The 71,669-nt window shown below is 43.0% G+C and overlaps 3 protein-coding genes and 2 long non-coding RNA genes across 5 annotated transcripts; 1 reads left to right on the forward strand and 4 right to left on the reverse strand.

The window, feature by feature from the left end:
* Positions 1-2,731: 2,731 nt before the first annotated feature.
* On the reverse strand, positions 2,732-5,824 carry LOC114910180 (zinc finger CCCH domain-containing protein 4-like; the record flags this gene model as incomplete). The annotated part of the gene is made up of 7 exons (XM_029250131.1): positions 2,732-3,327; positions 3,588-3,751; positions 3,867-3,976; positions 4,397-4,506; positions 4,848-4,962; positions 5,153-5,284; positions 5,771-5,824. Coding segments are annotated over 7 exons (1,281 nt in total), but the record flags the coding sequence as incomplete, so codon positions are not given.
* A 9-nt stretch (positions 5,825-5,833) lies between these two features.
* LOC114910271 (uncharacterized) lies at positions 5,834-7,516 on the reverse strand. Its single transcript, XR_003797577.1, has 3 exons — positions 7,387-7,516; positions 6,828-6,942; positions 5,834-5,868 (listed from the first exon to the last, which is right to left on the reverse strand). It is a non-coding gene; the product is annotated as an uncharacterized LOC114910271 (long non-coding RNA).
* A 7,459-nt stretch (positions 7,517-14,975) lies between these two features.
* On the forward strand, positions 14,976-24,078 carry LOC114910260 (group XIIB secretory phospholipase A2-like protein). The gene is made up of 4 exons (XM_029250648.1): positions 14,976-15,311; positions 17,717-17,805; positions 18,055-18,220; positions 23,960-24,078. The coding sequence occupies exons 1-4, from the start codon at positions 15,071-15,073 to the stop codon at positions 24,076-24,078; spliced, it is 615 nt and encodes a 204-aa protein (XP_029106481.1). The 5' UTR covers positions 14,976-15,070.
* An 8,146-nt stretch (positions 24,079-32,224) lies between these two features.
* LOC108940440 (uncharacterized) lies at positions 32,225-33,643 on the reverse strand. The gene is made up of 3 exons (XR_001966564.1): positions 33,568-33,643; positions 33,355-33,425; positions 32,225-32,465 (listed from the first exon to the last, which is right to left on the reverse strand). It is a non-coding gene; the product is annotated as an uncharacterized LOC108940440 (long non-coding RNA).
* A 262-nt stretch (positions 33,644-33,905) lies between these two features.
* On the reverse strand, positions 33,906-55,277 carry LOC108933266 (uncharacterized). The gene is made up of 27 exons (XM_029250132.1): positions 55,234-55,277; positions 55,043-55,099; positions 54,607-54,633; positions 52,707-52,846; positions 52,226-52,504; positions 50,999-51,091; positions 48,660-48,813; positions 48,055-48,182; positions 47,102-47,371; positions 46,403-46,498; positions 46,129-46,264; positions 45,627-45,787; positions 45,194-45,469; positions 44,712-44,807; positions 43,186-43,339; positions 42,478-42,605; positions 41,577-41,846; positions 41,293-41,388; positions 40,943-41,078; positions 40,094-40,251; positions 39,383-39,661; positions 36,972-37,067; positions 36,181-36,334; positions 35,869-35,996; positions 34,749-35,018; positions 34,190-34,285; positions 33,906-34,058 (listed from the first exon to the last, which is right to left on the reverse strand). Exons 2-27 carry the CDS (start codon positions 55,089-55,091, stop codon positions 33,906-33,908), a joined length of 4,023 nt encoding a protein of 1,340 aa, XP_029105965.1. The 5' UTR covers positions 55,092-55,099; positions 55,234-55,277.
* Positions 55,278-71,669: the final 16,392 nt, after the last annotated feature.

Below are 71,669 nucleotides of genomic sequence, written 5' to 3' on the forward strand. Positions count from 1 at the left end.
AAACTTTATTATAACGATTTTATAAGAAATTCACATTCAGAATAAATTGCACAACATGAAGGTGCCTTTGTGACCAATCAGAATACGTTTATCATGTGTTCTGAACTGTCAGCACTCACTGGTCTGATGATGATCATTGTTTTAGCAGCTTAACTCAATTTGGGACAAAAACAACAAGACAAAAGGGGGGAACGGGGGCAGCCCATGTGAATTTGGAGCCGAGATCAGACTGGGGTCTCGACCTACGCAGAAACAAAACTGGGGTCTCGCAGTGTGTTCAGTGAAGCCATCTAACGAAAAACAGATCATAACCTGAAGGATTAAGGATGTAGACCAAATGTGGTGGTCATGGGTTCAAAAGTGAGCTGGGCTCCTACTGCCTTCCTCACTTTTCAAGTGTCTTTAACGGTTTGTATGAAAAACCAGTTTCATTTTACTGAAGATTATGAAGACAGTTTGGTTTTAGGGCAAAACCCCCCACGTTAGTAGAAAAGCCGGTAGGCTGTCCCTTTCAATTTGGGCAGAAGCGCTGGTCTGCCTTGAAGCAGAGATGGTTGGGACCATCTGCATGTCTGCAGGGGCCTGGAAGGAAGAGGAGAAGGATAAGGAGGCAGAAAAAAGTAGAAGCAGGAAGAACAAGAAGGAAAGATAAGAAGAGGAAAGAAAATGAGAAAGATGGAGAAACAAGAAGAAGGAGAGAAGGATGAAGAGAAGGCAGAGAAGGAAGGAGGAGAAAGGAAGAAGAAGGAGTTGTTGGAGGAAGGAGAAAGAGGGAAGACGAAGGGTTAAGAACGGGACAGCGGAGGAGGAGGAACATAAACATGACGACGCCCTGAACTTCAGATCAGATGAGTCTCAGGATGGAAAGTGGACTGAAAGATGGAAACACCATCTCACTGGGGGCGTTTTACTGCAGGATTACTTTTTTGTTAATATATTACTTATTACTGTGTTTTTTTGTTTCATATCCATCTTACAGTTCACAGTTGATAGGTTTACTGCATGTTTTTGTGGGATTTTGTGCATTTTTTTATGCTTTTTAATGTTGATTTCACACCAGTTTCATTCACTAAAATAGGTGATGACAGTATTTTATAATCCAAAGCTGTTTATTCCTGTAAGGTTTTGAATCTTTGAGTCTTGCATCTGAAGGTCCCAAGTTTAAATCCCTCCTCCTGCTATAGTATCCTTGGTCAAGGTACTTAGGTAATCCATAACAGGTACTCTGTAAATGGGTAAATCAGTGCAAGTAGCTTTGTGTACAAAGCTAACACTGCTGGCTACTTTTAAAGTATGGAGTTCCACAAAAGGTAAGCGCATCACTCTTGCAATATGTGGCATAAAATTACGCCTTTATTACTTACTGACTTTTGCTTTATGTATATTTGCATAAATATAAATATAGTTCTCCTGAATGACAATCTTGGTACCCTTTTCAGATAATCACAGTTTATCACATACCAATATTACCTTGCTTCAATATTAAGGTCATGATCTCATACAGGTAGAAGACACAAAATCACAGGAGCTGTCACTCCTTATCACCCTTTGACTGTGTAGGTCAAAGAAACACATTAAATACCTGCAGTTGGAGCTCTGTGAAAACAGCGAAGGCTGCAGGGTAAAGTGTGTGAAAGATGCTTTATGGAGAGAAGGTGCTGTAACAAAAGTGCTGCACATGACTGAAGGATCCTGTGATGAATGAGGGAAAAGCCTCAAAACAGTGAGAGTCCATTTCTTCCTCTGATGTGGAGATGAAGCTCTGCAGAAAGAGTTCAGGTGTGTGAACACACACACACGTGTCCAACTATTGGGAGAACGCTGCGAAAGTTCAAGTTCATGCAGCGATGTGTTTCAGTACCATGGACAGTGACACACAACATGGTGGAAACCTGGACCACCTTACATGGGTGGATGATGGCAGAGTCACGTAAAACAAATATATGAACATTTAAAGGGGCAGAAGGTGGTGCAGTGGTTAAAGTGGCTGCCTCTGAAGAGGAGTCTACCTTACTGGATGGGTAAATCAAAGTAAGTCGCTTTGGAGAAAAGCACTAGCAAAATGAACACAGAAATTTCAAAATTATTTATGCTGAAATAGTTCAGTAAATGGCAATGTTTGTGTTTTCATCTGCTGTGTCAGTGCTGCCAAGACTGGAAAATTATGAACAAGTAGTTTTTTAACAAGTAGTTATTTTTATCTGCACTTTAAGTTCAGTATCAGTGAACACTAAGAAAAATTAATGCTAAGAATGCTTAAAATGTAATACTAACAAAAATACTAATACAAGCTTTAGTCTCACTGGCTTCTTTATTTTTCATTCAATATTAAGTCATGCTATTACTTTAAAGAAATAAAAAACCAAACCAAACCATCAAAGGTTTCCTTTTTAATCACTGCTTTTAAAATTAAATGAAAACATTCAAAGTGGCAAATTAGTTAAAAAACAGACCCAGTCTGTAACACAAAGCCACCAAAATTACATTTATAATTTATTTAAAAAAAAAAAAAAAAAAAAAAAAAAAATCATTGTCACTACACTAATATTTTATGTTGTGAGTCTATCTCAAAGTATGTGGGAGAAACCGAACTGCAAAGTGTTCTTTCTGTTCAAATCAAAAAATGGATTTTATAAAACATTTATTCCCATTTAAACAACTTCTCAATAAACACTGATAGAAAAAGTGCAACTTACAGTAACGAGGAGCGCAGATTCATCGTGTTTCTCACCTACACAGTGTTGTCACTTGAGGACAGCAAAGGCAGTGGGGTTTTAAACATGTCCTGAAACACAGAGGTGGTCTTCACTTGGGTTCCAACATGGGATGGTGCTGTGTGAGCCTGGCGCCCCCATGTGGCCAGAGGAAGGACTGGCAGGTTGTGCACTGCAGGAGCAGCAGTGTTCTCATATTGCACGTCGCCCTCCTGACCTGGGGGCACCCCTGGGGGGTCCACGGGACCCGTGGTCAAGGACCGAACTTCCATTGTGCCTGAAGTGTCTCCGGTTTGATTGTCAGAGCTTGCTGCGGGGGCTTCTTGGGTGCTGTTGTTGAGCAGAGGGGTGCAGGAGAGCGACTTGTACTTGTGCAGAGAGTCCACAGCGTGAGCGAAGGCGGGCCAGGACAAAGTGAGTTCACCGAGCATTTGGTATGGACGTCGGGGGTCCTTCAGCACCACCCCTGGTAACAGATCCAGAGGAATGACCACTGGAGTGTCCTTTAGCCTCGCCTCAGTGTCCTGCTCTTCATATGTGGAACCTCCACGTACAGCAATGGGCTGAAGATGGCCCACTTTAGCCTCGATCTTCTGGTCCTCAGCATCAGAATCTGAAAGCAAGTTACCAGCATGGTACAAACAGGAGTATACTTACTCATAATCATTCATTCATATGTCTACTTTACGATTCAAGATTAAAATTTTCTACATTTAACATTCTGTACAAGAGTTATGAACATTCCTATAGGGTTTGCATACTTTCAAACAGGACTGTATATTAATGTTCTTTTCTCAGACAAAACTCCTCCTCTCTGTGTGTTTAGCGAGTGACACTGGAGGAGTGTGTTCCACACAGCTGCTCAGCGCTCACCTCCAGGGGGCACAACAGGATGTGGGCTGGAACTGGGGCTGTTAAGTGGTTCCAGGGGAGGCAATGGAGGGAAGAGGCTTTCAGCTGGGTTGTCTGCAGTGACCAACGACACTGAAGGGAGTGGGGGCCCTGACAACAGACTGGAACTGTTGTAGAAGTTAGGCCTGAAAGACAAATACACATGGTAAACGTCTTCATAGACAGCAGCTACTGTTTGACTGACACCCCGTGACAAGTGTCAACAATGCCGTAGAAGTGAACCCAACCATGGGTACTGACCTGAGACCCAGCTGCAGTGGTTTACTGTCAGTAGACGGAGGTGGGGGCGCTGTGGCCGAGGGAACCGAATTCTCCTGTTTTCCCTCATCTTCCTCATTTTTGTTTAGAACCTGCACAGAACACACCCGTTACTTTTACTCATTTATCCACTTTTGTCCAAAGCGTTTTACAACGTTAAGCTGTTTACACTGATTTACTCACTGATTTGTACTGCAAAGTAATTTTACTGAATTTAATTTAAGGCAAGTAGGTTGATCAAAGGTATACAGCAGTAGGTGGAATTTTAACCTCTGTCCTTGGAATCTGAAAGCAGCAGATTTATCCACTATGCTTGAAGATGGTCTATTATATATGGAATAAACAGACACAATGATGTAAAAACTATCTGTTAGAAGAGTGTGTGTGAGGAAAAGAAATTCATCAGGTGACAACCAAACATGGCCAAATTACTTCTGCCCAAAACTTCCACACAACAGTCATTGGATTGAAGCTCACATCTCCCATCTGTACAGAGGTTCAGAAACACCGACCTTCTCCAACAGGGGTCTTGTCACCTCTGTCAGGGGATCATGGGAAAACTTGCAGTGGTCTCCTTGGTAACACTTTGTCCCTGTGTGGAAGAATTTGCACGGATAGTCATCTGAGGACGTGGTCAAGGACATAAACGGGGCACACAACGCTAGGAAACCCAGCACTGTTGAACGTGGTAATAGGAAGTCAGCGCTGTAACAAACATAAGCAATTATTAATTATGCACAGTCAAAACCACATAAACACAAAACTAAAACACACAGACTATAGAAACACTTGGCAGTTATACACTGAATCTAACACCCACGAGTCGTTCAGATTACCGTGACGTCCTTGCTGTCACTTTTTAAAAATCACCCGCTGAACCAACCACTGATGAGTTTATCCAACTGAAGGAAAGAACTCTTATAGTACAGTATGGTACAGTACAGTAGTAACTGTCAAGGATACTGTGCATGTAGATACAATCCGCTCCTTTGGTGCAGAAGCCCAGTACGTAGAATTTACAGAGTTCCTGCTTCTTGTCCGGAACCACAAACTCATGTTCAAACTTGCACGCTTCCTCCTGTCACAGAGGAGATAATATTAATATAACAACAACAATAATAATAGAAATGATGATCAACCGTAACTGTTCATCGTCTCCTGTTTGACAGACTGCGAACTGATCATTCGGCCTGATCTCGCCAACATTTCTGTTAAATGTGTTGCGTTACGGCTGTGGTTTCACAGCACTGTTGAGTCCAGGGTCGTACTTTGATGCACCTCCCGCTGAGAAAGAACTTGCAGAAGAGTCGTCCGTCACGCTGAATCGCGTGCTGGCTGATGAATTCCTGCGACAAATACGGCTGTTTCTTCACAAAGCTCGGGGGGCCGTTTACTCTGCCCTGAGGAAAAGACAGAGTGCTCGATAAACAATCCTGAAACTCAGTGCAACGTGACACATGTACATTACTGCAAGGTTTACCTTTCTTCATTTAGCAGATACTTTTCTCCAAAGCAACATCCAATGAACACTATGTAGTGTTATCAGCCCATGCACCTTATTCACCAAGGTGACTTACACTGCTAGATACACTACTTACAACAGGTCACTCATCCATACAACAGTGGAACACACTCTCTCTGTCGCTCACACACTAAGGATGAACCTGAACAGCATGCCTTTGGACTGTGGGAGGAAACCCACGCAGACACGAGGGAGAACATGCAAACTCCATATAGACTGAGAGGGGATCGAACCCACATCCTCTCAAAACACCCAGGTGCTGTGAGACATAAGCACTATTCGCTGTGCCACCGTGCCACCGCTGAAAGGTTCAAAAGGAAAACATGCCATCTCCAGAAAGAGGTTGGGCAGTGCCACAGCTCACCCTCCGGCACTGCTGTCGGTCTTCTACTCTGTTGTCCTGCTTTTTGCCCTTTTTTTTCTTGTTCTTCTTGGGAATCTTTTGCCCCCTTTCCTCCATGTCTAAAATGGGCACAGAAGATACACACAGATTACCTACCCTGCCAAAATGACACTTGTACTTTGCTTTTTTAAAAAAAGAAATATATATATTTAAAAAAATACTGTTACCACATTAACTCCCAGTATCCTACTTCCAGGAAATGATTTTAAACTGTGGTATATGACCTTGTGGGAAGAGATGATAAAAATATCCACTGAACATGAAGATGACTTGTTGGGCCATCCTGTGATTCAGTTCTTGTCTTTAGAATCAGTTTTGGCTTCCAATTCGTACAAGTTTTTTTTTTTTTTTTTTTTAAAAAAAAAAAAAAACCATTTCCTTCTGCAAATTTTCTTCCCCCTCAAAGTTAAAACTAAACTATAAAAGTTTAACTATTTTTCTTTACATTTATTTTGCTCAACTTTAATTACTGGAACAAACAGGTTTTTTATTACGGCAATTCTTTTATAAATACCGGTGTCCTATAATTTGGACACTGAAATGTGTCCCCCTCCCCCCACACTTTTCCATCTACTGTGTGGCTGATATTTTTTTTCCAGATGCAAGAAAATCTGAGTTGACAAATATTCAAAACTGTTGAGAGACAACTTTAGAGAATTTTAAACATGTACTGTATTTTTCGGTTCTTAATGAAGTAAAATAAAAGCACAATTACATTCATCCTGTTTTTGTAATTTTTATCATATCAGTAACCATCATTGCGTTCATCAAAAAATACATTTTGGACGCCAAGTAAACTATATATAGGACAATAATTTTTTTCTAAAAGTTTCGTTTTCATTTAAATTAACATTTTTGCTATACATTATAAAAACACATCACATATATGACCACAGTGAAAAAATGGGGGGGGGGGGGGGGGGGGGGGGGGCAATTTAGGCATTATTGTTGACAGCAACAGTTTTGTCCAACACACAGTTTGCATCACATTCTCAGTCTCACGCTTGTTTCTGCAGACCTTTCATTGCAGGCTCTTTACCGCGGTGTGGACCATGCCCTACTGGGGCAACAGCTCCGGGTCCCTGGTTCCGAACCCTCTGCACAGCGCAGCCACTGTGGTGTGCTATTTGCTGCTGGGGACCAGGATGCATGAAAGATTCAGTTTGAGGGCAGAGACAGGTGGTGGGTCATAATCATTTAATAAATAAATAAATAAATAAATAAATGGGGGGGAAAAAAAAATCTGTACACCGAAGCCCTGGTTTCGAACCCTGCACCTAGTAATGCATAAACTACATACTCATATGCATTAAAAAAGTAACAACACAATTTGCTCTTTTGCTGAAATGCACTTCTGAGCTGAAAAGGAGCAGTAAACCTCCAGAAAAGCAGACAGTAAATGACGAGTAAACAATACCAGGAAACACTCGAACTCTGAATGAAATATGACACAGTGAATCTGAGTGCAAAGAGATGCAGTCCAAGCAGAGTTTACTATTCTCAATGAGTACCTGAGTACTTTGAATGAGTGTTCAAGTACTGTGAATGGGTACCGAGCAGTACAGAGGACAACAGACCTGCGTGTGACCCCTCCTGGGTGTGCATCTGTCTCTCTGGTTCCCCTCAGAGTGCTGCTGCTTATCACTCCCGACACTCTTCCTGGACTTATTTCTCACCTCTTTCTCTTCAGATTCTCTCTTTCTTTTGACGCTGAAAGAAAAACAGATCACGTCACAAATAAGAGAAAACATGTACCAAACTCAGTTGAAATCCCCAGCCATGGAACTAATGGAAGAAACACTCTGAGATCATGTTACAGGAGCGGCATTTCAGGTATGAAAAAACAATTCAATCACTGCCATCATATCAATAATTCAATTTTTGTGACACATAGCGCTTTAACGCAGGCATAAGGCAAGAAAAACAGACACAAACAAAGACAGTCGACTAATGGCTACCATAATAAAGTACTTTTATAGAGCTACAAGTATGCCTACTGGCCACTGAAACAAGAAACAAAAACTCCCAACTGAAGGCTGAGGGAGAAAAAAAAACCTCTGGGGGTCCACAGGCCAGTGGTTGCCCACCCCTCCTGGGCATTCTAGAAAGTAACAATTGTAAGCCAGTGTAACAAGTAATAATGATTACGTTGCTAAATGGCATCTTGAATCCCCAGCTTAGCATAATCATTAATCATTATCAACAATTAAAACTTTGCTTTAACTGAAACAGGAAACTCACAAACATCTTTTTTTGGAACTGCTGCAATGACAGGAGACAAGTTGGACACCCAACATCAACCCCCAGCAACTTCAACAACCATCTTATTCAATATGAATTGTACAAGAACAGTACAAGAATAAGTTTTTCTTAGTGTAATAGTGTACACACACACACACACACACTTTCTGAACCGCTTGTCCCATACAGGGTCGCAGGGAATCGGAGCCTAACCGGTAACTCAGGGTGTAAGGCCGGAGGGGGAGGGGGACACACCCAGGACGGGACACCAGTCCATCACAAGGCACCCCAAGCAGGACTCAAACCCCAGACCCACCGGAGAGCAGGACCCGGTCCAACCCACTGTGCCACCGCACCCCCTCAGTGTAATAATAATGTTAGCAAAATATTAATTCTGGCTGAATATCACTGTTGTGCAGTAGTATATTAAATGTTAAGTATGTGAGTAAAATAAGCTAGCTGAGTAGTACAGCAGTAAAATATAAATATTAGCAAAACATGATTAATGTAAATATTTGAGAAATGAACACCGTGGAGTAAGAATGTTAGTGGAATATAAATGCTAATGAGAATATCACAGTATGTTAATGAAAATTCCACTATTATGATTAGCATATATAGAAACATAGAATTAATTATCATTATTTATAGAAGCATTTAAGGCTGTGAATGTACAAAATCATGTTAATGTTACATAAATATGAATGTTGTGTAATAATGTTAGCGCGAAACCAATAATGTGAATATTACAATATGAACCGTAGAATTGGTTGTGCAGTAAAGTAAGAATGTTAGTAGAAAATGAATATTAATTAGTATGCTAATCGATATGCTAATGAGAGCGCTGCTGTGCTGCGCACTGTCATGCCGAACCTGTGGCTGTCCGCGTTCCCGGTTCCTCCTCGATCCTCTTCTTGGTTCGGAGGCGAAGAGAAAAGTTGCGCGAAGTCCGAACTGAAAGTACACATGACAGCACAGCGACTAACGACCGCAAACGCGAAACTACAAAACCCTACGCGGTCAGGGCTGAGCTTCACGTGCTGTTTAATGTTTTTATTTCACGTCACGTGGTGTTGTTTGTCTCATGCGTCCCACTCGTCAGCCTCCTTCAGACACTTCCCTGCCTCCTTGCCTTCATCGAACCCGCCACGTGTCCGTAGACTCGCCAACGTCACTCAAGGGTTATGAAAAATCCGTAATTATAAGAAACACAGGAGGACCTCCTTATTGCACCGTTCGTACTGTTGAAAGCAGTGAGTCGCCAAATCACTTCCCGGACGCACGTGGACGCCCACGCACTCTGCGTGCATCCGCCTCTTTGGTCCGACCTGCAACCGTTCCTCAGAGTCCGCTGTAATTTGAACCGTTAAGTCAAGCGTCAATACTTTCCATACGTTAAGAAAAAAAAAATATTCTCATATAACGCGAATAGCTAAAACTGCATGTTTGGCAGTCTTAGTTTATTGTAGTTTTTACGTAGCCCTAGTACAGTGAGTTCGAACTTGTATCTCGGCTTCTTCAACACAGTGATGATGATGATAAATTTATCGTGTTGCTTACATTCTTCATCTACATCTTCGTGGAAAAGAAACAGATTAATAACTTTTGCAGACAGAATTTTTTTTTAACTTCATAGTAATACACGACTATAACCTTTTCTGTGTAACCACTAGCTTTTGCCACACGGTTGTGAAGTTGATCAATAATTTTAAGCGTTAGTGCTGCTCATCAAAAGCATCAACTCAAATCACCATCGCTGTATTTAATTATTAAATTATATTTCATAAAAGTTTGTGACAGTCAGTTATTTCCCTGCATACAGCTGTTGAAAAACCAAATATCCCCAATTTGCACATTTTACCACTGGTACAGAATGTGACACCGTAGGCCAAGAGCTCTGGGCTGTTTCCAATTCGCCCGCTAAATAACCCACTAATAACCATTAAGTAGCCAATCAATAAACAGTTTCTCCAAGTTATTCACCTATGTCTATGTCAGAGACTCACTCCCTCCTAATCCAGTTTACAGATAAGGATACACGTGCAGATACACGTGCAGGTCTGACCAGACAGGACATCCGTTAAGGTTTATTCACATGCCGCTCGAATACAGATCACCTAATGACCTCATAAGACCTTTAAAACACTGGAGAAAATGATCACGGCCACATTCCTGTTATAAAACAGTGAGCAGTGGTGTAATGATGTTAAATATACACTTATAGCACTACCTTACAGTGCTTGGGCTGGTTGGATGTAGGTTGAAATTGAGCTCAGTCTGTGTGGAGTTTCCATATTATCTCTGTGTCTGTGTGGGTTTCCTCCAGTGCTCTGGTTTCCTCCCACAATCCAAAGACATGCAGTTCACTTGACAGACAATTGGCTGCTGTAAATTTCCCTTAGTGTGTGTGTGTGTGTGTGTGTGTGTGTGTGTGTGTGAGGGGGTGCGGTGGCGCAGTGGGTTGGACCGCAGTCCTGCTCTCCGGTGGGTCTGGGGTTCGAGTCCCGCTTGGGGTGTCTTGCGACGGACTGGCGTCCCGTCCTGGGTGTGTCCCCTCCCCCTCCGGCCTTACGCCCTGTGTTACCGGGTAGGCTCCGGTTCCCCGTGACCCCGTATGGGACAAGCACTTCTGAAAGTGTGTGTGTGTGTGTGTGTGTGTGGCTGCAATGTGATGGACTAGTATCCTGTGTAGTGCGGCCCTCCCCCAGCTTTGTGTTCACTGATTCCAGGATAGGGTCTGCACTATTGCAACCCTGATCAGGACAAGTAGTTATGGAAACTGAATGAGTGATTTCATAATGTAAAATTTCTGTGATCATGTGTACATGGACTGGCTTGAGACTATATGTGAGATTCACATAAAAAAATAACCCAAACATTCCAGCCCAATAGTATACAACAGCAGATGCAAACAAACGCGGGAGTATGAAAGCGAGACTGTAAAGTGCCAGAACGTAACTGAGAGCATGGGCACATGGTTCCCACAATGCAATGCATCTCACAGCCATTTGGTGCAATTTTCAAACGCCACCTGATGTCACAGACCATGTAAATGACAATTTGGATCAATTACCAGTAAGTGCTATGATTTAGGCTGGATAAGTGTACAATAGAATACCGGGAGACTGAGAAATGGGCAATTAATGTCCTTTAATTTTAAAACCACCCCATTTTTGGTAGATTATGGTAGTCATACCCATATTAAGTTGCTTGACTCTTCCTGGAGTCTGAAGATTGCTGCACGTGAACCTACAGGTGAAGCTCATGAGACACGCTAATCTCATCTGCTAAGTACGGTGTGATTTCCTAGAGCTTAACAGTCACTTGGCAGCACAGGCTTTTCCTTACATAGGCAACGCATGAAAATCACATGTCAACCAGAGTATGTCAGTGCCTCTTTTATTAATGATAACGGATGCTACTTTTTATTGGATCTTTTAAGGCCTTTCTAAGAAATCCTAAGGAAATCCTAGGGAATGAATCAAGTCTTATGCACTGTGACTCCAGTAAGATGTCTAGGGGGTTAACAGCGTAATCTTAATCAGTCTTAATCTTCGCCAAGTTGCTTTGCTGCACGTTTGTTGGAGGCACTACACCTTCCTTTTAGCATTGAACCCACATGAAAGGGAGTAAACTAAGGAGATCTCCAAGCAGACTGGCTGGATGTGGAGAACTGAAAGAAGGGCTTCTCTAACCCAGGAGGGTAATGTTCCCTCAGCAGCATGCAGCAAGATTTCATCATATTTGGGCTTTTTTAGAAAATTCAAGTCAAACGCAGAGTTTATATCCTACTTAATTTTATGCTTTATTAAAATGCCTTTTCCTCCAGTTCGCCTGCATCAGAGAGTCTTCTCCCCAGGAAAAAACAAGACCACCAATGGACACCTGTCCTTACCCAGTAGTACAACAGGCGATGATCAAGAATTGAAGCTTGAGAGAAGCACTTCCTCTCGGAGATCTCCGGATAAGAAGCACATGTGTGGAAAGATTCAGCAGAAGAGCAAACTTCCCATTCATAGACCTGCTGCCAAGCTGCAGGTAGAAGGAAGGAGTGTCTGTTCGGCATCACCCAAAATCCTGACCAACTCCCAGGACAACAGGTCAGGTTTGACACGTAATGGTTGGTCAAGGAGCTGCTGGACAAGCAATGGGGATGAGGAGGGTGAACAGTTTTCACTCAACCTGTCCTCTGAGGCAACGGAGATCATTCAGAAGCGTATTTTGGAGAAGCAGATGGCATTAGACCGTGGATTTCGGCTGGATCACAGTTCCAAACGATCCCCGGAAAGCAGAAGTAAGGTGCGGTGTAACAGAACGGAGACTGTAAATGACATTAGAACTGCGGTTAAAATTTCCCTGTTGAATGATCGATACAAATACGACGATGAGGAGTACGAAGATGAGAGTGGTGGCATTGATGAGAGTGTCCTCATAAAGTGTCAGGAGTGGCTCAAAGGGGTGGAAAGATCTTGGCCTTTGGGAAAGTCAGCAAAATAGAGAAGCCTATATAGTAGAATGCCTGTGAAATGGGGAGGCAACAGGGGGCATAGTGGTTAGAGCTGCTGCCTTTAGGCATAGAGGTTGCAGATTTGAATATCACTGCCTGCTGTAGTACCATTGATCAAAATACTTACCCTGATTGCTCCAGTAAAAATGATCCAGCTGTGAAAATGGTTAGAATAACTGTGGGTAACAATGTTGTAAGTTGCTTTGGAGAAAATGATGACCTAAATGAATAAATTACTGTTCAAAGTAAATTATTTGTAAAAACAAGCAATATTCCACATACTGTATAGTTATATATGATTATTTACTCTGTGTAGACATTATTTGTATCATTTTTATTTTGTAATTTTCTTTCATTGTTTAAAATGGCAGCTCAGCTCCAAGGTGTCTGTATTTCATAAAGAAGATTAAAATAAAATACAGAAATTGTCATTATTATTGATTCATCTTTTTGTTACACTTTGTATCATTTACAGTGTCATGTATCCTGAATAGCACTCCCATTTTTTTCTGGAATAAGTAGGGATAAATGGTGAAATGTTATTGCAGATTCCCTGTACAAAGAAACTGGGGTAAATAGAGAAGTAATTCTCAGTAAAATCTTTATTTGTAAATCCTGGGAGTTTATAGGTTGTTGGCGTTTCCTCACAGTGTTTTTTGTACTGCAATAAGCTACATATAAATGTGTTGCTGGGCTGAAAATATCACTTTATCAAAATGAACTGGATTGAACTGAAGATGTAAATAATCCAGAGTTCACACTTGTATTCAGAATATTGTACATATGTAACTGCTGAATTTATGCTCTGTCTTTGTTACAGACTGAAAAAAAGGGTGAAATTTAAAAAATTCTAACATTTTAAAACAAGAAAGTTTTCATATATGCTTTTCAGAAATTTCACACGTGCGCATGCTGTCCAGGTTGTTTCTGTAACTTTCATAAATGTACATATTTGTATAACCAACTTTTCATGTTAAAAAAGATTCAGTTTTTTCAAAAACATGAAAATACGTGGGTGATTCCAAACCTTGGAGTTCAATTTCAAAGAACAGAATCTTTTTTAATCAAGGTAACATGGAATTGGTTTAAAAATACCACCAAGACATCATTACTAATACTGGAAATGGCTATTACTGCTTAATATGTTAGATTGCCAGGAAACTGGAGATTTCAAATAAAGGTGTACTCTTCTATGTACTACTACTCTTCTATTAGAGAAGAGGCTAAGCTGGATCAAACCAGGACAGAAAAAGGAACAGAAACCGCAGGGCAACGATCCAAGGCATGCTTCTAAGCTATGCAAAAATCAAAAAACGTCTAAGCTACGGAAAAAGAAGAAACAGGAAGTCAGAATACTGCCCTTGATAGACTGGCTGGAAGAATTCCCAGATCTCAATCCTACTGAGCTCTTGTGGGAAAAGCTTCACCCAAAGGTCATAGAAAAATAGCCCACAGGGCAGCCACACCTCTGGAAAGAGATGCAGAAGGCTTGAGATGAAATTTCCCTTGAATATCTTCAGAACCTTGCAGGTAGAATGCCAAAGGTCTGCAAAGTTGCAATTGTTGCATCAGGCGGATTCTTTGATGCATAGCACAGGTATAGACAATAAAATAATGTTATGACATTGTCAACATATTGCCTATCTTTTCTGATCAATTTAATGCCACCGTGGCGAATGAACGTGTCAGTTTATATTAAAGACATGAAACTTAATGGGTGATTCCAAACTTTTCTGTAGTAGGCTAGTGTATGTGTATGTATGCGTGTGTGTGTTCAGGAAAGTATATATTCAGAAAAGAATATATACATACACACACACACACACATTTTCTGAACCGCTTGTCCTATACAGGGTCACGGAGAACCGGCGCCTAACCCGGCAACACAGGGCATAAGGCTGGAGGGGGAGGGGACACACCCAGGACGGGACGCCAGTCCGTCGCAAGGCACCCCAAGCGGGACTCGAACCCCGGACCTACCGAAGAGCAGGACCTGGTCCAACCCACTGCGCCACTGCGCCACCACGCCCCCCTTTATATACATACACTATATCATAATATATGTATAATGTGGTCATATACAGTATAACTACATATATCAGTAATATATATATATATATAAATACATAAAACTGAACATAAATATTTATTCCAGAATATATTATTAATATAAATGCATACATACATATAGTTATACCTAAGTACACTTTTATATTATGACATATGTTATAACATAATTATTAGTTTTCAGCTGAAACAATGGATATGAAAAGAATGCAGTAGTATAGGTATGTGGCCTTTGCCCTTCCAGCACAGGCCTCTCCATTCTGGATGCTGTTGTCACCGGTCGAAGTCCAGGTTCAGGCACAGACACAGGGAGACCGTAAGCAGCGGTGCGAGACTGTAAGAGGTGGTGTTTTTGCCCTGCTGTCACTCTACGTAAGGACCATCCATTGCTGCAGTGTCCTGCACTGCTCCTCCCTCGCTCCCCAGGCCACCTTCAACACCTCATCATGCTGCCTTCAACCCTGCTGGTACTGTGCCTTATCCTGGTTTCAGCCCTTGCTCAGGACCCTGACCCTAAGGCAGTAGTGTCCAACAAAGGGGCCAACGACACACAAGGCACGGACGACGACTCGGACTGGGGTATCGGTTCCATCCGGGACAGCTTCGAGGCCGTCAACGGGTATTTTGACTCCTTCCTGGAGGTGCTGGGAGGTCGCAACGGCGTGTGCCAGTACCGCTGTCGTTATGGTGAGCATAACATGGTTGGAATTTTGATTGATCCCTGTACTGGAGCAGAGAGTTACAGCAAAGACACAACTGTGTATTATGGATATAATATATAATATAATACATGTAATTTTACATATAATATATAACATATAAAAATGCTGTGTGGAGAGGTGTTACTCTGGTTGCTGGTGTGTGGAGAGGCAAGATACCTGTCTAGGGTGTGTAGACAAACTGTGAATTAGGTACTGCTGTGAACATAAAGTGATTGTTATCTTTTGTTTTTTTTTAAAATACAGTTTTTTCCCCATCAGTTAATTAAAAAAAAAAATCAGATTTCCCCATCTTTATTAGCTGGGTGTACTATAACATTTCATTTACATACTGAAAGTGGTTTTCTTTTTTAACGTTACTTTTCAAATTTATCAGCCACACTGGGTCACGGCAACATAGTAATTCGCTACCACTCTACTTGGGACAAGCGGTTTCAGCCAGTGTGTGTTTATAAAACATAAAACAAGGGCAAACGATTACAATATTTCACACGTATGATCAGATTGCATGATCTAAAAAGATCCAGAAAGGTGTCCAGACATTCCTGGATTCCTTTGAATGATCATGTAGATTGAAAGTTAATTTTTCTAGCAAAAGAAAATAAAAAAATTTTGTTCACCCGTTTATTTACAGAGGGAACTTCAGGTGTAAACCATAGTATTAAGCACATTTCCTTGCCAACTGTATAAGAGTAATTGGCCTATTTTCCATGACTTTATTTAAAAATCAGTTTGGGTTGTGGTTTAACAAAAAAAATCAACTTTTTGTAAGATTTTTTTTGAATGCTTTAGTGATCCCCATTCCAGAAAGTTTGTATCCTATCACATTTCCATAGTAAATATATCCAAAGTGCCTCATATGAATTGGCATTTAAAGCACAGTTTAGAGTTAGGGTTAGGATGTTCCCAGGAATATCCTATAAAGACATACTGGACTAAGGTAGAGTCTGTGAATAGGCTTTGTTCACTGAGGACCATCAGTGGAATGTGTTGCATAGGAGCCTCAGAGAAAGAAATGCTCTCCTGCTCTTATTTTTATGACCATTAGTGATAATAACATTCACCGTGGTAGATAATGACTGTAATCTGACTGTTGGCCTATAAATGCAAACACTGATCCACAGTAAGGACTCTGGACAGTAGTTTAGGTGAGGAATTTTATATGGTCCTGGTGTCTTCTGACCTACCAAAGTCAAACTGAGCAGTTGTTCTCAGTCTCGGCTGTCACGCGGAACACGGGGGCCGGGACGGCTGAACCCAAGTGCAGCGTTGTTCGTCAGAAGTTGAGGGAAGAGGCAAGTTCTCAAAACCAGGGACGGGCGAAGGGTCGGTCGATCGGCGAACAGGACAGGAACGAGGATCCATGGACGTGGTCGGAGAACGAAGCAAGGAGTCAAAAAAACGGAGATTGTGAATAGACTAAGAGTGTGTGTAGTAACACGAGGAAGGGCGGTTGTCCCAAACAAGATTCCGCAATGGTACGGGAGCTGAAGAGAGTCTTTATAGGGTGAACAATTACTCAGGAGCTAGTGCAGAGTCAGGTGTTGTCGCTTGTGTTGTGGGCGTGGACGTGACATCGGTCATCAGGTACCTGCCAAGTGCAGTTCTTTGTTCTGATCTCCTACTTTCATTTGGGTTTAATAAGCTGTTAATTAGATGTGTTACACAATTAACATACTAAATTCAATGCGTTGTACAAGGACAGAAGCTGCTTTTTTCTACACATTTTTTTGTCACTTGAGCTTTAGTGAAAGACCAACAAGATATATAAACTTTTTCTTCCATCGTTCTTTCTCAGCTATTTAAAATTCTCCATCAACAGGATACTTTCTGATGTGCAGTGTAAATAAAATTGTTACATTTCTTGCACATCGTATTAGTATAAAATATTGTTTACTCTCTTAATGACTGTGCGGCCATGACCAAGTGCTGCAGTTGTGATTTGTAACTGATATTATAAAGCTACTTTCTAATTTAGTGTAAGTAGTAGTAATATTTTCTTCCCATGTCTGCATGAGTCTCTCCTAGGTGCTCTGGTTTCCTCTCACAGTCCAAAGATATACAGTTCAGATAAGCTGGTGATTCTAAATTGCCCATTGTGTGTGTGTGTATGTGTGTGTCTGTGATTGCACTGTAATGTGTCCTGCTTCACACCCTCTGGACTACCACAACCCTCCAGTGGACAAGTGATAATTGATAACGGTTACTGATTATTACTAACATTGCTATGCTGTGTGGATGGTTTGGTTATCATGTATGTTTGAAAACTCATCAATGTGTGATTATGGGAGTCTGGACAAATTTGTGTAGATCAGGATATGAATGCAATAGCAAAAGGTCAGCATAATAATAATAATAATAATCTTCACTCAGGCAAAGCCCCTCTTCCTCGGCCCGACTACCAGACTCCAGAACCTGATGGCTGCGGCTCCCATTTTCTGGGCCTTCCATTACCAGAAAGAGTGTGTATCCTCATACACATGCCTTCACACAGTTATATCCAATCACCTTCACACATACAAACTTGTCCAGACTAACATGTTCGGCAGTACTCCAACACAAACTCAGCCACAAAAACTGGAATACACAGGAAAACTCACACTCGCACTCTCACTCTCTCACACATGCATGCTCTCACACATGCATGCACACACACACACACACACACACACACACACACACAGCAGTAAGTGGTCTCCTTCTAACCACAGCTCGACTTTGGCATCCCAGCCATGACCAAGTGCTGCAACCAGCTTGACTTGTGCTACGACACCTGCGGCTCCAATAAGTATCGATGTGACTCCAAGTTCCGCTGGTGTTTGCACTCCATTTGCTCCGACCTCAAGAAGAGCCTGGGCTTCGTGTCAAAGGTTGAAAGTAAGCTGCTTTCTTAAACACGTTTCCCCAATTATCAGTCCTAATTAATGCCTGAAAATTGACCAAACATTGAAAAAACATGTCATGAGATTACTCCATTATCATTTACAATTTACCCCAAAATCAACCTAAATGATGCCCGATATAAGGATAAGTTGTATAACGAATTAAAAAAGAAATAACAATTAATAACAGGACTTTGTGTGAAATAAAAAAGGTGCATAATTTAAAGTTTTTGTGATAGTGTGCATGAACTGGCTTGTGGAAAAAGAAGGCAGCGGCATTAGGCAGATGAGTGAGAGGTGGCTGATGGAGAAGACTACGATAAAGAGGGCATCGCTTTTCAGCTTTCTTTTATTTGATCTCATAGAATACATTTTTTGCACTTGGGTTTTATAAACATGTAACACAAGAAAGATATCTATTTTTCACCACGTGCTATTTGCGTTTAAGACTAATTTATTTCACCAAACTGTTAGAAACTCAAGAACCCTTTGGATATTAGATATCAGGAGACCAGATATTGGGGGCTGAGTGTAAATCCAAGTATATTCAGTCATCCCTTAATTTGTGAACCCAAATTTTGGTATGGCTTTAACACTTAATTTTTGATTTAAGGCACAAAAATACACATATATACACACACACACACACACTTTCTGAACCGCTAGTCCCATATGGGGTTGCAGGGAGCCGGAGCCTAACCCAGCAACTCAGGGCATAAGGCCGGAGGGGGAGGGGACACACCCAGGACGGGACACCAGTCCATCGCAAGGCACCCCAAGCAGGACTTGAACCCCAGACCCACTGGAGAGCAGGACTGTGGTCCAACCCACTGCGCCACTGCGCCACCGCACCCCCCTATGGCACAAAAGTAATTGTAACAAAATTTATCTGAAGAGTGTCCATCCATCCATCCATCCATCTTCCTCCGCTTTTATCCGGGACCGGGTCGCGGGGGCAGCAGTCCGAGCAGAGTACTCCAGACCTCCCTCTCCCCGCACACCTCCTCCAGTTCCTCTGGGGGAACCCCAAGGCGTTCCCAGGCCAGCCGGGAGACATAGTCTCTCCAACGTGTCCTGGGTCTGCCCCGAGGCCTCCTCCCAGTGGGACAAGCCCAGAGCACCTCCCCAGGGAGGCGTCCAGGAGGCATCCGGAACAGATGCCCGAGCCACCTCAACTGGCTCCTCTCGATGCGGAGGAGCAGCGGCTCTACTCCGAGCTCCTCCCGGGTGACTGAGCTCCTCACCCTATCCCTAAGGGTGCGCCCAGCCACTCTGCGGAGGAAACTCATTTCTGCCGCTTGTATCCGCGATCTCATTCTTTCGGTCATGATCCAGAGTTCATGACCATAGGTGAGGGTAGGAACGTAGATCGACCGGTAAATTGAGAGCTTCGCCTTACGACTCAGCTCCCTCTTCACCACAACAGACCGGTACAATGACCGCATTACTGCAGACGCCGCACCGATCCGTCTGTCGACCTGCCGCTCCATTTTTCCCTCACTCGTGAACAAGACCCCAAGATACTTAAACTCCTCCACTTGAGGGAGCAACTCCCCCCTAACCCGGAGGGAGCAATCCACCTTTTTCCGACTGAGAACCATGGCCTCGGATTTGGAGGTGCTGATTCTCATCCCCGCCGCTTCGCACTCGGCTGCAAACCTCCCCAGTGCACGCTGCAAGTCTTGACTTGATGAAGCCAACAGGACCACATCGTCCGCAAAAAGCAGAGACGAGATCTCGCGGCCACCAAAACAGACACCCTCCGTTCCCTGACTGCGCCTAGAAATTCTGTCCATAAAAATAATGAACAGAATCGGTGACAAAGGGCAGCCCTGGCGGAGTCCAACATGCACCGGGAACAGGTCTGACTTACTGCCGGCAATGCGAACCAAGCTCCTGCTCCGGTCATACAGGGAACGAACAGCCCGTAGCAACGAGCCCCGAACCCCATAATCCCGAAGCACCCCCCACAGGATGCCACGAGGGACACGGTCGAATGCCTTCTCCAGGTCCACAAAACACATATGGACTGGTTGGGCAAACTCCCACGAACCCTCCAACACCCTAGTGAGGGTATAGAGCTGGTCCAGTGTTCCACGGCCAGGGCGAAAACCGCATTGCTCCTCCTGAATCCGAGGTTCGACTATCGGTCGGATTCTCCTTTCCAGTACCCTGGCATAGACTTTCCCAGGGAGGCTAAGGAGTGTGATCCCCCTGTAGTTGGAACACAATCTCCGGTCCCCCTTCTTAAAAAGAGGGACCACCACCCCGGTCTGCCAGTCCAGAGGCACCGTTCCCGAACTCCACGCGATGCTGCAGAGGCGTGTCAGCCAAGACAGCCCCACAACATCCAGAGACTTGAGAAACTCGGGGCGGATCTCATCCACCCCCGGAGCCTTGCCACCGAGGAGTTTTTGACTACCTCAGCAACTTCAGCCAGGGTAATGGACGAGTCCCCCTCCGAGTCCCCAGCCTCAGCTTCCTCTACGGAAGGCGTGTCGGAGGGATTGAGGAGATCCTCAAAGTACTCCTTCCACCCGCCCGAGAACATCCTCAGCTGAGGTCAGCAGCGCACCACTTCCACTGTAAACAGTGTTCGTGGAACACCGCTTCCCCCCTCTGAGTCGCCGGACGGTTTGCCAGAATCTCTTTGAGGCCGACCGAAAGTCTTCCTCCAGGGCCTCACCGAACTCCTCCCAAGCCCGAGTTTTTGCCGCGGCGACTGCCAGAGCCGCGCTCCGTTTGGCCCGTCGGTACCCGTCAGCTGCTTCAGGAGTCCCATGAGCCAGCCAGGCCCGATAGAACTCCTTCTTCAGCTTGACGGCATCCCTTACTTCCGGTGTCCACCACCGTGTTCGGGGATTGCCGCCGCGACAGGCACCGGAGACCTTATGGCCGCAGCTCCGAACAGCCGCACCGACAATGGAGGAGCGGAACATAGTCCATTCAGACTCAATGTCCCCCACCTCCCTCGGGACCTGGTTGAAGCTCTGTCGGAGGTGGGAGTTGAAGACCTCTCTGACAGGGGCCTCCGCCAAACGTTCCCAACAGACCCTCACTATGCGTTTGGGCCTGCCAGGTCTGTCCAGCTTTTTCCCCCGCCATCGAATCCAACTCACCACCAGGTGGTGATCAGTTGACAGCTCAGCCCCTCTCTTCACCCGAGTGTCCAAGACATATGGCCGAAGGTCAGAAGAAACGACTACAAAGTCGATCATCGACCTCCGACCTAGGGTGTCCTGGTGCCAAGTGCACTGGTGGACACCCTTATGCATGAACATGGTGTTCGTTATGGATAAACCGCGACTAGCACAGAAATCCAATAACAACTCACCGCTCGGGTTCAGATCAGGGAGGCCGTTCCTCCCAATCACGCCCCTCCAGGTATCACTGTCGCTGCCCACGTGGGCGTTAAAGTCCCCCAGTAGAACGACAGAGTCCCCAGTGGGAGCGCTTTCCAGCACGCCCCCCAGGGACTCTAAAAAGGCCGGGTACTCTACACTGCCGCTAGGCGCATAAGCACAAACGACAGTGAGAGACCGTTCCCTGACCCGAAGGCGTAGGGAGATGACCCTCTCATTCACCGGGGTAGACTCCAACACATGGCGGCTGAACTGGGGGGCTATTAATAAGCCCACACCAGCCCGCCGCCTCCCACCTTGGGCAACGCCAGAATAGTGGAGAGTCCACCCTCGGTCGAGTAGAGTGGTTCCAGAACCCAAGCTGTGAGTGGAAGTGAGCCCGACTATATCTAGACGGTATCTCTCAACTTCCCGCACCAGCTCAGGCTCCTTCCCCGCCAGTGAGGTGACATTCCAAGTCCCAAAAACCAGAGTTGGCGCCCGAGGTTTGGGTCGGCCGGGCACTCGGCCCCGACCACCGCCCAAATCACAACGCACCGGCCCCCTATGGTTTCTCCGGCAGGTGGTGAGCCCACCGAAGAGCGGCTCCACGTTGTGGCTTCGGGCTGAGCCCGGCCAGGCCCCGTGGGCATAGACCTGGCCACCAGGCGCTCGCATGCGAGCCCCCCCCCCAGGCCTGGCTCCAGGGTGGGGCCCCGGTGACCCCATACCGGGCGGGGTAAACGGACGCCTTGATTTTTTTGTCATAAGGGGTTTTTGAACCGCGCTTTGTCTCGTCTGTCATCCAGGACCTGTCTGCCATGGGAGACCCTACCAGGGGCATGTAGCCCCAGACAACATAGCTCCTGGACTCATTCAGGCACTCAAACCCCTCCACCACGATAAGGTGGCGGTTCACGGAGGAGCTGAAGAGTGTCAAAAAAAAAAAAAAAAAAAAAAAAAAAAATTAATTCACACATTGAGTAAAGCCAATATTCAGTAACATATTGTAATGAGTGTGCCTGCCTCCAGATCTTTCTCTCTACTGGTATGTTAGAAATGTGAGAGTGTAGCTTTAAGAGAGTTTATGGTAACTATGAAAATTCCCCAGGAATGTCTGTTAGTCATATTGGGTGTGTTATTTAATTGAGTGATTTCAGAGATAGCAGAGCAAATAACAGGAAAATTTTAGCTGGTTGTTTTTTGGACAGGTATAGGCACTTTTGGAGCAGTGTGCAGTTTTAAAAAGTTGTTCACCATAAAATTGACATGCTCAGTGGAGCCCTCAGTTAGGAGAGAGCTGGTGGCATAGTTCTTAGAGCTGCTGTCTTTGGACCCAAGGTTTGCAGGTTTAAGTCTTATTTCCAGCTATAATACATTTGTGAAAGGTACTTTGTGTTAGAGGAAGCAGGAAAGGTGAAATACTCGCCTCTCGGGGTCGTGCAGGGGAAGGTAATAGCAGGGGAAAGGGGGGAACCAGGAATTGGTAGAGCGGGGCGGTGCTTCGGGGTTGTGGTCGGGATCGGGGTCGTGGCTGTCTCGGGTTGTTCTCTCTCTCTCTCTCTCTCTCTCTCTCTCTTTCTTTCTCTTCCGTCTCTCTCATCTCCTCACTGGCGGGTTCGGGGTGGTAGAAGGAGGTTGCAATTAGCCCCAGCTGCGGCTGGCTTACCCTGCCTGCCTCGGCATGTTACATACTTACTTGCTCTATTACAAATTACCCTGCTCAATAAACGGTTAAGTAATTGTAAGTTGCTTTGGAGAAAAGTGTTACCTAACTGAAGTAACAAAGTTCTCACCCTCCAATTTTCCTTTTAAAAAGAACAGTGGGAACTATCCCAGAGCAGTAAGTGTGTAAATGTAAGTGATATCTAAGAGCAGCATGGCGGCACCTCACAGAGCCTGGATGGTGTCAGAGAATGTTGGTTCAATTCCCTGCTGAGTCCCTGTAGAGTTTGCATGTTCTTCTCATGTCTGTGTGGGTTTCCTCTGGGTGCTTTGCTTTCCTCCAAAAATCCAAAGACATGCAGTTCAGGTAAATTGATCTCTCTTAATTGGGTGTAGTATGTGACTGGGTGAGTGACTTGTGTGTGCCTACCCTAAGATGGACTGGTGTATGCCCAAGGTGTACCCCCCTCAGCCTTGTATGTAATGGTTCCAGGATGGACTCCAGTTCACTGCAACTCTGCTCAAGACAAGCAGTTATTGGATGTATTGATAGTGATCTATGGGAAAATTTATTTTGAGGGTTTTTGGATAGGCTGTAAATACATTCTTTTTTCTTACTTTTAATGTATCGAGTTATTAAATACAGCATTTCTGCACTGTAAGAACAGATTAAAATTTCATAATTATTGGTTTTTGATGTGTTTTTCTATATTCCTCCTCTTTCTCAGCGTGTGAGGCAATGGCCGATACCCTGTTTAACACAGTGTGGACCTTGGGCTGCAAGTCCTTCATGAACAGCCAGAGAGCTGCGTGTCTTTGTGAGGGAGAGGAAAAAGATGAGCTGTAGAGGGTGCCATTGTGAAACACACCACTCCAAGCATGATTTGGAGCACTGCTTCTCAGTCCTGGTCCTCAGGACCCACCTCAAGGGCTGCTTTTTGTTCCATTCAGTCTTAGTAAATTAAATATCTGAAAAAGTATGTGATTTTGTGAAGTCTGAATTTCTTAACTGTTATAAATTATGAAAAACGTATGTCTGTGTCCAAATGCTTCTTATTTATTAATTGATTTATGATGTTCATTATTAATTACTTAGCTTAGTTGCTGTTTCTGAAAATATAATGATTCAGTAAACACCTTTGATGCGAAACATGACTGTTTCTTTTGTGGTTCATAAATAAACCAAAGGAAGCTGATACCATTTTACCACAGCAAACAACTTTGAGCATTTGCTAAAGACCTGTTGTTTGCTGTATTTAGCTCACCATTTGTCCCAAAGTGATTTATTTCCCCATTTAAACTGATAGCTGATATTTTTAGCAGAATGATTTTTTTGACCCTTCTTGGATGGGGGCCTTGGCGTGGCAGAAGGGCCTGCGTGATCTAGGGATCTCCAGAGCTATGTTGTTGGGAGCAGTATGTGTCATGTCCCCCGCTCCCATGCAACCAGAGACACCTGCGACTGATCGAGGAACGGGAGTATAAAGGGCTGATCCGGAAGCAGCGGATCGTGGAACCTTCGTTCAGCCTACAACGACCGCTGCGTTAAAACCTGTTTTCCTCAACTCCCTCTATGTTCCCTGTTCCCTTGTTTGTCTTGCAAGAGAAACTGGCTCTTAGCACATGGAATATAACCTCACTTGGGGGATGAGTCAGAACTGATGCGGGAGGTTGAGAGATACCAACTAGATATAGCTGGGCTCACCTCCACTCACAGCTCTGGAATCAAGCTCCTCGATATGGGGTGGTCTCTCTCCTACTTAGGAGTTGCACAAGGTGAGAGGCCCTAGGAGGATCTGGAGATACTCACAAGCCCCCGTCTGGCTGCCATACAGTTGGAGTTTATCCCGAAGGACAAGAGGGTCGCCTCAATGTGACTTAAGGTCGCAGAGAGGAAAACTTTGACTGTTGTGTATGCTTATGCACCAAACAGCAGTTCAGAGTATTCAGCCTTCTTGGAGAAGGTGGGTAGGGTTCTGGACAGGGCCTTACCTACAGACTCCATAGGCCTGCAGGGGGACTTCAACGCTCACGTTGGCAAAGACTGGGAAATCTAGAGGGGGGTGATTGGGAAGAATGGCTTGCCTGATCTAAACCTGAATGGTGAAATGTTATTGGACTTCTGTGCTAGTCATGGTTTGTCCATAACAAACACCATGTTCGAACACAAGGATGCTCATAAGTGTACTTGGTACCAGAGCTCCTTGGGCCAAAGGTCAATGACCGACTTTGTAGTCATTTTGTCTGACTTGAGGCCACATATTCTGGACACTTGGGTGAGGAGAGGTGCTGAACTGTTAGCTGATCACCATCTGGTGGTGGGTTGGATCAGATGGCTGGGAAAACTGATGGGCAGACATGGTAGACCCAAGCGTTTAGTGAGGGTGTTCTGGGAATGACTGTTGGAGGACCCTGTCCGGAGTGATTTTAACTCGCACCTCTGGGAGAGCTTCTCCCATGTCCTGGAGGAGGTAGGGGACATGAAGTCTGAATGGACCCTGTTCAAAACCTCCCTTGTGGAAGCAGCCAGGCATGGCTGTGGCCAAAAGCTTGTTGGTGTCAGTCACGGCGGCAACCCAAGAACACGCTGGTGGACACCTCTAGTGAGGGAAGCCGTCGAGCTGAAGAAAGAGGCCTTGAGGGCCTGGTTGGCTCTGGGGACTCCTGACTCAGCAGGCAGGTACTGGCAAGCAAAAAAGGCAGCAGTGGGTATGGTTGCAGAAGCAAAATCCCCCTCCAAGGAGAGAATTTGCCTCAGGTGGAGGAGTTTAAGCATCTTGGGGTCTTGTTCACGAGTGAGGGGAGAAGGGAGCATGAGATCGGCCACAGACTGGGAGCAGCGGCAGCAGTAATGCAGTAGCTGTACCGGGCTGTAGTAGTGAAGGGGGAGTGGAGCCATAAGGCAAAGCTCTCTATTTACCGGGCGATCTACGTCCCTACCCTCACCTATGGTAATGAACTCTGGGTAATGACCGAAAGAATAAGATTGCGGATACAAGCGGCTGAAATGAGTTTTCTCTGCAGGATGTTGGGACTCTCCGTGACAGGGTAAGGAGTTTGTAAATCTCAAGTCAAAGTACCTTGATCAGGGCACTAGAGCAGGAGGTGGGATTTGAACCTGGGGCCTTCTGAGGCTAAAAGTGGTGGCACTAACCACTATGGCACCTGCTGGGCTAACTAGATGCAACATGTAGGTGATCATTTTTAACTGTCCAGTGACACTTGAATTCATGAGTAAGGGAAGGGAAAAAGCAGAGACGAGATCCTGTGGCCACCAAAACAGACACCCTCCATTCCCTGGCTGCGCCTAGAAATTCTATCCATGAAGATAATGAACAGAATCAGTGACAAAGGGCAGCCCTGGCGGAGTCCAACATGCACCGGGAACAGGTCTGACTTACTGCCGGCAATGCGAACCAAGCTCCTGCTCTGGTCATACAGGGAATGAACAGCCTGTAGCAGCGAGCCCTGAACCCCATAATCCCGAAGTACCTCCCACAGGATACCACGAGGGACACGGTCGAATGCCTTCTCCAGGTCCACAAAACACATATGGACTGGTTGGGCAAACTCCCATGAACTCTCCAACACCCTAGTGAGGGTATAGAGCTGGTCCAGTGTTCCACGGCCAGGGCAAAAAGCGCATTGCTCCTCCTGAATCCGAGGTTCGACTATCGGTCGGATTCTCCTTTCCAGTACCCTGGCATAGACTTTCCCAGGGAGTCTAAGGAGTGTGATCCCCCTATAATTGGAACACAATCTCCAGTCCCCCTTCTTAAAAAGAGGGACCATCACCCCGGTCTGCCAGTCCAGAGGCACCGTTCCCGAGCTCCACGCAATGCTGCAGAGGCGTGTCAGCCAAGACAGCCCCACAACATCCAGAGACTTGAGAAACTCGGGGCGGATCTCATCCACCCCTGGAGCCTTGCCACTGAGGAGTTTTTTGACTACCTCAGCAACTTCAGCCAGGGTAATGGACGAGTCCCCCTCCGAGTTCCCGGCCTCAGCTTCCTCTACGGAAGGCGTGTCAGAGGGATTGAGGAGATCTTCAAAGTACTCCTTCCACCGCCCGAGGACATCCTCAGTTGAGGTCAGCAGTGCACCACTTCCATTGTAAACAGTGTTGGCGGAACACTGCTTCTCCCTTCTGAGTCGCCGGACGGTTTGCCAGAATCTCTTTGAGGCCGACCGAAAGTCTTCCTCCATGGACTCACCGAACTCCTCCCAGGCCCGAGTTTTTGCCGCGGCGATTGCCAGAGCTGCGTTCCGTCTGGCCCGCCGGTACCCATCAGCTGCCTCAGGAGTCCCATGAGCCAGCCAGGCCCGATAGAACTCCTTCTTCAGCTTGACGGCATCCCTTACCTCCGGTGTCTACCACCGTGTTCGGGGATTGCCGCCGCGACAGGCGCCGGAGACTTTACGGCCGCAGCTCCGAACCGCCGCCCCGACAATGGAGGTGTGGAACATAGTCCATTCGGACTCAATGTCCCCAGTCTCCCTCGGGACCTGGTTGAAGCTCTGTCGGAGGTGGGAGTTGAAGACCTCTCTGACAGGGGCCTCCGCCAAACGTTCCCAACAGACCCTCACTATGCGTTTGGGCCTGCCAGGTCTGTCCAGCTTTTTCCCCCGCCATCGAATCCAACTCACCACCAGGTGGTGATCAGTTGACAGCTCAGCCCCTCTCTTCATCTGAGTGTCCAAGATATATGGCCGAAAATCAGAAGAAACGACTACAAAGTCGATCATCGACCTCCAACCTAGGGTGTCCTGGTGCCAAGTGCACTGATTGACAGCCTTATGCATGAACATGGTGTTCGTTATGGGCAAACCGTGACTAGCACAGAAATCCAATAACAACCCACCGCTCGGGTTCAGATCAGGGAGGCCGTTCCTCCCAATCACGCCCCTCCAGGTATCACTGTCGCTGCCCACGTGGGCGTTAAAGTCCCCCAGCAGAACGACAGAGTCCCCAGTGGGAGCGCTTTCCAGCACGCCCCCCAGGGACTCTAAAAAGGCCGGGTACTCTGCACTGCCACTAGGCGCATAAGCACAAACGACAGTGAGAGACTGTTCCCTGACCTGAAGGCGCAGGGAGACGACCCTCTCGTTCACCGGGGTAGACTCCAACACATGGCGGCTGAACTGGGGGGCTATTAATAAGCCCACACCCGCCCGCCGCCTCTCACCCTGGGCAATGCCAGAATAGTGGAGAGTACACCCTTGCTCGAGAAGAGTGGTTCCAGAACCCAAGCTGTGAGTGGAAGTGAGCCCGACTATATCTAGACAGTATCTCTGAACCTCCTGCACTAGCTCAGGCTCCTTCCCCACCAGTGAGGTGACATTCCAAGTCCCAAAAGCTAGAGTTGGCGCCCGAGGTTTGGGTCGGCCGGGCACTCGGCCCCGACCACCATCCAAATCACAACGCACTGGCCCCTTACGGTCTCTCCGGCAGGTGGTGAGCCCACCGAAGAGCGGCTCCACATCATGGCTTTGAGCTGAGCCCGGCCAGGCCCCGTGGGCATAGACCTGGCCACCAGGCGCTCGCATGCGAGCCCCCCCCCCCCCAGGCCTGGCTCCAGGGTGGGGCCCTGGTGACCTCATAACGGGCAGGGTACACGAGAACCTTGATTTTACAGTCATAAGGGGGTTTTGAACAATAAATAGAAATAAATTGGGCCATTCCCTGAAGTCAAAATATAAATGGAAGATGTCTTTTGTTGAGGAGGATCCAGCAAGTTCATTCCAAAAGAGTAAAGGAGTACAAAGTTTATAAGAAATAACTCTGAAAATGACACAGATTTTAGCAGAATGCTGTGTTTGATTTGTGACAACACCTGTTAAGTGCGCAACCAAATCGCAGAATATAGCAGTTTTGTCATGGACACTGATGTGTAAATCTCACTGTTTTATACATTTTATTTAGCATTTTCTCACGTGCACGCCCACACCTGTACCGCAATCAGGCACCTGATTTAAAAGATCCTACTCAGCTGAGTCCTTGCACTCGGGGAATCTCACTGAAACAACCAGCCCCCTTTGTGTTCTTGTCCCAATCTCCTTCATTCCTCACCCCAGTTCTTCATTCCCTGGCTTCAGACAATTCGCCTCATCTCCTGACTACGTCCACGGATCCTTGCTCCCACTCTGACCGTCAATCGACCGACTCTTCGCCAGTCCCTGACAACGAGGACTCGCCTGACCCCTCGGTTCTTGCCAAACAATCCTTCACTTGGGTTTAGCTGTTCCCATGTCCTCTGTTCCGCTTGACACTGTCACGCCTTTCACCTCAGCAGCGAGGAACACCTGCGGCTGATCAGGGTCCAGACGCATAGAAGGACAGCCTGGAGCGCAGAACGCTGCGAAACCACATTCAGCCTTACTGTTCACTAGTGCTTCACACACCGCCCTGTTTACCTTTCCTGACTTCCCTGTCCTAACTCCTGTTCCTCGACCCTCTTCCTCCTCACTCTCCTCGTCTTCTTCGTTTCCTTCGACCCATCGCCTGATCTTCAACTCACGGTTTTCAGAATCTCCTCGTAACGACGTCTGCTCCTTGGTGACCCTTGCTAGTTTCCTGACCACGACCTTCGGATCCTCCCATTACCTTGTGCGCCCCTGCGCTGCACTTAGGTCTGATGACCCACTTTCTGGACAGAAACATGACAGACACATTTTTATCAGAAGTCAGAAATATTCAATAAAAATCAACAATGTAATATTTGGATCATAATCAAATTTGGATCGAACAGTAAGAAAACAGCTGTTTATTGCCAAAATATTCCTAATGGTTTAATTTTGTGACACTGGTCCTAGGAACAGTGTGAAGTTCTCATCTGGTGTTATCCGAAGTACAGCACAGTATTGCACTGAAGATAGGAGGTAAAGAAATAGTCTCAGAAATTCAAATTCAGTTAATTAATTAAAGGCACAAATGCCCAAAACAACAATAACACACAACACAATACCAAAAAGAGTGCATATAGCATTGCACAGCCATATAAAAAAAGAAAAGAGCAACATCAGGGGTATAGATTACAGCACAAATATGTTCTGTGAGAAAAGATTACACTTCATTTTTTTATTTTTACATTTTGAAACTACTTGTGAAAAAGCCTTTACATTTAACTTAAAGTGTTGAAAGGCAGGACTCTTCCCTGACCATTTTGTTCTGTGTATGTAGTAAACGTACTAATATGACAAGTCAATTACTGTAGTAATTACAGTAAATTACTGTAATTGTATAATAATTTTACAATAATTGCATCTATACTTTTTTTAATGTAATTAAAGTTTGTCATCACACCTATTTCTTTAAAATAAAATATTTCCCTTTTGAGGGGGTGCGGTGGCGCAGTGGGTTAGACCGCAGTCCTACTCTTCGGTGGGTCTGGGGTTCGAGTCCCACTTGGGGTGCCTTGCGGCGGACTGGCGTCCCGTCCTGGGTGCGTCCCCTTCCCCCTCTGGCCTTACGCCCTGTGTTGCCGGGTAGGCTCCGGTTCCCCGTGACCCCGTAAGGGACAAGCGGTTCTGAAAATGTGTGTGTGTGTGTATTTCCCTTTTTTAAAATATTACATCCGAAGTGTTTTTACCAGGGGGCATAACCAAAATAAACGTTGAATTATTTCAGGGGTACTTTCACAAGAAGCGAATTGATCATTTATATTCATCTTAATTCTTTGGACAACAAACATTTTTACTGGGTCATTTACATTCATCTTGATTCTTTGGACAACAAAGGTTTTTACTGGGTAAATTTAATGGAGTAATTTATATTAAACCTCCCTAACTTTAGTAGTTATACAGTATTTATTGGGGATCATCCAGATTTTTTCCAATCAATCTGCCTCCCAAGTGAGGACTTCCAGTATCTTGTAACCCAAGGATATTGTCAACATACAGTATAAATCTTAGAAATGTGTTATTATATCCACGACTCAGATATCCTTTCCTTGCAATCTGATATGTGATTTAAATTCTACTAATGTTTCAAAAAGATGATTACTGTAATTTTGGAACAACATCAATATTTCTTTAGGAATGACATTAATTACAATAAAATATTGATCAGAATTAAAAGACGGTTTGTATCAACAAAGTCAAGGTAATTAGATGTTTCACTATCAGGATTTATTAGTTTAACCAAAATTATGCCAGTTTAAACCCAGTTTTCAAAAAATAAAGTTTTATTTCTAACTTTTATATACCTATTGTGGGGAAAACTTAAGCTTATACCTAAGAGTCCATGTAAGAAGTACATGCTTATGAAATCTAGCAAGTTTCAAAGGGTTTTTTCCAATATCAAAATTACATTTAAGTAAAAATTCTATATACCAACTTTTTATAAAAATTTTAATTGTTATATTTTAGATATGTAGACTATATACAATACACACACACACACACTGTCTAAAACCACTTGTCCCAAGTGGGGTTGCGGCGAACCGAAGCCTAACCCCGGCAACACAGGGCACAAGGCCGGAGGGGGAGGGATACACCTGGAAGGGGATGCTAGTCCATTGCAAGGCACCCTAAGCAGGAGTCAAACCCCAGACCCACCAGAGAGCAGGCCCCAGCCAAACACGCTGTGCTGCCACGCCCCCTCCTGTATACAATATACTTTGGTTCTTTTTAAAACTTTTTTTTATCCTTTTTATTTTAAAAATGGCATTAGATCTCCAAAAGAGTATATATACTTCCTATGATAATAAAGTTTTTTCCACCCAAAAATTTTAAAAGTTTAGAATTGATTGTCATAATACATGAATACCAGTGAGGTATATACTACTCTAGATTCGCTTTCTGACATCCCAGGGTACTTCTGGAAGAGTGGAACCTAACCCAACCCTGATGAATGTGCTATCCCCAGTCCTAAACAAAATATTCTCATTTAGACACCAGAATAATGTTAATAATGCTTTTTACAGAAGAGTTTCTGGTTACAGTCAGCTATTATAACTATATGTAAATGTAATATGTAAATATTCATCCCCTATATTATACAGTTTGTCCTGGTACTGTGATTTGCACTATTTTATTGTATCGTCTTTGCACTGTTGCATTTATTTTGCACTCCTGTATTGCTTTTCCCTCTGTTATCTTTTCCTACACTATTGTTTTGTATTGCTTCTTGTTTGGTTATATCAAAAGGACTCTGATCCTGCTGTAATGACTGCAGTCTCCATAGCTGTTGATCTGTTGCAGTTTCCACTGTCAGATTTGTGAATCCACAATGATCTGAGGATAAAATGTGAAAAGGATATGTTAGTGTCTTTTGGTGCAATATTACAATACCAGTGATAAGTTTGAGGAAACTTACCTGAAACCAGGATTATTGGCATTTTAAACTGTGTAAACTTGTCTATAAAAACCAGGCAATGCTGCTTGGAAGTATGTGAACCCTATAGGAATGGTCATTATTCTTGTATATAATATTAAAATTAACCCATAATATCAAAATATTAAATCTTAAAATAAACTTATAACATGAAAAATGATTATGATTTACACACCTGATTCTACTTAGCTACTTGTTTAACCAATACAACTTGGGGTTCACCTGCACTACTTCTGTATTTCTATTATACACATGATTTTCTCTGAACCAACAAATGGAATTAGTAATTACACACCTATTATGCCAGATGAGAAAGAGTGGTTTTGATTACATTATGGTTTTGTAGTAAAACGAAGGGGCACAAGATTTTCACATACTTTCAAACAGCACTATATATTTCAATGTATGATCTTCATACTTATAGCAAGCAGACAAAATGAAAATTGTAAATGTCTGCAATGAGCTGGTATCTCGTTAGAGGTCTACAGTCCAGTATGCTTCCAGAATAGACTCCAATCTGCTGCCACCCTGCCTTAGGATAAGTGGTTCTGATAGTGAGTGAGAAAAGTCCAAAGTAAACTTGAAAATTTTGTATGTTTAAAAAGTATTATTACCCAGGACAGGAGGATTTCAGTTTGATTTAAGTCTGAAATGTTTTGGCATTATGATACCCTGCTGTCCTAAATAGTGTGGAAGTGAAACTCCACCGGTAATCTGGTCTTCCTTTGTTGTCTGGTGTGATGTGTTAATTAGAGGTTAACAGGGGTATGTGACTCATAAAAGCATCACCTGTGTATGTTGGGTTGTTATGAAGAACAAGTGTCTCCCAGTGAAACACCGCTCAGCAGATTCTCAATCATCTGAAATAAAATCAGAAAGAGGCTGGATAACAGTATTATTTTCATTACATAAGAAATTGTCAGGAATAATAAGTTCACCTGCATTGAAAGCATGGTACAGAGGTTTCATAGTAGTTAGGTAAGAAGACAGAAAATAGATTACCGTCTGTATCAGCTGAGGATCTTTGGGATTCAGCTGTAGACCTTTGCTAGTCACATGAACCCTCAAGAACACCTTATATGCTGCAGTAAACATATTGAAAAAGAATTCACATGTGTGGTCTGAATCTTGATTCAAACATTATTTGCACATGATAATATATGATTGTTCCCTTGAACATCAAGCTCATCTGCTAAATTGTGCACTGATTTAATGGAAAACTACTTATAACCCTCCTTTTGGTTTAAGTCAACATTTCCTTCATCTTCATGACACTGGAGGAAATTCTTAATTTCATAAAAGCCTATGAAGTGTAAAAAGAAATTTAATTATTGTGTCTTTTAGGTAAAAATGTTACCTTTGACACAGCTGCCATCTGTCTGAAACACCCAGCGACCATTGACATTGACATTTTTGCTGAAAGTCAACCCTGCGATTGAAGTAGAGCTCAATATATTGTAGTGGTGTGCTGAATCTGCTGTGTTATAGCCAGCCTGAACATAAGACAGACAGAAAGACAAACCGTTTAGATATTTTATGGACTAAAATCATTAAGACTGATCAAAAATGTGGCATAAATTTGCTAATAATGTTACAAAAATTTAAGTGTAAATATCATGCTTACCTCTGCATATGAAATTACATCTGAGATCCGACCATAGTTGAACAGTACAAAGGACAGATCCCCATTTGAGACCAGAACCACCTGGAAGGAGGTTTCCTAAAAGAGATGTATATGTTTGGGTACTGGAATTTGTTCTGGAATTCCTCATTAACAAAATCATTGTAAAGAATAATGCTTGAACATCGCTGAGGGTAGCTGGTCCATTTCTGGGACTGGAATTAAGAACCTTATGAACAGAATTTCAAATTCATCAAAAATTTTTGTTTTCCTCTATGTTTATATCCATTAATGTGCACATTTATCGATATAAAGCACACCAAAAAGATTACAGAACAGGTCATATTTTTCTGTTGAAGAGTATAGAATATAACCAGCTCATTTCTGGGACTGAAATAGTAACCAGAAGCTGAGAAGTCTTAAGACTTTGTTTGAATATAAATATCATAAAAAGATTTCTTTCTTGATTCTTTACTCAGGACTCTCAATCTTCTTTTAATCTGAAGCAACGACAGATTTCTTTGCTATTTCAAGGTGCAGTGCCAAGGAGTAGCGTTTTTACCGTGTCCATGTTGTAGAAGGCCACACTGTCCCATGTGGCAATGAAGACCCAGGTAGCAGTGAAGTTCAGCTGAGGAAAGTACTGGTTTATGTCACTTGTGGCCCGTTGGAGATCACTGCCACTGGTCACTTGACGGTAAGAGATGATGCCACTTTTTGTGGTGTTCCAGTTACTCCATAAAGGAGCAATGACATCATAGCCAGACTGAAACATTGAAGAGTATGGACTGCTCACTGGTTGATCAAAGGTCAGGAAACCATTGTTGTTCACCTGAAATAAAAGAACAAATAAACGGGTGATGCTCTTAAATGTGCGGTAATATATATCTGTGCACCGTGTGAAGTAAGAAAAGAAGTACAAATGTACTTGAAAGTCTCAAGTACAATTGCTTGAGACTTTCATGTCTGCAGTTATGTCTCCATCTCTTCATGTAATGCATAAATTGTTGTACTTTTGCTGAGATGTATGTCGCTTTGGACAAAAGCGTCTGCTAAATGAATACATGTAAATGTAAATGTAATACAAAGAACATGGAGCGAAGAGACACGCTGAGTGTGTTCTCGTAAGGAAAACTGAATTAGTGCAGAACTCAGAACCCTTTAATACCAGTATTCAGCATATTGGAATGGGTTGTGGTTTGGTGCTGAACATGAAACAACAGCACGACGCAATAACAATATACTGGACAATTACCATGTCAAGTAATAGATAAGACAACAACACGATGGCAAACTGAAGTACTACATTACCTGTTAAAGCTATTAAAAAAAAATCGGAAGAAAGCGAGAATGCGGAGAAAAAAATTTTTTAAGGAAAGTTTGAAATAAGTTCTAATGTAGTGTTCTTGTGGGGGTGCGGTGGCGCAGTGGGTTGGACCGCGGTCCTGCTCTCCGGTGGGTCTGGGGTTCGAGTCCCGCTTGGGGTGCCTTGTGACGGACTGGCGTCCCGTGCTGGGTGTGTCCCCTTCCCCCTCCGGCCTTACGCCCTGTGTTACCGGGTTGGCTCCGGTTCCCCGTAACCCCGTAAGGGACAAGCGGTTCTGAAAATGTGTGTGTGTGTGTGTGTGTGTGTGTGTGTGTGTGTGTAGTGTTCTTGTTATGAAACGTGTTATGCCACTTACATAAAGTTGGTTGTATGGTTTTCCAAAGTATGGAAACATATTAATTAAGGGGATAGCAGAGGAACTTCCGTCATCCACACTTGGGTTCACTGTGTCTCCATTACTGGGCCCATATGGGTAGAAATTTTCTAAGACAAATGAGAGAAAAGTAAAAATCTCAGACTGCAATGGACTTGTGTCCCATCCATTTACTCAAAGTTCCAACTCAGGTTAGTTTTTAGGACACAACGCTAACTTATCCAATAAAATAAACTGCATAATTAATATTGAAAACTTGCTTCTTAAACCCATCATATCAGTAAAAATATTTACCTTGGAAGAGACAATCATTCAGACAGTAATCGGTGCGAAACACCCAGCGACCCGATGTGTTGACATTACTCGTGAAAGACAAGTCGGTGATGTTGCCTTGGAATGATTCGGCCATACTGAAGTAATTTGATGAATTTAATGAGTCATATCCAACCTAAAAAAAAGAACATTAATAAAATCAAAACCAGGATGTTTTGTTTACTTCACTGCCAGAAACGGTCAACAGTTCGATCAACCAATGGGAACAGTAACGAATTAGTACTTCTATGGACTGTAGTATAATCTTGACAGTTATACCTTGTCAGGTCCGCACACGTCCTGCGTCACCACAGTACAATGGTCAGGAGGGGTGGGGGGAGCCATTGATACTTGGAACCCCAGAGGATTAATTGTCTCCCTTCTTCTTTCAAGTTGGGATGGGGAATTTTTTGAATTTCTCTCCAATGTTGTCAGCTGACTTAATGTATTGTTAATTATGTATGTTATATGTGTTATTTTTCAGTAACATTATTTAGCATTCTAACTTTGTTCAGTGCTCAGTGTCACTGGTGAGCAGTGTTCTGTAAAAACTAATTGAATTTACTTGAATTGTGTCTTCATCCGAATTTCTGAATCTTGTGCAGCACACAAATATATGATACTACCATGTTCACATTTTTCGTGTTTTAATGCAGTAACTAAGTTATAACTGTAGCAACAGGCATATCATTATGTTTCTTTCCCCAGACATGTACTTCAATCAAAGAGATGATACTCACACATTATAATTTAATAAATCACAGACTCCTTACCTGGACATTTTCACTAATTGGGGCAAGGTTTCCATAGTTCATCATGACAAATGACATATTCCCATCTGAGACCAGAACAACCTGGAACATGATGTCCTGAGAGGGACAGGAAGGTTGCATAGGTAGATTTTTTTAAAACAAACAAAATTATTATTGCCATCTTCATTGCTGGTCTTACAATTTATATAGCTGATTTAAGGTATGAAGTAATTTTTAAAAAATATTCAGATTCACAAATATAGTAATGATTTTCTCTGTGAATGAACTAGCCATGCTCCATCACAACAAATAAAATATTGCTTATACAGTCATGTGCCTCTTAATGACATTTCACTTATGACTGACCAAATATATGGCGGTGGTCCCATAAGATTATAATAGAGCTGAAAAATTCTTGTCAACTAGTGACATCATAGCTGTCATAACGTCGTAGCGCAATATGCTTTGTGTTTGTGGTGGTGCTGGTGTAAACAAACATCCTGTGCTGCCAGTCGTATAAAAGTAGAGCACATTCAGTTGTGTACAGTACATAATACTTGATAATGATAAATACCTATGTTACTGGTTTATGTATTTACTATACTGTACTTTTTATCATTAGAGTGTACTCTTTCTACTTATCAAAACGTTTCCTGTAAAACAGTGTGCTGTATTATGCCAGCAGCAGCGTCATAAATCTTGTGTTTACCTCATCTCTTGAGTGTATTGAGGCTATACCATCTAAGCGTGTATAAGTACACTCTGTGATCGAGGCTATACCATCTAGGTGTGTATAAGTACACTCTATGATGTTTGCACAATGACAAAATCGCCTAACAACGCATTCCTCAGAACGTACCCCTGTCATTAAGCGATGCATGTTTGTATACACACGCTACATAGCCAAAGGTATGTGGACACACAAACATCACACCCATGTATGCTTGTTGAATGTTTAATTTCAAAACCATGGGGATTAGTGTCGCTGGTCACCTTTTGCTGCTATTGCAATCCCTTCTCTTCTAGGTAGACTATCCACTGGATTTTGGAACATGGGTGAGAAAATTTGCTTTCATTCAGACACAAGAGTATTAATGAAATCAGGCACTGATATTGAGCGATGGGACTTGACTTGCAGTCGGCTTTCCAATTCATCCCAAAGGAGTTCAATGGGGTTCAGGTCTGGGCTCTAAACAGGCAAGTCTTGTTCTTCTACACAAGACTCAATAAACCATTTCTTTATACAGCGTGCTTTGTGCACAGGGGCATTGTCATGCTGAAACAGAAATCCCCAAGCTGTTGCCTCAAAGTTGGAAGCACACTAATGTCCGGACGTGAAACAAACACAGATGTGTTTTGCTGTTACAACTGGACACAGGTGTAAAGTGCAATGCTTTCAACAGCAGAGTGTTGATACAAGTGTGCAGTGCAGTGCAGTGCATGGGTGACAAGGAGTCAGAGAGACACACAAAGTGTTCTTACATGACTGTATGCTTGATTTTTTGCATCTATTAGTAATGGGTATGGCTGAAACAGCCAAACCTGTTAAGCAGAAAGGGTGCCCACATACTTTTGGCTGTCTAGTGTGTGTGTGTGTGTGTATATATACCTATATATAGCTTTAGCTCTTTCAGAAATAATTCAGTTTCAGCAGATCACCTGACATTTCTTCACCCCAAAAGTGCCCAATATCTCTGAGAAATGCTCCAGAAGATCTGAGAGGACATGTCTTGATAACACAATATATCACACGGTTCTATAGGAAAACTGCTTGTGGAAAATTTTGCTATAGTCTTGGTCCAAAAGCCTGTAGTATTTTGTGTGTGTGTGTGTGAGGTGCTACTGTCCAGCAGAAATGGAAGAAGGCTGATAAGCTACATGGCCACCTGAGCAAGACAGACTGACTCCACCAGAAGGATTTGTGGGGTTCTTACTGGTGTCATCAGTGTGCAGTGTTGTGAACTGTATATTTTGTTTGAGACCTTGTTCTCATTCATATGCACTAAAAGTTGTATGAAGGCTTTGTAAATAGCCTGTAAAAACCCCAGCTGTGTATTATGTGTAAATCATTTTTTTTTTTTTTTTGTAAATAAGTGTAAATAGGCAACTGCCTGTTTTTTTTCAGTTACAAGACAGGCTAGATTGGTTTTTTTGGTTTGTTTGATTTGATAGGGTAAGTAGGCATCACTAAGGGCAGGCTTCATTTCTGTTTGTTGTGTTGGTGTGGCACACCCCTGGAGAGACGGCTTATGGGTTGCTTGTGTTCAGTAAAACAGACCACCTTCTTGCAGTGTGAAAGAATTGGTGACCTTCTTTCTGGTGGTAGCTGATCTCAACAACCTTGTGTCACTGCCCAACCCTAGACTGGGCTGTAACAGTTTGCAGACATCAGCAGTGTATACTTTTACATTAAACTAATATCTGACACTTACATTGTCCATTGCTGGTTGATATTCCGGCCAGTTCCATGTGGCAATGAAGACCCAGGTAGCATTGAAGTTCAGTTCAGGAAAGTAATGGTTTATGTCACTAGTGGCCTGTTGGAGGATGCTGCCACTGGTCACTTCACGGAAGCTGCTCACACCTCTTTGGAGACTGTTAATGTCCATCCAGAAAGGAGCAATGATATTATTTATTGAATAGGTTGGGATGGTGGCAGGGTAAGAGGTGGCTAATACTGATCCTAAGCTCAAGAGCCCATTACCATAAACCTACAAGTGGAGAAAAAGAACAATACGAAAATTCTTTTATTAATAAAAATCACACGTTCTAAGTTCCATGAAGCTGGCTACCCTAGAAAAAGCACAGAAAATCCCCTATAACTTGTTACTACTGTGTTTGTGCTGTTTTGTGCCAAGACAATTGAAGCTTGTGCCATTTTTGTTTTTAAGATAATAGAAATTATTAATTGCAGGCTGAGACATCACCCAGCACCCCTATAACAGCCAAATAGATCCGAAACCCGGCTCATTCATTAGTGGTGCTTTTGTGCTTTTTGCGCTGTTGAAAGCATCATTCCATTTCTTTTACTTTTTGAGATATTAATAACTATTAATGAGAAATTATATAGCATTATCATATTTAAACAGGTGTTTAGAAACTGTAAAAGAACAAATTAAAACATTTGCAATGTTTCCACTTACAATTGTTTGATAATATTTGCCACCAAAGAAGGGAAAATTGTTTGTCTGACTCTGACTTGAATAATAATAGTGATAATAATAATAATAATAAAAGTAATAATAATAATTCCAGAATTGCTGTGTATCTCCATTATTTGTGCCAAATGGGTAGAAAGGTCCTGAAAAAGCAGAGTAAAACACAGACTGGGTATTCATTCACAAAATTATATACAATGCAATAGAACAAGGAAAGATTAAAAAAATCACCCAAAGAGATGATGCTACTACTGCTTTAGTGTATAACGCTCTACATCGCACTCAGTTCTCCACCTCTCTGATGTCTCCACTGGCTTCCCTTTCTCCGAATTCTGATACTGTCTTGATCATAACCCCTGCTTTGTTTGCCTTTTCTCAGTGGGTCTTTCCTAATGCACAGTGAACAATCGCTCATTATCTTATTTCAAATTTCACTCTCAAACTGTGGCATGAGCTGCCATTTGACATCAGCTGTGCTAAAAGTCCTGTCCTTCTGGCACCTTTGGAAAATTTCTCTTTTCTTGTAACCTTGGACCATCTTAAACACCTTCAGCCACTGCTGCCATCTCACTCTTCTGTTTCCTAGGCTAAAAGCATCTTCTTCCACAGCAAACTACAGTCTGGAATCAACAATCCACACAAACTCTTCTCCACTTTCTCAGTCTACTCTGCTCTTCTCCCCCTCTTTGCTCCTCTCTCGCTGCTGATGATTTTGCGTTGTTCTTCAACAAAACAAAGTTAACTCTATCACAGACAAGTTCTTAGCACTTTCCTAAAGCACAAAGAATTAATATTTTCACTAAGAAATAACTATTTTTTGCAGATTTATTATACCTTTGGTATAATTCATGTTTAACTGAAAGACCCAGCGACCTCCGTCATTGATGTTGCTGCTGAAAGTTAGGTCTGTGTATGAAATTTGATCCAGGATACTGAAGTAAATCATTGAATCAGCAGTGACAAATCCAGCCTGAAAGCAAAAATTAAACAGAATTAAGATTTTTTAAATGCACCACAGTTTGCTCTATAGCAGTGACTGTATTTTAAACATTTTTAAACAGTGAATAGAATTTCTTTAATTATAATTTCCAGATTTTTTAAATATTATGATAAAAAGTGGCCTAAAATACCAGGCAAATATCACAAATGTTTTACAGGTTAACACAAAAAAATTTTCTGCCTACCTGCATATTTGAGATCACAGAAGAGATTCGCCCATAGTTCAACAGTACAAAAGAGAGATTTCCATTTGAAATCAGAACTACCTGGAAAGAGGTTTCCTAGATAAAAAGAAAGATCTGTAAGTCTGGCACTGTGGCTTTCTTTCGGAGGGAAAAATCCCTGCTCATGTTCTTTAAAATTCTAAAATTCTTTCACAGTGACTTTATCTTTTAGTCTTAATAAATCTTTGATTTCTTCAATATGTAAAACCCAACAAACAAGAACAAATCATTTCAGAAGCATTTACTGTGTCCATGTTGCCATAGGCCACGCTGTCCCATGTGGCAATGAAGACCCAGGTAGCAGTGAAGTTCAGCTGAGGAAAGTACTGGTTTATGTCACTGGTGGCCTGTTGGAGATCACTGCCACTGGTCACTTGACGGTAAGAGATGACGCCACTTTTTGTGGTGTTCCAGTAACTCCATAAAGGAGCAATGGTATCATAGCCAGACCCAAACATCGAAGAGTAAGAGCTGCTCACTGGTTGGTCAAAGGTCAGGAAACCATAGTTGTTCACCTAAAGGAAATGGTAAGAACATGCAAATATATTGTGAATTGCATATTTGTTAAAAAGTTCTATCAATGTGAGAGGGTGGTGTAGTGGGTTGGACTGGGTCCTGCTCTCTGGTGGGTCTGGGGTTCGTGTCCCACTTGGGGTGCCTTGCGACGGACTGGCGTCCCGTCCTGGGTGTGTCCCCTCCCCCTCCGGCCTTACGCCCTGTGTTGCCGGGTTAGGCTCTGGCTCCCCGCGACCCCGTATGAGACAAGCGGTTCAGACAGTGTGTGTGTGTGTGTGTATATCAATGTGAAATCATTTTTTAATAGCAGGCAATATTTTGACAGTGGAATTTTACATTGTCACCATACCATATTTACACAAAAAATGCATGTGCACACATACAGTCTGAAACCACTCCTCCTGAATGGGGTCACGGTGAACTGGAGCCTAACCCAGCAACACCCAGGATGAGACAACAGTCCATCGCAAGGTAACCCAAGCAAGACTTGAACCTCAGACCTACCAGAGAGCAGGACCCAGCCAAACCCACCGCACCATCACACTTCCCTGTTGTATTTTTTAATACTTTAAATAAAGATGTATAAACTCAAAAATGTTATTGTGTTTAGCAACTAATAGAACCACTTACATAAAGTTGATTATGGACTGATCCAAAGAACTGAAAAGTCTCATTTAAGAGAATAACAGAAGAACTTTCATCATCCGCAGCTGGGTTCACTGTGTCTCCATTGTTTGGACCAAATGGGTAAAAGTTTTCTGAGACACATGAAGAATAGAGAAGAAGCTCAGTAATTCAGTTCAGAGATTGTATGTTGCAACAGTTGGAGCAAAGTAATCCCACAGCATGCTATATATGATGTATGGTAGAATACATTTCAAATAATACTATTCAGTGACTGACAATGAAAAACGTAACTAACTAATTAAGATTTTCTGAATTAAGGTCATTCTTAAAAGGCCTTTGGCAAAAAAAAAAAAAAAAAAAATCAAACTATCACATAAGAATATTTATATGTGATAATGATATGAAATATTTAATTTTTTAACAAATATATGACACTATGAATGTGATTCTAATTTGAAATGTGTCTAACACTTCTGCAGTTATAAGTATCCAGGGAAACAAAAACTGCCAGATTTCCTAATTAATGTTCAGTCATTTTTGGTTCACTCTACCACATTACAAGTCTGAATTTAGAGTGGTAAAATTAAACACGTATTTATGTATGACCCACCACCACAATTAACCTTTTGGGCCACAAATATTAACTTGTTGACATACAAGTGGTATTCCACTTTAACCAATCCAGTACTGCAAACTAAAAAAAATTTTTACCTTGGAGCAGACAATTATTAGGACAGGAATCAGTGCGAAACACCCAACGACCTGTTACATTCACATTACTGGTGAAAGACAAGCTGGTGATGTTGCTTTCAAAAGACTCGGGCATGCTGAAATAATTAGTTGAATTAATGGTGTCATATCCAACCTTAAACAGAGAAACACATAAATAAATAAATGAGAATTAATTTCGTTGCAAACCAAACTGATTAATGACATGACATTTTTAAGCTTGATAGCCCATCACATTTTGTTTCAAGCAGGCTGGACTTTTGTAATTTTTTTACTGTCGGGTTGTTCCTACCAAACTGTATCCAGGCTACAGTTGGTGCAAAATCCTGCTGCGAGAATTGTCGCTAGAACTAGGAAGTACGGCCACATAACACCGGTATTGAAATCGTTCCATTAGCTCCTGGTTACATTTAGAGTTGAAGGTGCTGAGCAAGCTGGGAAGGCTGGTTTGAAGCGCAGGTCCTTGAGGAAACAGGGTGCTCGGACCAAGAGCATTATTTTCCCGTGTGCCGGTCTTCAAATAAACGTTTGAGATGAACGCTGCCTGTGCGTCCTTTTTCACCCCATCCAAACCTACGGTGCCGCGTGCCGCAGTATTAAACTTATTTCTTCAAGATATGTTACTAACAATTTCTTGTTGAGCATTGTCTCCCTAGAATAAGAAATGAAGAGGCTGGCCGGCCATTACAGAAGCACTCCATGCTGACTGAAGATGATGACTGACCACCATGATGGATGAGGCGTACCTTGCTGAACTGGGAAAACAAGTTACCATGCAGCACCGATGCCTTTGTTACCTGTAATATGATTTAGTAGTTTTATTTAATATAGAATGCCCAGGAGGGGTGGGCAGCCACTGGAAGTTGGACCCCCAGGGGTTCTTTCTCCCTTTCAGTCGGGAGTATTTGTTCTTTTCCTCCGTGGAGACTAGGCTTACTTATAGCTTTATAAAAGCATTAATAATGTATTACGCTAGTCTGTAGTTTCTTTGTTTCCTTATCTGATGTATTTGTTTCTTTGCTCTGTGCTCATGTTCAAGCGCTGTGTCACAGCGTGAGAAGAGCTTTCTATAAAAAATAAATTGAACTGAATTGAATGACAAATATTTGTTGTTTACATGTGATGAAAATTTTGCATGCTAATTATTTTTTGCTAAAATAATTGGTTGAATTAGTTGTATTGAATCCAACCTACAAGAAGTATTTATCATTTATATACAAGAAATTTTACACATATAGGCATGACTGATGTTATTTGATAAGCCCACCCTACTGACAACTTGACATAATTTTCCAACAAAATAGGCATTTATTGAATGATATTACTAGTAATGATCAAGTTGTATTCAATCAGCCACCAAACACACAATGTTTTGCATGAAAAATACTGTAGTATTTTATATTAATTCAAACCATAGTAACAAAGTGCCTTTTTACACCAGAAATGCACCTCAATAAGAGACTTCACACTTATTTAATATATTAACCAAAATAAGGCAGTCTTTGTACCTGGACACTCTGAGTTTTCGGTGCAAGGTTTCCATAATTCATCATGATGAAAGATAAATGTCCATCAGAGACCAAAACCACCTGAAAGATTGTGTTCTAAAAGAGGAAAAAGGATTGTCTTTTGAGAAAAAAAACTTTAAAAACTCATACACAGAAAAATACTGATGAAATTCTTTTGTTTTATTTTAAAGAATTACTGCAAACTTTGGCAATACTGATCTCGAAAAAAAAATTCAAAATCATAATATATTTCAGTAGAAACACAACAAAATAAATCTTGTAGCATATGCTAAAACTAAATTGTGGGATTTTATCCAGTTTGTTCCTTGTGCAGGTGACAGAGTTTTGGAGGAATAATGCAAGATGAGTATTGGTTATATAATCATTCAGCAGTGTGCACTTATTACAATAACATTCATTATGAAATTGTATTATGTACATACCAGAGTAAATATTTTAAACCATTTATATATGACACTTACGTTGCCCATTGTTGGGTAATATTCCATCACGTTCCATGTGACAATGAAGACCCAGGTAGCGGTGAAGTTCAGCTCAGGAAAGTACTGGTGTAAATCACTAGTGGCCTGTTCAAGGACACTGCCACTGGTCACTTGGCGGTAGGAGACCACGGCGCTTTGTGTGTAATCAGTGAGCAACCAAAAAGGAGCTATGTAATTATTTCTAGAATAGGTTGGGAACTGGACAGGTGTTGTGTAAACATTCTGAGGAAAGGTCAAGTAGCCATAGGGGTAAATCTATAAATAGAGAAAAGGTACAATAAGAAAATGTTTTTCCTAAACAACTTTCTTTCTGATTTCAGTCATTAATTTCAATGTGAGATAATTATTTAGTTCCATTTCCAACCCAGAAAATCAGATGTACACTTAAAAAATAATTTTTGAAAACACTTACATATAGCTGATAGTATTTGCCACCAAAGAAGGGAAAATTAATGGGTGTTCCAGTCTGAGAATAATAACTATAATAATAATACGAATAATAATAGCCGTAGTAATAACTTGGAATGTATTGCTGTGTATCTCCATTGTTGGTGCCAAATGGAAGAAATGGTCCTAAGATAAATAGAATAAAACAGTGTATTGCAGTGTAAATGACAAACAACATCTTATGTGGTGCAATTCACAAAATACTTCACAAAGTGCCAGAGAAAAAAAAAGAAATTCTTGATGGTTCGATTAACTGTTGGGGTTATCTGAGGTTAACTAGTAGCACAGGGTGTTCCTGTGGGAAGACTGGAACTGCCTACTGCGTATATAGTAGATTATTAAGGTGAAGAGAGATTTACATGAAGGAGTGAATTGTAGTAAAGTATGCAAATATAAAGAGAAATAGAACATTGTTAATCATCATGCAGTAACTGTGGAGGAGAAATAAATAATTCATACAGCTATACCTTTTTCATAATTGATGTTGGTTTGAAAGACCCAGCGCCCTTTAACATTGACATTGCTGCTGAAAGTTAGATCTGTGTATGAGCTATATTCCATCATATTGAAGTAAATCATTGAGTCTGCAGTGACAAAGCCAGCCTGAAAACAACAATAAAGCAATGACACTTAGAACGTAACAGAAAAATTTTTTAAATAAGGTCAGAACAGGATTACAACTCAAATATCAATGTAAGTTAAAATTTGCTGATACCAGACAGAAATTTTCTCAGAAATTACCTGCATACTTGAAATCACAGAAGAGATTCTCCCGTAGTTCATTAGTACAAAAGATTGATCTCCATCTGAAATCAGAACCACCTGGAAAGAGGTTTCCTACAAAAAAGACAAAGATCTACAGGAGGAGTTCCGCTTTTATCTTAATGTTGCTAAGTACAGTTAATATCATGGTCCTAAGGGTTACGATCTCAACAAAAATACAAAAACAATCAGAGTCTCTTATTTTAAATTGGTTATTTAGTACTACATTTTTGCATATATTATGGGAGAAAATGTACACAATGTTGCTTGCTGAACTGCATAAAATAAGTATAAACCCATTTCTAGAATTTCTATTGAATCATCAACTTATTAATGTAACGAATAATTAATATAATGTATTAATGTAAAATTCTTTTGAAGATTGTAAAGGAAAGTTGTATATTGTCACACCCACACCATCAAGTCAAGCAACCGCACCTGCCACCAATCAGAGCGACTGGGGATAAAAAAGCCGTGATAAGGTCCTCACCCTCCCCTCAGTCCCCTGTCCTCGTTAATGATATATACGTATTTATATTAACATTGCTCATTGAAATAAGTCAAGCTCCTTAGCCAATAATTCGTGGTAAGAAATTTTCCTTGTATTCTAAATAAATATTTGATTTCATCAATATAAAAAAGCCAATAAACACAATAAAGTATCTGAAGTGTCCTTACTGTGTCCATGTTGTAGAAGGCCACATTATCCCATGTGGCAATGAAGACCCAGGTAGCAGTGAAGTTCAGCTGAGGAAAGTACTGGTTTATGTCACTGGTGGCCTGTTGGAGATCACTGCCACTGGTCGCTTGACGGTAAGAGATGACGCCACTTTTTGTGGTGTTCCAGTTACTCCAGAAAGGAGCAATGATATCGTAGCCAGACCGAAACATCGAAGAGTAGGGACTGCTCACTGCTTGGCCAAAGGTCAGGAAACCATTGTTATTCACCTGAAGAAAAAGTAAAAAAAAAAGGAAGAAAAAGCACATATAAGTATATGGAGAATTACATTTTTTATCATAAGTAACCTAAATAAGAGGAAATGTTCTTCATATTTTTTCCATTCAGTTGATGATTGCATGCAAAGCAATTTACAACATGATTTCTGTGCTAAGCAACTTACAGCGACTCTCCTGATTTGTGTACAACTGGTAAATTTATACTAGAAAAATTCTGATTTAGCATTATGGTAATTATAATAGTAGTATAACTTTGGGCCAAAATATTACAGCTAGAACTGTTTTTATAACAAAAAATAAAAATATTTATTTTATGGTTTCGTAAACCAGACTAAATAAGGACACATAAAAACAAGGATTTTGCTGTTTTCCTTCAATGAAGAAACTAAAACTATTGCATAACTCAAACTCACACACACACAGACTGAAACCGCTTGTCCCAAGCGGGGTCGCGGCAAACTGGTACCTAACCCACCCAACACAGGGCGCAAGACTGGAGGGGGAGTTGACACACCCTGGATGGGAAGGGATGCCAGTCCGTCGCAGGGCACCCCAAGTGGGACTCGAACCCCAGACCAGCCAGAGAGCAGGGCCAGACCAACTGGGTTCAGTATTTCCAGTTAAGAGCAGTTTAGAATATTCTGTGGTCACTGAAAACTAGTTATGCCACTTACATAAAGTTTGTTGTATTCTGTTCCAAAAAACTGGAGAGTCTCAGTTAATAGGATCACGGAGGAATTTCCATCATTCACAGGTGGGATCAGTGAATCTCCATTGTTTGGGCCATAAGGGTAAAAGTCATCTGAGCAAAAGGAACAACAAGGGAAAAGTATATTTTAGAACAAATAAAATCCACATGAAAAAAATAAATGTAGGATGGAAGAAGTAGAGCAAATATACTGTACTTTTAAATCATAATGTGTTACTGCGTTATGGTGAGGTATTGCAAGACTATAATATCTTGAAAGATAAGATATTGTAGGTATTGTAAGATATCTAAGTTGAACATTTATGCACAATTGTGATACTTCAGCGGTCTTTGATACACTAAAAACCAAAAAATCATGTAACAGTGTGCACCAACAATTGTAATTATTTTATTTTTGAAACTAATACTGCAACAAATGAAAATAGAGCGATTAAATTAAATGTATATTTTTCTGTACAACGCACCACCACAATTAACTATTTGTGCCACAAATATTAACTTGTTCAAATACAACCAAGTGGTATTACACTTTAACCAATCAACTATTGTAAATTTAAAAAAAAAACTTACCTTGGAACAGACAGTTATTGTAACAGTAATCAGTGCGAAACACCCAACGACCTTTTACATTGACATTACTGGTGAAAGACAAGTTGGTAATGTTGCTTTGGAATGATCCAGGCATGCTGAAATAATTGGTCGAATTCATTGTGTCATATCCCACCTTAAACAAACAAACAATTAAATAAATAAATGAGAATATTTCTTTGCAATCCAAATTAAGGACATGTGAGAAATATTTATTGTTTACATGTAATAGAAATGTTGCATACAAATATTACGAGGTTAGCAAAGGTTAGAGTGAAACTTATTCTGAACAGCTAAAGAACAAAATGCATACATGACCACATTTTAGGTAAATGATAACAAAATGCAACAGTGAGAAAAACAAATAATGGAATAAAAATGTGATGTAAATAGTGAGCACATGGTGGCACAGTTGATAGCACTGGTTTTCATGTTCTCCAGGAGTTCATCTGAATTTTTTCTGGGTGCTCTTGCTTTATCTCACATTTCAAATAACAAGCGTTTAAGGAAAATGCTGACATGACACTGGTCTTAGTGTGTATATTTACGTTTACATTTATTCATTTAGCAGGAGACATACAACTCGGAAAAAAATAATAAAAAAATCATTACATGAACAGACGGAGAGATTTGGATGCAAACACCTGATTCTTGAGGAGATTCAATTTTTCGCATACCTCCATGTAAAGCAGTATACATTAATCAAGGAGAGAGAGGCTGCTCTGGCCGACCGCAGACCATATGATAGTGGAAGGAGGGCAGTTTTGGTGGAATGTCTAAATTTGAATCCAGGCTGATAACCGTCAAGAAAATCATTCTGGACAAGGAATACAGATACCTAGTTACTTTTTGCCTTTTCCAAAGATTTTGACAGAAAAAAGTAGAAGAGAGATTAGCCTGTTGTTTTAGACTAAGTCTGGATCCAAAGCGAGTTTCTTTAACGGCACTAAGATGAGGGAAATTTTGAAAGCAGATGGGAATCAAACTTGAGGAGAATGGGCAGCTGATGATCGTGGAGATAAAAGAGACAAATTGCTGGAGAATGTCTTGTAGGAAAGGTGAAGGGATGGGATCGAGGGAGTAGGCTGTGGCTCTGTGTAACAGCAGAAGGTCACATATTTCACCTTCTGACAGCGGGTGAAATGTGGAGAACGAGACTTCTCATGGAGATTAAGGTAGGAGGGTGCTGAGAACTGTGATGGAGTTGACTTTGTCTCTGAAGAACAAGGCACAATCGTCAACACTGAGACAGGAGGAGGCACGTGAATGAGTGGGGAAGAGAAGGTGGATTGTGGAGGATATCAGCACCAGCACTGCAGGATGTCCTAGTTTCAGCAAAATAAGGGTTAATAATAGAAGGTGGACTGTGGACTGCGGAGTGTAGCTTTTTGTGGAAGAAAGTGGTTTTAGCCGAGGAACCAGAAGAATGAAGTGTTTTCCGTTATCATTGTTCTGCAACTTGAAATCTTTTGCAGGTAGTACGTCAGATAATAGAGTGGAACTGGGGCATGCTGGTGTGGATGTTAGAGGACAGAAACCGTCTAGAGAGGAAGATACGTGCAAGAGGTATCATACTGGTAAGAGCTTTTGCTTTTGAATCCCAAAGTTTTCAGTTTTAATCCACCTACTGCTTGAGTGGCCTTGATGAAGGTGCTTAAATTGCTCCAGTGAAAATTACTCTTCTGTCTAAGTGGGTAAATCATTGTAAGTACATCGTAAGATGCTTAGGAGAAGTGTCAGTTAAATGGGTCGTAACATTCCATCTCAGTGTAATAATATGGAATAAACATTTACATTTACATTTATTCATTTAGCAGATGCTTTTCTTCAAACCGATGGACATCTCAGCAAAAATACAATTTGTGCATTACATTAAGAGAAAGAGACATAGCTGCAGACATGTGACTCTTAAGTAAACCTAGTTTGTTACCTTCAACTTGATGTTCATCGCTTGAGTAGGTGCATAAAACGCAGGATAGATGAATTCGACAGATGGGAAAACATAGCCCAACATAGTTAACGTTTTTTTAATATTCACAAGCTATGGCTGGGTACCTTCATCAGCATGCATGCATACTATACCCAGAGGCAAATGTGTGAAGTTTAAAGAATTTGTTGATGTACTATTTGCAGTATTTCACTACTGGATTCCTTCTGTTACCTGTGTGTCCAGTAATTACAAAGTCAAAACCTGTTGCATCAAATCACGCTCTTCTGAGAAACACCTATACAATAGTAATAGCTCATTTTCACTTGTTTTCGGAATGAATTCAATGGCAAATCAGACAACATTGTCACTTGTTAAACCACAGTCTCCTTACCTGGACATCTGAAGTAGCAGACAGGTTACCATAGTTCATCAGAACAAATGATAAAGTCCCATCTGTGACCAGAACCACCTGGAAGGTTGCTTCCTGAGGTGAGATGAGGGATGCAGATTTAGTTGGGGTATATGGTAATATATTTACTTGGAAGAGAGATATAAATTAATACTTTTCAAAACAGAAAAAATTGTAAAGGAAAAATTCTTCTGCAGAAGTCGTTGTTATTGTTCATTGACAGAAGACTCCATTGTATAATAACCCAACATGGTCATCCAAGGATACTGTACACTGACATTAGAAATAATACATTTAACATACACTGGCTCCTCAGGCTAAAAACACAACTGAGCCTGGAAGCGTGTTCATAAATCTAGAGTAATTTTTAAGACTAAGTCCCAATCAGTAAAGTTTATTACTGAAGATTTCTCTTGGTTTATTTCTAAGTCACATTCTGAAAAAGTTTCAGATATAGGAATCAACTTCTAAGCTATGTGTTCGGACTTGCATTCAAATCCAGTTCTCTCAGGGTTTTACCACAGGTACACAGGTTTCCACCCGCAGGCTAAGGTCATATACTTCAGGTTAATGGGATATATTAAACAGTATTTACTGTGCAACTGGACAGATCTTTCATAGAATACAGCATAGCATACACCAGCAGATGGATGAGTTAATAATTGTAATACGATCTTATCACTGCAGGATGTCCTGGTTTCGGTGAAATATGGACCAATAATAATAAATCTTTAGAGTCACACACATTTCTGAACCGCTCGTCCCATGCGGGGTCGCGGGGAGCCGGAGCCTACCCGACAACACAGGGCGTAAATCTTTAGAGTCAATAAAAGTTAAAATACAGACTTCTGTTTTTTCTATACTCAGCTGACAAAGGCAATGCTGACTGGTGTCCAGTTTCTCTGAGAAACATCTGCGCTGTCTGTTACGTTGTTATTGATCGCTGTTACTCACTAATATCAGACACAAGATATAAACACCGTGGATGCATTCTAAATCAATGGGATCCCAAACTTCTGTTCTCACGGGATGCATTTTGCCAGAAATCTATCGGCTGGCTGAAAAACTGTTGGCTTTGCTGTGCGTGCTGTAAGATGTAGAGTAGCGTGACCATTTGCAACACAAAAAGCCAGTGTACATTGTTTAAAAGCCAAACATCAGTGAATGAAATGCAAAGTGAACTGAAATGCAAAGAATTATATTAGTTACAGGGGGAGCTGCTGAGTCATATTTCGTCCAGTTCCATGTGGCGATGAAGGCCCAGGCGGCGCTGAAATTCAGTTGAGGGTAGTACTGGTTTATGTCACTCGTGACCTCTTGTAGGACACTCCCACTGGTCACTTCACGGTAGAAGAGTGCACCATTTACACCATTGTTCCAGGTGGTCCAAAATGGAGCAATGAAGTCATTTCTAGAATAGCTTGGGAATTGGATAGGATAATAGTAGTCTGAAGTTTGTCCGAGGGTCAAGAACCCTTGCATGTAAATCTATAAATAGAGGGAGAAAAAAACGTGAAAAAGCGTTTCTTTCTAAAAATCAAGTTTTATATTAATTCCAGTTTTTATGGTAATTTATGAACACATGGATTCCAACTATATGATATTCGAGTAACAGCTGATACTGTATTTAGCATTTAAGAAAAGAAAAAGCACAAATGCAAATTGTCTGAATGAAAAAATATGCACTTACATTTATCAGATAGTATTTGCCTCCAAAAAATGGAAAACTAGTTTCTGGCTGAATCTGAAAATAATGTCCATAGTTGTAATAATAACTATTGTAGTCATACTGTGTGTCTCCGTTGTTAAGGCCAAATGGGTAGAAAGGTTCTGAAAGGAACAAAATGAAAACAAAGGACACAGAATTATTTATTATGCTGAGAAATTTGATCCTTGTCCCCTGATCCTTTTTAGTGCTCTCTGTCACTGTGTAATAAGAGTATGTAAAAAAACTGAGTTGTTTAAAAAACATATCAAACTGTTGATGTATAATGATAATTCTGATTACGGATTTTAATCAAGAATGGTGCTGTGGACTGGAAGGAATTGTCCACCTTTTCATAAATTCTGTACTTTTAATATTTTAAAAACATGCTATGAATACTGAAAATTATTTTATAAGTACATACTATACATTTTCAACATACTCCTTACATATATTGCACAGAGATTCACAGCTTGTTGAACCACTTAAATGTATTGCAGTAATATTTTGTATGAACAGTGTGAATCAGGTTATTCCTTTAAAAAATCTGTTTGTTCAAACTCTGACTTAACACTACAAATACGTACGTGTGTGCAAACACACACACACACACACACACACACACACACACACACACACACACACACACACACACACAGAGGCTGAAGCTACTTGTCCCAAGCGGGGCCGCAGTGAGCCGGAGCCTAACCAGGCAATGCAGGGAATATGGCTGGAGGTGGTGAGGACGCACCCAGGACGGGATGCCAGTCCGTCACAAGGCACCCCAAGTGGGACTTGAAACCCAGACCTGCCAGAGAGCAGGACCCGCCAAGACCACAGTGCCACCGCGCCCCCCACTGTGTGCAAACAGTATATGAAAAATGTATAAAGTAAGCATTTAATGCTGTCTAATGTATTTTCTTTCTTGTTCTTACTTTGCTTTACATTTACTTAGTTCAGTTTATCAAAATTACCTGACTGAGCCGTGTTCCCAGAAGCTGCTGTTAATGGAAATACTGATTAATTGTCCTTGTCAGTTATGCAGCATATAGATTTTGATAGCATGATAGTTCACAATAAGACCATAAAACTATTATTCTAATTCATTTCTAATTTACAAACATTGTAAATACATTTTAATTGGACATTTACAAAATTAATATTCAAATTAACAGTTACACATTCAACGTTTCACTTTTAAATGTGACCATTAAATGTGATCTTTTCAAAACAGTTTAGCTTGTCAGAACTAAATAAATAAATAGCTCTAAATTAATAATGGACAAAATTGGGCATTAGTTGTAAACAAGTGTGCATAGTGATAACATGATAATTTTTCTCACCATATGTAGTCAATAAGGAAACAATTTCAATATAAATAGAAGATGAACTGCATATAGCAGTACAAAATATTGAGAATTTCACTTGACAGGAAATATTCCTGCTGACATTGTCAAGCCCGCAGCCTCACGCTTCACCTCTCCTTTTGCAGACAATCAGGGCGGCCAAGCATAAAAGGATGCAACCAAGCGAGATCAGATCGCGGAACCTGCTCCATGAGCAACCACAACACTGTGCCTAGTGCCCTGTGCCTTCTTGAGATGTTTTCTCTCACCTATCCCTTATTCCTAGTTCACCCCCTTTCGACGACTCCCTTGGCTCCCTGACCTCTTATTTGCACTTTGACTCCAATATCTGTCCGATCCTTCTGACGACGTTTGCGAATCGCTTGACCCTTGCCTGTCCCTGACCGCTCTTCCTGGATTATCCTTCAACACAAGCACCAGCACTTGAGTACGCCTAGACCATCATCCGGCCATCAACATGACAGACATTGTACCTACAGTCTACATTTTGTTTCATATCTAGGAAATCAAAAATGTACCTGTCTCAGCGCTTGTCCCATCAGCTTCTGGGAAAAGAAACATTAATTTAATACAGTATCTGTTCAAGTTTATTTTGATATTTATGTTTGCAAAATAATCATACCTTAATTCAGTCATTATCAGTAATCACTTAAGAACTGCAACAGTTCAGAGTCTATCTTAGGAGCGCAGGCTGTAAAGTACAGTACAGCCTGCAGTTGAGGTCTGTTAGTCAGTGTCAAACTCTAGTCAATAACACTTAAATCTGTTTTTTTGCTATGTGGGGCATTATAATTCATATGTTTTGTTCTCATTCAATATTTCACCTAAATTTTACGAAAAAAACACAAAAAGCTAGAAAAGCAGTATGTTTTAGAAGTAGCACCACCATGCCTAATCATTAATGATAGTTGTCATATTAATGTATTAATATTGGTAAAAAAATTAATAACTCACCTAAGAGCAGCAGGTGCACCACACACAGAGACGCAAGAAGAAAACCCATGACAGCTTCTGAGAAAGAAAATCATGCAAAATATTAAGTATAAACATACACTTTCTTCTGTATAAAAACTGAACACTTATTTATTCATGAATTTTCACTATAATTCAGTTTGGTTTCCAGTTTTAAATGACAAAATAAGTACTTGCTGAACTGAACAGAAAACTAGTCTGTTGTGTTGAAGTGAAAGTGAGCTACTGTATGCCATGAGGTTAAAATGTTTTTTAGCAGCTTGCGCTGCCCTTTAAAGAGTGAGACGCGTGCAATACATTGTTTTGTCACTTTATGGGTGTGTTGCATTGTTGTCATGTCAGTGTTGTTATTCTGGTTTTGAGATGAAGGACACAAATGTCAAAGTATCACATGGTTTTAGAAACTAAATATTAAAAATCCGCAATTAAACTACTTTTATAAGACCCTGAAAAACTCCAAAAAAGAGAACTATTCTTACCTTTAGAGCTGTGTCGCAGGAATCTCTACTCTCAAATCAAAGGCTGTGTTTATGGAGCCCAGGTTTTTTCATACATTAACAGAAACCATTAAAGTCCACCTTGGACAGAACACCTGTCCATAGCTGAGAAAACACAAACAAGCTCATCCACTCACACATCCACACACCAATTTACCTGAAACATATGTCTTTGAGTAGTGGGAGCAAACCAGAGCACCCAGAGGACACCTGCAGGAACATGCAATCTAGTGATGTGTAAGTGATAGTAAGGTAACAATAATAGCAAGGCAAATTATAAGAGGGAAATGAATAAAAGGGAAAGAATGTGTACACATGTGGGACTTGTTTGGATGTTTTGGACATAGTTTTAAATTAGATTTTCTCATATAAGTAGGACCTTCGCAGGTTTGATGAAATAATGTGTTTGCCTAATTTTTTTATCAGTTTTATAATTTTTAATAAATTACTTTCAAACCATGGGGGGTGTGGTGGCGCAGTGGGTTGGACCACAGTCCTGCTCTTCAGTGGGTCTGGGGTTCGAGTCCCGCTTGGGGTGCCTTGCGACGGACTGGCGTCCCGTCCTGGGTGTGTCCCCTCCCCCTCCGGCCTTACACCCTGTGTTACCGGGTTGGCTCCGGTTCCCCGTGACCCCGTATGGGACAAGCGGTTCTGAAAATGTGTGTGTGTGTACTTTCAAACCAATTTTAATTTATTTTGTAAGATTTATTTTTACAATTTAAATTAATGGCAATTAATACTTAATTTGGTAAGGGGGTGCGGTGGCGCAGTGGGTTGGACCACAGTCCTGCTCTCCAGTGGGTCTGGGGTTCAAGTCCCGCTTGGGGTGCCTTGCGACGGACTGGCGTCCCGTCCTGGGTGTGTCCCCTCCCCCTCCAGCCTTACGCCCTGTGTTGCCGGGTAGGCTCCGGTTCCCCGTGACCCCATATGGGACAAGCGGTTCTGAAAATGTGTGTGTGTGTAATACTTAATTTTACAAGAATCCGAATGTGAAATTCTACATATTGCTTCATACCGATGAAGACATAAGAAGAGATAAGAAATGTAGAGTAGGTGCCTGAGCACTCTAGTTGTTGAGAATAAACATTAACTCATACATTCATTAACAAAAACTAGAATAGGAGAGAAAGATGACAATGTATATGGAACTGGTGCAGCAGTGCACCTCTGAAGGCTGGAGGGCAGGGCATGTGTCTATTAAACCAGTAGAATAGTCATAAAGATTGTTTAATATCAAGTTTAAATGAATTTCTACAAAGATATACAAAATTACAGAAAGAATTTAAAACTATTTAAAGATTCAGTTTTACATCCAGTTCAGTCCAGTACAATGAAAACTGACTAACAATGGAAATAATATACAACGTCTTGCAAAAGTATTCAAGTACCTTGAAAGTTAGTACCATTTTGTTAATTTCAAAAAATGCATAGAATTTTTTTCCAGTAAGCACTTTTATTGTAAACCTTACTGTTACAACAGTTTATTTTCAAAGCCAAAACCAAAATAAATAATTTGTGAAAAGATTTAAAAAAAAAACAAAAAAACAAACATGAAAAACCGGTAAATCTGAACCACCTTTCTGGCACCATTCTTTCAGATTATTTACCGTTCATCAACGTTGGCTGCATGGTATGTCTGGATTGCACTCTTCAAAAAGTGCCACAGATTCTCAATGGGGTGGAGATTAAGACTTTGACTAGCCCATTGTAGAGGATATACTTTTTTTGTTTCTGAGCCACTCCAGTGTTGCCTTGGCCTTGGGATCGTTTTTTATCTGGAAGGTGACTCTTCTCTCAGCCCTCAGCATCCCCACAATACTATGCTGCTATCACCATCCTTCACTGTAGGGAGGGTGTTTTCGAGGCATGAGCAGTGTTAGGTTTGCACTATACATAACTCTTTAAATTTTGGCCGAAAGCTCTATCTTGGCTTCATCCGACCAGTATTACTAGCTGGGTCCCCCTCATGCATTGTGGCAAACTGCAGACATACTTCTCTATGGAAGTTCTTGAACAACGGTTTATTTTTTGCCATCATCACAAATAAATCATGGTTATGAAGACCGCTTGATACTGTGGACTTGTACTGTTCCTTCAAAGTGATGGTTGGCATCTTTGTTGCTTCCTTTACTAGTTTATGTCTTGCTTGGGCGCTATTTTTGATGGACATCCTTCTTCACACAGTGACTAGCTGGTGTGAAACACTTTCCACTTCTGATAATGGAACCAATAGTGCTTACTGAGACATCTAAGCACTTTGACACAATCCTTTTCCTGACTTATGCATTTGGGTCACTTCATCTATTACTTCTGTGGTTTGTACTTTAGTCTTCGTTATTGCAGTGTTTTCACAACCTGGGTAATCACCCCTACACATGCTGACTTTTATGTCCAAAGAATGTGACCTTCAGAGGTAGAAACTAAATTTTCAGTTATGTCCATTTAAGGCAATGTGTTTTTTCTGGAACAATTTGTCACTTGAAGCCTGTGAAGCACAGGGACTTCAATACTTATGCAAGCAGCAGATTTTAGTTTTCTGTTTTATTTTTAATATCTGAGGACAAATAATAAATTATGGCTTTAAAAGTAAAGAGGTGGCCAGTGGTGTCATAATTGAAGTGGCTGCCTTTGGCTCCGAAGGTTGCTGGTTTGATTCCCACCTCTGGCTGTAGTGCCTTTGAGCAAGGTGCTTGCCCTGCAACTGCTCGAGTACCTTTGCCCAGTTGTGTGTCTGGGTAACTAGTTGTGCCTCTGCAATGAACTGTCTTCCTGTCCAGGGTGTGTGCCCACCGACTGCGGGAATGGCTCTGGCTTGCTGCAGCTCTGCTTGGGACAAGTGGTTATTAAAATTAGTCTGCTGGCTTTGTAATAGACTATTCATGTAAAATGGATCTGAATATGGAGGGTACGGTGGCACAGTGGGTTGGACCAGGTCCTGTTCTCTGGTGGGTCTTGGGTTTGAGTCCTGCTTGAGGTGCCTTGCAATGGATTGGTGTCCCATTCTGGGTGTGTCCCCTCTCCTTCCAGCCCTGCACCCTGTGTTGACTGGTTAGGCTCCGGTTCGCTGCGAGCCTGCTCAGGACAAGCATTTTCGGCCAGTGTGTGTGTGTATATATATACATTTATTTTGTAGGTTGCTAAAATTATATAAATTAAAAGGTAATGGCTGCATGAGAAACAGAAACAGGCTGCTGCTGACAAACTGCACTTGTCAGTACAGTCAAACAGGTTTAAACAAAACCAGCCTTGGTACATTTTGTTTCATGTCAGAAATATGGAAAGCTGTCACGCCCCTGGGAACAAGCCAAGCGACCGCACATGTGGCTCGTTGAAACGATCAAGTATAAAGGGAGCTCTGTAACCGCACAGGAGTGTGGATTCTTACAAACGCTTCCCTTCATGGATTTGCAGTTTCAGTGTTTACTCCTTGCCCTTAGTCCCTGCTTCATTCTCTGACTGTCCTGGCTCCTGACCCTCACGTGCTCTCCTGACTCCTGAGATTAGCTTCACCCTCGTATTGACGTCTGCACCTCGAAAGACCTTTGCCTGTCCCCGACCATTGTTTTTGTCTACCCCAGTGAGCCCTTCCTGAAATAAAGTTGACCCACACTTGAGTCTATTCTCTCATCTCCTGTCTCCAGTGCTCTTGTCTGACAGAAGAATCCACCTTTACGATATGGACCCAGCTGAACTGGAACACCTGCAAAAGGCGGTGTCCGCGCAGGGAGACCAGACCGTGTAGCAGATATTAGAAACACTACAAAACGTGGTGCCAGCGTTGCCAGGTCCTGGAACCGCCATGGCGAGCATGCCGGCTGCTGTGGAAGCTCCTGCTACCGCCTTTGTAGCCCCCCGCGTCATCAGAGGTTGCCCTGTTCCTGCTAGCAATTGGCCCCTGGCTGGCCACGCCCAAAAAGTATGACGGTTCATCAAAAAAATCCCGGGGGTTCATCCTACAGTGTAATCTTGTGTTCGCGAGCCATCCCCACATTTATCAATCAGATGCTAGCAAAACAACTTATCTGATCTCTCTGTTAACCAGACCCGCACTGGACTGGGCTACGGCTATTTGGCAGTAGAGGGAGTCCACCACCTACGAGCACTTCCTGAAGCAGTTCCAGGTGCGTTCGATCACCTGCTGTTGGCGCACGCAGCCAGCGACCACTTGACTGTGATCTGGTAGGGGAATCTGACTGTGACTGTCTACTCCCTAGAGTTCCGGACTCTAGTGGAGCAGAGCGGCTGGAACCAGGCTGCTCTCATGGTCTCATTCTGCCGTGGGCTTCACCTGCGGATCCAAGCCAAACTGGCGTACAGAGGGGAGTACTGGACCCTGGATCGCTTTATTAAAAACACGATCATCGTGGATAACCCCGCATGGGACCAACTACACTGTCCCTCGCTATCCCCCTTGGAGACACTAATGATTCCTGAAGCCCCAGAACCGATGCAGCTGGGACAGGGACAGCAGCGGTTCTGGGGCCAGCTGTGTCTGTACTGTGGAAGGACGAGGCACTTCAAAGCAGAGTGCCCAGTGAAACCACCCGCCAGCATAACCTGCCACAGAGCAGAGGTGATTGCTGTCCACTGTACTGATACACAACTGACGGTACCACTAGAGGTGTCCTGGGGGGCCTCCTGGCTTCAGGCTTGCGCACTGATAGATTCAGGGGCTGCCAGCTGCTTTATGGACGTGAACTTTGCCCAGCACCATGACATCCCAGTGCGGGAGTGCGAGGTGCCCTGAATGGGGAACCATTGGGTATGGGGGTGGTGGAGAACGCAGGTCTCTTTCCTCGGGTTCATTTTGGTGGCCGACAGTATGGCTATGGACTCAAAGAAGGTCCAGGCAGTGCTGGATTGGCCCGGGCCCACATCTGTGAAGTCCCTGTAGTGCTTTTTGGGATTTGCTCATTTTTATCACAGGTTCATCAGGGGTTTCAGCTCGATGACAGCCCCACTGACTGCTCTGTTGCGGGGAGAGGGGACAAAGCTGGTGTGAACTGGAGAAACACAAACAGCCTTTCAGACCCTTAAGGAGAATTTTATATCAAGTCATGTAGGCTTCCACGGACGTTGTCATTAGACTGGAATTGATGATGTCATTGACTACATCAGTGATCCGTGAAGACAACGTGTAACGGTTTACGATGCAGAGCCCTGAGGATGTTTCCAACATAGGAAACGAAACGCTGGGATTAGTCTCTATGAGAACGCGGTCTACTCCGGAAGATGCTAAATTCCTCAAGAAGTTCACAACAGCATTGATCTTGCAACACCCTGATCCATCGTTCCCATTCATGGTGGAGGTGGATGCCTCAGAGGTAGGAATCAGCGCAATTCTTTCCCAGAGACAGGGTACTCCCCCTAAACTCCACCCCTGCACATACTATTTGTGGAAGCTGACTCCAGCAGAGCAAAATTATGACATTGGAAACCGGGAAGTCTTTGCCATCAAATTGGCGTTGGAGGAATGGTGACATTAGCTAGAGGGCACTGCGTACCCTTTTCTCGTTCTGACAGACCACCGGAATCTCAAGTACCTGCAGAAGGTGCTGTGTCTGAACCCTCTTCAGGCACGCTGGGTCTTGTTTTGTTTTTTTTTTTTTTTTTTTTTTTTTACCTGGTTTAGATTCACCATGACTTACTGGCGGGGGTTGAAGAATACCAAAGCAGATGCCTTGTTGAGATTGCATGGCAGGGAACTGGACACGTCCTTGCCCGTTCAGATCTTACTGGAACAGTGGGTGGTGGCCCTGATCAGATGGCAGTTCCACCAGGAGCTCCAGGCAGCCCAAGAAGAGGATCCTGGTCAGTAAGGAATATGTGCTGGTCAGTCTCTGACCCTCTCTCCTACAGTGGGCACGCGACTCCCTAGCGGCAGGGCACCTGGGCCACTGACAGACCCTGTCCCTCCTCCAAGGACACTACTGGTGGCTGTCCATCCGGGAAGATGTACAGAAATACGTGGAAGCATCTGAAATGTGTGCACAGGCTTGGACCCCCACTCAGAAGCCCAAAGGTCTGCTCAAGCCCTTCTCCATCCCAGCTCAGCCTTAGTCGCACGTGTTGATCAACTTCTTAGTGGATCTCCCCATGTCCCATGGTATCACCGTTATCCTCGCTTTCCTTGATCGGTTCTCAAAGTCCTATCGGTTGATACCCTTGCCACAACTCCCATCAACCTTGGAAGCCCTGTTCCACAATGTCTTCCACCTCTATGGCCTGCAAGAGGACATTGCTCCTGATAGAGGTCCACAGTTCACCTCGAAGCTATGGAAGACATTCTGGCGGAAACTCGGCGTCTCGGTAAGCCTAACGTCTGTATATCATCCGTAGGCTAATGGACAGGTGGAGAAACTACACCAGGACCTAAGTGGATTCTTATGTTGTTACTGCAGCCAAAAGCAACAATAATGGGCCCGATATCTACCCTGTGCAGAATACGCCCACATTTCTCTTTCCCACTCCTCTACTGGACTCACCCCATTTCAATGTGACCTTGGGTATCAGCCTCCCCTGTTCTCTTGGCATCTAGAATGCGCCAAAATCCCAGCCGTCGATGCCTGGTACCGGAACAGTGAAGAAACCTGGAGGTCGGTAACAGCCTGGCTACACCAAAGCGTGCACCAGTACAAGCACCAGTTGCCCCGTCTCCTTTCGTCCCGGCCAGTGGGTCTGGTTATCCACCAGGGACCTGAAACTGTGTCTCCCGTCCCGGAAACTCAGGCCCTCGAACATAGGCCCCTATCAGATCATCCGTCAGGTTACCCCGGTTACATATTGCTTGTGTCTGCCCCCTACTCTCTGGGTCCATCCTTTCTTCCATGTCTCCCTTCTCAAACTGTATAAAGTCTCGCACCTCCAGGTTCCAAGAGATGCAGTGCCTCCCCCGCTGGTTCAGGTAGATGGGACCCTTGCATATCAAGTTCAAGAGCTCCTAGACTCCTGACGGTGCTATGGCCGCATGCGGTATCTGGTGGACTGGGAGGGGTATGGCCCGGAGGAGTGCAGTTGAGTTCCGGCAAAGGACATCCTGGACCTGACCATGATTTCCTCTTTCCATAGGGACCATCCAAACTGCCCTGTGCCATGGCCCAGTTTTAGCATTTACTCCTTGCTCTTAGTCCCTGCTTCGTTCTCTGACTCTCCTGGCTCCTGACCCTCATATGCTCTCCTAACTCCTGAGAATTCTTTTACCCTCGTATCGATGTGTGCGGCTTGAAAGACCTTTGCCTCTCCCCAACCATCGTTTTTGTCTACCCCAGCGAACCCGTCCTGAAATAAAGCCGACTGGGTCCATTCCTCTCATCTCCTGTCTCCAGTCCCCTCGTCTGACAAAAGCAAAGGCTCTGTGTTACTCAGATAAAATCTCCAGAATGAAAGAAGATGGTATTTATTTAATTTAGTCCACGGACGTTGTATTCATTTGGATTTTGATTCAAAACTGAAAAACAAAATTCAAATTATGATGCTTTCTGATGATTAATTATGATGCAGGAGGGCTGGGCAGCCACTTGCGCTTGAACCACCACAGGTTTTTTTCTCCCTTAAATTTCAGTGGGGAGTTTTTTTGTTCCTTTCCTCTGTGGCCAGTAGGCTAACTTATAGCTTTAATAAATGCATTGATAATGTGTTACGCTAGTCTGTAGTCAACTGTCTTCTTTGTTTCTTTACCAGATTTCCTTTTTTCTTTGCCTTTTGCCTGTGTACAGGTGCTCTGTAAGTTTTATAAAATACCGTCATCTCATTAATCAGAGTACAGCTGTGACAGCAAGGAGCAGTGCTTCCTCATAGTTACCGGGCTGTAAGTTTAGACATGGGTTTAAATCATGTTCAATGTATGCAGAGCTTGCATGTCCTTCCCGTGTTCACATGGGTTTCCTCTAGGTGCTCTGGTTTCCTCCCTTGGTGCTGTGAAGCAGTCTTGTGGGCTCACCACCTGGGGGTCAGGGGCACAGTTCAATGGGACAAACAGTGGCCTCAAGAGTAAGACTCACAGAGAGAGAGAGAGAGAGAGAGAGAGAGAGAGAGAGAGAGAGAGAGAGAGAGATATGATTGTACCTGTTCCAACCAGTCACCCCAGCCCTGAGCACCTGAATTCCCAAGTAAGGGAAGAAAAGGTGACACATGGAGAGAAAATGGTGTTGAATCACAGTTAAAAGTCTAAGAAACCATTACTGTCAATGCTGCATGAATATGTGTATAAATATGTACATATTTTGCTTATACTGATACTAAAATACTATCACTAGAAACACGAAAATCACCAATAAAGCCATCAATTAGGCATCATTTTATTGAAGATAAAAATTGTGCAAACATTATTTAGATAACACATCAGGGTGTTTTTGGTCAAGGGTGTGACCAGTCATGAGGCAGAAATGAGTGGATTTACATATTTTGCTAAGCAAAACACAGTAATAACAAAACAAGTAACAAGGGAATACTGCTGTAACAACTGAAGAAAAGATGATGATGGAAAATCTAACAAAAGAAAACACTCTGGTAACTAATAATAATCCTAGGGGTCCTGATCGGTTGTTTGGGTGTGCCATGTATCAGTGCAGTCAAAGGGGTGGAGACAAAACTGAAACCTTTAATAAACTAACTGTAAAAATTTGGAAAGTCCAAAAATAGTTGCATTTGCTTTAAAGACTTGGGTTGAGGCCAGGAAGTAGTGGCAGAGAATTTTTTTTGGTCCATTTCTACACCGTATTAAGTCAGGACTAAACCCATAAACTCTACTGAATCCCTGTAAAACTGATATTTCTCTGCCCTTATGAACAGCTTGTTTTCCAACAAGGTGTTGCAACACCTCTCGTGTGGAAGACATGCTCTTCATGAGAGTGAAGAAATATCAGGATTTCATAGAAATATACTTTAAGGAAGTTGTACCTCATGAACAAATGCCTGAAACACCAAAGGTGCATTAATCAAACCAAAAGGCATGACAAGATATTCATAATGGCCAAGCGAAGTCCTAAACGCTGTCTTCCACTCACCTCTCTCTCCCTTATAATGACTAAATTGTCTAAATCTGCAATATCTAATATTTACATCTATCATCATATATCTATGGGTACAAGCAGACGAGTATTTTTTGGAAGTGTACAAAGACTGCAGACACATGAGAGCATTTACATCTGCGATTAATAACAGCTGCTTAGAGTCTGCAGAACAGTAATAACCTGTTTTTAAGCTTTTTTTTGTGCCTCATTTTTGAGTCTCCGAAGGACCTCAGACTGGAAAAGATCCAATCAAAAACAGAGGAAGACTTTGTCTGAGGCCTCTGAAGCTCCCCAGACATAGTGGATTTGTTCAAATTGTATATCGAGCATTGTGTTTAAAGAGGTTATAGGTGCCACCTTCAGCTGGAAAGTCCCAGGTTTGACTCCCACCTACTGCTGTACTATCCTTGATCAAGATACTTATCCTGAACTGATAGAGTGAAAGCTGGTCTGGAGAAAAGTGTCACCTAAATAAGCAATTTTGTACTGTATCTCCTCCTCTGGGCTTGTGCAAGAATGTTTCCTCTGGGAAGATTTACACTTGTCCTTTTGACCTGCATCTTCTTGCATCTTTTTTCCCAAGATCAGAAGAGGAGTGACATTGAAAGGGTTCCATTGCTGATGGTATTCAGGCAGAAGTTCAGCCCTGAGTGTTTAGATAGTTGTGATGTATTTTTGTATTTATTATGGTTTAAGATTCATTTTGTGTCCCTCAGTGTCTCACTCTATCCTCTCTCACTATCAACCACACTGGGGTTTTGAGCCCCTCACACTTTCTCCCTTGTTCCACCATCCAGTTATGTCATTCTCTCATTCTGCGAATCCTCACTAAGGTCTTCAGAGTACCCAATAGCTTGGTTTGCTGGCCCAGTTTTGAAGATCTCTCCCTTGTTTGTTACTGTGAGGTGGTCAAAGTGCTGGAAGATGGAAAATCGTGGCTGGTGGATGGAGAAGATGATTGTCTTCTCATTCCTTTAAAGGCTGCAGTTAGAAAACAAAAAAATTACAGGTGGCCTGAGCGTGATGCTTTTAAATGGGCACCAGTAGAATATGACAAGCAAATATCTGTTTGATTAATGTAGTGAAGGCCAAACCATCTTTCAAAACTATCTTTCAAACACATTCCATTGCTAATGAAATTCATTATTTCTGTTCCATTGTTCCATAGATGAGCTGCACTTATCTATATTGAACATTGTATATTCAAAAGTGAATTGTGTTCAAATAAACTAACTTACCCCTCCGCGAACCGCCACCTTAAGGTGGTGGAGGAGTTTGAGTGTCTGAATGATCTCAGGAGCTATGTTGCCTCGGGCTATATGCCCCTGGTAGGGTCTCCCAAGGCAAACAGGTCCTGGGTAACAGACGAGACAAAGCGTGGTTCAAAACCCCCTTATGACTATTAAATCAAGGTTCTCGTTCACCCCGCCCAGTATGGGGTCACCAGGGCCCCACCCTGGAGTCAGGCCTGGGCAAGCCCTGGTGGCTAGGTCTATGCCCACGAGGTCTGGCCGGGCTCAGCCCGAAACCAAGACGTGGAACCGCTCTTCGGTGGGCTTACCACCTGCTGGAGAGGCCGTAAGGGGCCGGTGCGTTGTGATTTGGACGGTGGTTGGGGCCGAGTGCCCGGCTGACCCAAACCTCGGGCGTCAACTCTGGCTTTTGGAACTTGGAATGTCACCGCACTGGCGGGGAAGGAGCCTGAGCTAGTGCAGGAGATTGAGAGTTACCGTCTAGATATAGTCAGGCTCACTTGCACTCACAGCTTGGGTTCTGGAACCACTCTTCTCGACCAAGGGTGGACTCTCCACTATTCTGGCGTTGCCCAGGGTGAGAGGCGGCGGGCGGGTGTGGGCTTATTAATAGCCCCCCAGTTCAGCCGCCATGTGTTGGAGTCTACCCCGGTGAACGAGAGGGTCGTCTCTCTGCACCTTCGGGTCAGGGAACAGTCTCTCACTGTCGTTTGTGCTTATGCGCCTAGCGGCAGTGCGGAGTACCCGGCCTTTTTAGAGTCCCTGGGGGGCGTGCTGGAAAGCGCTCCCAATGGGGACTCTGTCGTTCTACTGGGGGACTTTAACGCCCACGTGGGCAGCGACAGTGACACCTGAAGGGTCGTGATTGGGAGGAACGGCCTCCCTGATCTGAACCCGAGTGGTGAGTTGTTATTGGATTTCTGTGCAAGTCACGGTTTGTCCATAACAAACACCATGTTCATACATAAGGGTATCGATCAGTGCACTTGGCACCAGGACACCCTAGGTCGGAGGTCAATGATCGACTTTGTAGTCATTTCTTCTGATCTTCGGCCATATGTCTTGGACACTCGGGTGAAGAGAGGGGCTGAGCTGTCAACTGATCACCACCTGGTGGTGAGTTGGATTCGATGGCGGGGGAAAAACCTGGACAGACCTGGCAGGCCCAAATGCATAGTGAGGGTCTGTTGGGAACGTTTGGCGGAGGCCCCTGTCAGAGAGGTCTTCAACTCCTACCTCCGACAGAGCTTCAACCAGGTCCCGAGGGAGGTGGGGGACATTGAGTCCGAATGGACTATGTTCCACACCTCCATTGTTGGGGCGGCAGTTCGCAGCTGCGGCCGTAAAGTCTCCAGCGCCTGTCGCGGCGGCAATCCCTGAACACAGTGGTGGACACCGGAGGTAAGGGATGCCGTCAAGCTGAAGAAGGAGTTCTATCGGGCCTGGCTGGCTTATGGGACTCCTGAGGCAGCTGATGACTTTCGGTCGGCCTCAAAGAGATTCTGGCAAACCGTCCGGTGACTCAGAGGGGAGAAGCAGTGTTCCGCCAACACTGTTTACAGTGGAAGTGGTGCGCTGCTGACCTGAACTGAGGATGTCCTCGGGCGGTGGAAGGAGTACTTTGAGGATCTCCTCAATCCCTCCGACACACCTTCTGTAGAGGAAGCTGAGGCCAGGGACTCGGAGGGGGACTCGTGCTGAGGTAGTCAAAAAACTCCTCGGTGGCAAGGCTCCGGGGGTGGATGAGAGCCGCCCCGAGTTTCTCAAGTCTCTGGATGTTGTGGGGCTGTCTTGGCTGACACGCCTCTGCAGCATTGCGTGGAGCTCGGGAACGGTGCCTCTGGACTGGCAGACAGGGGTGGTGGTCCCTCTTTTTAAGACGGGGGACCGGAGATTGTGTTCCAACTATAGGGGGATCACACTCCTTAGCCTCCCTGGGAAAGTCTATGCTGGGGTACTGGAGAGGAGAATCCGACCGATAGTCGAACCTCAGATCCAGGAGGAGCAATGCGGTTTCCGCCCTGGCCGTGGAACACTGGACCAGCTCTATACCCTCACTAGGGTGTTGGAGGGTTCATGGGAGTTTGCCCAACCAGTCCATATGTGTTTTGTGGACCTGGAGAAGGCATTCGACCGTGTCCGTCGTGGCATCCTGTGGGGGGTACTTCGGGATTATGGGTTCAGGGCTCGTTGCTACGGGCTGTTTGTTTCCTGTATGATCGGAGCAGGAGCTTGGTTCGCATTGCCGGCAGTAAGTCAGACCTGTTCCCGGTGCATGTTGGACTCCGCCAGGGCTGCCCTTTGTCACCGATTCTGTTCATTATCTTTATGGACAGAATTTCTAGGCGCAGCCAGGGAACGGAGGGTGTCTGTTTTGGTGGCCGCAGGATCTCGTCTCTGCTTTTTGCGGACGATGTGGTCTTGTTGGCTTCATCGAATCAAGACTTACAGCGTACACTGGAGAGGTTTGCAGCCGAGTGCGAAGCAGCGGGGATGAGAATCAGCACCTCCAAATCTGAGGTCATGGTCCTCAGTCGGAAAAAGGTGGATTGCCCCCTCCGGGTTAGGGGGAGTTGCTCCCTCAAGTGGAGGAGTTTAAGTATCTCGGGGTCTTGTTCATGAGTGAAGGAAAAATGGAACGGCAGGTTGACGGACGGATCGGTGCGGCGTCCGCAGTAATGCGATCATTGTACTGGTCTGTTGTGGTGAAGAAGGAGCTGAGTCGTAAGGCGAAGCTCTCAATTTACCGGTCGATCTACGTTCCTACCCTCACCTATGGTCATGAACTCTGGATCATGACCGAAAGAATGAGATCGCGGATACAAGCGGCAGAAATGAGTTTCCTCCGCAGAGTGGCTGGGCGCACCCTTAGGGATAGAGTGAGGAGCTCAGTCACCCAGGAGGAGCTCGGAGTAGAGCCGCTGCTCCTCCACATCGAGAGGGGCCAGTTGAGGTGGCTCGGGCATCTGTTCTGGATGCCTCCTGGACGCCTCCCTGGGAGGTGTTCTGGGCTTGTCCCACTAGGAGGAGGCCTCAGGGCAGACCCAGGACACGTTGGAGAGACCCACTGAACCACTGCACCACCCCACCCCCCTCAACCATTTACAATAAATCCATTTCCTCCTCAAACTCCCGGTAATGTGGGTTGTTCCAATATCTTTATTACGATAATTTACAAGTTGGGAAAAAGAGTGTTGTGACACCAAACTAATGGAAGTTAGTGGAACAATAAATAGAAATCAATTATTCCATTCCCTCAAGTCAAAATATGAATAAAAGATGTCTTTCTTGAGGAGGATCCAACAAGTTAATTCTGAAAGAGTATTGGAGTAGGGGGTGGGGTGGTGCAGTGGCGCAGTGGGTTGGACCGGGTTCTGCTCTCCAGTGGGTCTGGGGTTCATGTACCGCTTGGGGTGCCTTGCGACGGACTGGCGTCCCGTCCTGGGTGTGTCCCCTACCCCTCCGGCCTTATGCCCTGAGTTGCCGGGTTAGGCTCCGTGACCCCGTATGGGACAAGTGGTTCAGAAAGTCTGTGTGTATTGGAGTAAAAACTGTGTATGAAATAACTTTGAAAATTACACAGATTTTAACAACATGCTGAGTTTTTATTTGTGATCTCTCTGCATTGGCTTCTCATAGGTCTCCGGATAAAATTTAAGACCCTGGTTTTGGCTTAAAAATGCATCAATAGAACTGCTCCCAACTATCTTCAAGACTTGATCATTCACTACACCCCAACCAGACTGCTATGTTCTTCCACATCTGCCCGCTTTGTGGTCCCATGCATGAAAGGTAAAGCACAGAGGTTCTTGGTTCTGGCTCCATTGTGGTGGAACGACCCCCCCTTCTTGCTCAGAACTGCTGAATCTTTGTCCACATTTAAAAAGGGTCTGGAAACTCATCCCTTCTGGATTCACTTCGCCCATGATCTCTTAAGTTCATGAAAGGTATAAATGTTCATGATCATGCTCAGATCAATCCTTTATAGAACTACTCCTGCAATATAATGCAAAGGTTTATGTGTATCTCAAAAAAAAAAAAAAAACTACTGGGTGAGAAAGAACTGGCGATATTCTGGTAAAGTTTTATGCAGCTACTTGTGTGATGAACGTCGGTGCAGGAAGGAATCAAACCTAAGAGTCACACAGCAGCTATGTTTCTTCCTCCCACAGTAATGCACAAATTGTATTTTCTGTGAGATATATGTCATTTTGGAGAAAAGCATCTGCTAAATGAATAAATGTAACTATAGAATAAAAGTTAGAAATATAGCAGTTTTGTTATGGACACCAAAGCATAAATCTCACTGTTTTATACATTTTATTTACCATTTTCATCATATGACAGAAATATTTAATAAAAATCCACAATGTAATATTTGGATCATAATCAAATTTGGATCGAACAGCAAGAAACCAGACCTGTTTATTGCCAAAATTTTCCTAATGGTTTGATTTTGTGATTCTGGTCCCCAAAACAGTGTGACTGTCTTATCTGGTCTTCTCTGAAGTACAGCACAAGATTGCATTGCAGACAGGAGCTAAAGAAGCCACAAGTAACTATAACTCAAAATACGATAAAAAAAACGCTCACATTTAGCATTCCACAGCCATGTCAGTAAAGAAAAGAGCAACATCAGGGGTATAGATTACAACACAAATACACATTTTCAGAACCGCTTGTCCCGTACAGGGTCACGGAGCCTACCCGGTAACACGGGGCGTAAGGCCGGAGGGGGAGGGGACACACGCAGGACGGGACGCCAGTTTGTCGCAAGGCACCCCAAGCAGGACTCGAACCCCAGACCCACCAGAGAGCAGGACCATGGTCCAACCCACTGCACCACCGCACCCCCAACACAAATACACTTTATGACAAAATATTAAATAGAGGAAATAAGGATAAGCTTCACTTTTTATTTTTAGATTTTGTAATTACTTGCAGATTTGCCTTTACATATTATTATGGCAGGACTCTTCCCTCACCATTTTGTTCTTTTTATTTAGTGACATACTACTTGGACAAGTGAATTACAGAAGCAATTAGAGTCAATTTACACTTACATTTATTCATTTTACAGAAACTTTTCTCCAAAGTGATGTACATCTCATTACGACATTAATTACACAATCTCAGTTACTGTAATTACAGCAGTAATTTCATATTTTATTAATAATTTTCCATGCTATTAAAGTTTATCATCACATCTATTTCTTTAAAATGAAAATCAATATTTGCCTATTTTTAATATAAGATTTCAGTTCAGTCTGAAAAGTTTTTTCCGGGGGCATAACCAAAATAAATGGAGAATTATTTTGGGGAGGGTGCAGGGTCAGGGGCAGGGGCCGGGGAATGGCTGAGTGGCAGTATGGTGGGCTTGGCCTGTTCTTGCTGTGTGGCGGGTCTGGGGTTCGAGCCTTGTTTGTGGTGCCTTGCAACAGACTGGAGTCCTGTCCTGGGTGTGCCCCCTCCCTTCTCAGCCTTGCACCCTGTGCTGCCAGGTAGGCTCTGACCTGCTGTGACCCCACTCAGGATAAGCAGTTGTTGATGTTGTTTGGTTATTTCAGGGGTACTTACACAAGAAGTGCATTTAACATTTATATTTATCTTGATTCTTTGGACAACAAAGGTAAATTTTATGCAGTAATTATATGAAACTTCCTTAACCTTAGTAGTTATACAATATGTATTGGGGATCATTCAAATTTTTTTCCAGTCAATCTGTTTCCCAGGTGAGGAGTTCCAGTATCTTGTAACCGCAAGGATGTTGTTGTATAGATTTTAAAAATGTATTATTATATCCATGACTCAAATATCCTTTCCTTGTAGTCTCATATATGCTGTAAAT

Source organism: Scleropages formosus, chromosome 3 (genome assembly GCF_900964775.1).
Source record: "Scleropages formosus chromosome 3, fSclFor1.1, whole genome shotgun sequence".
NCBI classification, from domain to species: Eukaryota; Metazoa; Chordata; class Actinopteri; order Osteoglossiformes; family Osteoglossidae; genus Scleropages; species Scleropages formosus.

What these genes read in the sequence shown, in the direction of transcription:
- LOC108933266 (XM_029250132.1), bottom strand. Translation starts at nt 55,091, where the DNA reads ATGGGTTTTCTTCTTGCGTCTCTGTGTGTGGTGCACCTGCTGCTCTTA. An exon ending in CCTTCTACAACATGGACACA is followed by an intron (nt 46,499 to 47,101) that starts GTAAGGACACTT and finishes TCTTTTTTGTAG; the next exon opens with GAAACCTCTTTCCAGGTGGT. An exon ending in CCTATGGCAACATGGACACA is followed by an intron (nt 41,389 to 41,576) that starts GTAAATGCTTCT and finishes CTTTTTATCTAG; the next exon opens with GAAACCTCTTTCCAGGTAGT.
- LOC114910260 (XM_029250648.1), top strand. Translation starts at nt 15,071, where the DNA reads ATGCTGCCTTCAACCCTGCTGGTACTGTGCCTTATCCTGGTTTCAGCC. An exon ending in GCCTTCCATTACCAGAAAGA is followed by an intron (nt 17,806 to 18,054) that starts GTGTGTATCCTC and finishes TTCTAACCACAG; the next exon opens with CTCGACTTTGGCATCCCAGC. An exon ending in CTTCGTGTCAAAGGTTGAAA is followed by an intron (nt 18,221 to 23,959) that starts GTAAGCTGCTTT and finishes CCTCTTTCTCAG; the next exon opens with CGTGTGAGGCAATGGCCGAT.